The sequence below is a fragment of the Dermochelys coriacea genome, chromosome 24 (genome assembly GCF_009764565.3).
Source record: "Dermochelys coriacea isolate rDerCor1 chromosome 24, rDerCor1.pri.v4, whole genome shotgun sequence".
NCBI classification, from domain to species: Eukaryota; Metazoa; Chordata; order Testudines; family Dermochelyidae; genus Dermochelys; species Dermochelys coriacea.
In genome coordinates this window covers 9,830,156-9,881,642 of record NC_050091.1, presented here as the reverse complement: position 1 = coordinate 9,881,642, position 51,487 = coordinate 9,830,156, and the positions used below count along the sequence as shown (strand labels likewise).

The window sequence follows — 51,487 nt, the reverse complement described above, 5'->3', positions numbered from 1 at the left end:
TCTAGGCACCCAGCTGCCCTACACTGCTATGCGCCAGGCACCCTCTTCTCTGCATGGCTGTACACACAGACCGGCCCCTGGGAGCTCAGTGCTCTCTTGGGTGGTAGATGCACCTTCCGCTCTCCTCCACCAGAGCAATGGATCCTTCCAGCCTAGCTACTGCATGCTACTGGGTTCTCCCCTGGCCCGACCACCCCCCAAGGGGGAGAGGGCAGAGCTCTGGGTGTTTTCTATTGCTTTTTGGACTCCTGTTGCAACAGGTGTGTGGGCAGACTCTATCTTGGGCTGCCTATCCCTGCCACTTCCCTTCCCCTCCTTTTGGCTTTGCCAGGCTCTGCACCTGCCTGCCAGCTAAAAGGATTGTCCGCTCCTGCAGGGGCTGAGTCTGTTTACCTGCTGGCATGGGGGCAGGGAAAGAGTGTTCCTTTCTCCTTCTGCCCTGTGTTTACTAGTCCCTCTGAAAGCACCACCCATCTCCACTCTGGGCAGTGTCCTCTCCACAGGTCCAAGGCCTTCCCTGCTGTCTCACCATTTTCTGCTTTTGTAATGTGTGAGGGCAGGGGACCTCCACCGTCGGGAGGCAGAAATAGCCACCAAGGTTCCTGTGTCCCTGACTGGTACCCTACCCAGTGCCCCAAAAAACAGGCTCCATGTCCCTCTGCGCACTCTTTCTTTCCCCCCGCCCAGTTGTCCATGACCCTGCCCTGCTCTCAGGCAAAAGGCTCCTGGGGTTGGCAGTGGACCCTGCCCCCCTCTGTTCTCACAGCCTGAAACCCCCTTTCCTACACTGCTCCCCATTTCCCATGACACTTCACTAGCACTGACAGGGAAGGGGGCCCCTGGAGCTCCTGGCTTCTCTGTCTGCATGCAGCATGGGTAATACATGTTCTGCCCCTCAAAACCTCTCTGCTCTTCAGTGCCCAAATGTCAGCTGTGTCCCCCATCCCCTCTCAGCATCTCTTGTACCACCCTGCCTGGCCCTGTTCACTCCTATCCAAGTCCCCTCCCCTCTTTCTGTGCTCAGTTCCCCCTCTACCAGGGCACAGGTTAGACTCAGGTTGGGCAAGTGTTTTGGGCTCAACCAGCTGCTGCTTGCACTTCAGACATGCTCCTCCCCTTACTTACCTAGGGGACCCCAGCCGGGGGGGCTGGGGGTGTTGGGTCTGGCACGCAGTTTCTGCCGTTCTTACCTTCCTGGATTTTTCCCTATCCCTCTGCAGTGGCAGGGCTGGGTGCTTTACCCTGTCAGTGAATTTAGCCTGGGAGCTTGTGCACATGATGTATGAGGAGAGGCTGAGGGAACTGGGGTTATTTAGTCTGCAGAAGAGATGGGGGGGGGATTTGAGAACAGCCTTCAACTACCTGAAGGGGGGTCCAAAGAGGATGGAGCTCGGCTGTTCTCAGAGGTGGCAGATGACAGAACAAGGAGCAATGGTCTCAAGTTGCAGTGGGGAAGGTCTAGGTTGGATATTAGGAAACACTATTTCACTAGGAGTGTGATGAAGCACTGGAATGGGTTACCTAGGGAGGTGGTGGAATCTCCATCCTTAGAGGTTTTTAAGGTCAGGCTTGACAAAGCCCTGGCTGGGATGATTTAGTTGGGGTTGGTCCTGCTTTGAGCAGGGGTTGGATTATGATTGGAAAGATGCGGAAACTGAGGCACAAACAGAGGTTGACCCGCGTTATTGCCATGTCCAGTGGTGCTCCAGGGCTCCGCTGCTAGAACCAGAAATTAATTCCTGCTTCCAGCCACCCCCCTGCCCCAGCTTGAACCTGCAGCCCTGAAACATGTTACTGGAGGTGTTATGCCTCCCACTGCTGCTCCCCTAAATAACTCTCAGTGCCAGGGGGTGGCTGCTTGGTGCCCCTGAGCTAGGTTCCCAGGTCTGCTTCTGCCTGTGAGTTAATGGGCTACTGGAGCTGTGGGCCTGGGGTCCCAGCTGGGGGCATGGTTACATCTATAAACTCTGCCCGTGACTCTGCTGGGCTGGGGGTGCTGCTTATTGCCTCAGTCACAGCGGGCTCACTCTTAGCCTGTAAGAGAGAGGCCCTGCCCCCAGAGAGCTCCCCTGGGGCGGGTAGTGCCTGGCCCTGAGCCCTTTTGGGGGGATCCTAATCGCACCATGAATCCAAGGGCAGTGGGAGCTGTGCGGCTACCGTGCCTTGTTCCAGACACGGCCTCCGCTGCCTTTCCCTTGGCATGTTCCCTGGTGCCTTTCAGCATTGTCCCTTTGCCTCCTGCTGCAGCCGTCCCTCCTCCTTCCTGCTCCGGTTTTGCTTTCGTGGCTGTTTTGTCCTAGTTCCTTTGATTTGCTAAACAGCGGGAGCGTCTCCAGGGAACGCAGCTCTGCTGGGTCATCCTGCGCCAGCACTCCACCGTCCAAGGAGAGCTCTGGAAGGCAGCCCGGCCTCAGGAGAGGGACAGGGCTGATCCGCTTGCCAGGTGCTGCAGGGACTTGGAAAACCCAAGCACACAACACAGATGGGAAGAGTTACAGACGCTAGAGATGGGGAAAGGCCTGTTTCATAGGAACCTCTGGAACTACCTGCCTCAGGATGCCACGGGGATCCAATGTCCACAGAGCGGGTCCCCTGATTTCTGGATAATGAGAACACCTGCATGTACATCAGACAGGATGCTGGGCTGAGGATTTCATTAGGCAGCTTGGAGAGGCTCAGTCTTACTGTGTATGGGGCATAACCTCCCTGCCAATTGACTCTTCCCCTTTCATTATTGCATCCTGTCCTAGAGGCACCGTGTGAGATCCAGGCACCATCAGGCCTGCACAGACGCCTAGAGAGAAAGAGACACGGTCCCTGCCCCAGCTGAGCTCGGGGCCCCCTCAGGCTGGGCCCTGCATGGGCACAGAGTGTGAACGATTAGTTGCCCCGTAGAGGACTCGAGAGGGCTGGGAGGAGCCCCAGGGTGGGGCTCAAGGTCACCCCGCATCTCAGCAGTGTGTCACCACCACTCAGACTTGTGCTCACCCCACTGCCTCAGGGGATAGCGCCATCTGATTAGGGGTCTGGAACAGTTTCTGTACAAGGAGAGATTGAAAAGATTGGGCCTGTCAGTTGGAAACGAGATGACCAAGCGGGGGGTATGATAGAGGGCTAAAAAATCATAAATGGGGCCGAGAAAGTGAACAAGGGCATGTTATTTACCCCTTCACATAACCCACCAATCAGGGGTCACCCGCTGAAATTAACAGGCAGCAGGTTTAAAACAAAGAAAAGGAAGTATTTCCTCACGCACCGCACTGTCAACCTGTGGAACTCGTTACCAGGGGATATTGTGAAAAAGTATAACTGGGTTCAAAAAAGAATTAGGCCAGTTCCTGGCGGAGAGGTCCATCAATGGCTGTTAGCCAAGGATGCAACCCCCGCCCTGAGTGTCCCTAAACCTCTGACAGCCAGAAGCTGGAACAGAAGGACAGGATGGATCGCTCGATAATTGCCCTGATCTGTTCATTCCCTCAGAAGCCTCTGGCAGCAGCACTGTCAGAGATTGGGGCTAAATGTCCCATTGGGCTGTAGGGCCGGTGGTATGTTCTGTTAATTGGGACATGTAAGAGTGGAGTAGCTAGACACATGGGCAGAGCCAGTTTGCAAGCTACCAAATTAACTGGAGCAATAAAGCCCCTACTGCCGTGGTGAATCCCCTGGCTGGGCCCACGGAAGAGGCAGCAGTGGTCTCGCACATACATGCATCATAGTCAAGACAATACATTTTTATTTGATCATTAGCACAATGACTGTTTGCACATCAGATTTGGATGGACAATGCAAAGCGGACTCTGTTTCATTCGGCTTTTGAACTGTTGGCTCTAGTTCCTGGCTGTATTTTTGAGCGGTGGCTGCAGTCAGGGGACGAGGAGCTCTGCTGGAAGGTGGGGGTATGTTAAAACAATCAGTGCACATAAGGAAGAAAAATCAAAACCACAATCTCACGGACGCATCGTTATTCACTTTTTAGGATGCCTGCACTGCCCCCTGCTGGTCCCAGAGCCAGGCTTGTGCCCTTTGGGCTGCAGCTACCTCCATGCCTGCATGGGCCCATTCAGCTGGCCTAGCTGTAAGGGGATGGGGGCACAGCTCCTTGGGGGTCAGATCATTGGGACCACTTCAGCATGGTAGGATCCTCTCTCCCCACCACCGGCTGCATTCCCATTGTGATGGATGGGCCCGGGCTGTGGTGTAAAGTACCACTGAGCATGGCAGAATCTGGCCCCAACCTCATGCCAGGGCCACATCTGGTGCTCCCTGCAAGCCCGTCACACCAGCACCTCTAGACAGGAATCTGGCCAGAGAGGAACTTCTGCAAAAAGAGCTAGTCCCTTAGAAATGCTGGGTCAGCCTGTCTCCTTTCTGGGGGGAAAGCAGGGCCAGCCAGCGCCTCCATAAGCAGCTGTTCTGCTAAGCCCAAAAGTAGCTGGATGGGTTTTGTGGCTGGGTTGCAGGGGGTGTTCCTGGAAATGACTGTCAGGTGGCTGGAGTTAAGGCAGATTCCAGGTCTGAACAGTCAGGATTGGGTGACTCCTTTAAGAGGCGCAGGTGTCTTTAAGGCAGGTTTGTTGCTGCAACAGGGAGAGGGATGGGTGTGCAGGGGGAGTGGGGCAAATCCAGCCTAACGTGCAAGCCCTAATGAGACTATGCCAGCGTCAGGCTGCTGGGGAATCCAGGCAAACCCCCCACCCCCACCCCTCCCCGCCAAGTCCCCTAGCCAGAAATTTCAACAGCCATTTTAAAAAACATTTTACAAAAGAGTTGTTATTTTGCATTAAAGCGAAGACCTGGTTCTAGTAATAATACTGTTTATTTTAGCAAAAAAAAACCCCCAAAACCTTCCTCCTCCTCCTCCATCACTAGTCCTGGTGTGTTTTTTTGATGGCAAAATAAGTTAACACTAAACAAACACTCAACATTATAGTTACTATACATATATTTATAATATATATGTACACACAGTTAGCGCGGTCTGAGCATTAGAGGCGGAGCGGGTGCTGGCGGAGGGGGAGAGCTGGCAGAAAGCAATCAATAGCAACCCAACCCCCTTTCTGTGGGCCTTGTCCCCTTAGCCCAGCTGGGCTTCTCTGAGCCTCCTATGCCCTGTCTGAGATGATTCAATGCCAGGCAGCAGCTGATTCCCACTGCAGGACATCTGACCCTGCCCTGACTGCTCAGGGCAGGGCACCCCCACAAGGTGACACTGGGCAACACCTTCTGGGAGTAAGAGCCCAAGAGAAGGCCAGGGTTTGTCTGTATTCAGCAGTCTTGATAAATTACTAATTACAGCTGAGGTTCAACCAGTAATCGGGCTCCCGGAGGAGTGATGCTCCCTTAGGGAGATCCTTAAAGGGGAAAAGCAAGGCTGATATTTAGCACCTGCCCCCTGGATGGGGGGGGAGGGGAATTAGAAACAGCAGCTGACCGTGTCTTGCATGATATGAAAGTTTCAAGGCTTCTTCCTAAACACTGCTAGGAAAAGCAGGACACTAGCAGCCCCAAGCTTGTCGCACTCATCAGCTGGTAGGTTTGGGAGCAGCCACTCCATCCTTTTGTCCCCTTTTGTTTTAATTAATACTGGTTAGCAGAGGGCAGGTGTTCGGGCCTGAGTGCTCCTTTATACTGAGGTCCCTTTACAGCATAACTGAGAATTCAGACCCCCCCCCCAATAGGGAGGTGCGTTAACACCATTTATTAACCCTCATGCATCCTCCTCTAAGTGGGGGTTGGCCCAATCATCCCCATGTCACAGATGGGGAAACTGAGGCACAGAGCAGGACTTGCTTGAGCTTAGTGTCAGTGGTGGGACTTGAATCCTCAACCTCTTGACTCCCAGTCTGTTGCCTTGCCATGCAAAGAGTCCACTGCTAAGCTGGGCCCTTCTGCCAGCTCTCTCCCACTGGTGCCCCATGGGGTGCAGCTCTTCCGCAGCTGGAGACCAGGAATGAGGGGGAACCAACATGGAGTTTGCACTATGGCCATGTCCCCCGCCACCGAGGCACCATGGCAAAGCCTCCACCAACCAGCCCCGCTTCCTGGGGAGTGACAAAGTTTTGCCTCGGATGGGCCAGCGCTCCGTCCAGTGCCGTTAAACAGAAAATAAATACTGGCTGGTTTGCCTCTCCAGGGTGACGCCAGCTCAGGCTAAGGGGAAGCAGATGAAGGGGAGAAAGAAAGGAGGCGTGGGGAGGCCCTGTGGGGAACAGGCCTTCCCGCTGTGCCGTAAGGAATCGCGATGCAGGCCTGTGACACACACACACATACCAATGCTGGGCAGGGGCATACTAAGGCAGACACAGATCTGGCTAACAGGCAAGATGCACACTGCAGATTTTAGCTTTTATTAAATAAAATATATTAACATAAATTCTTTTCAATCGGTCGCCCAGAAGACCCTATTGATTTCACATGCATCTGGCTCCCTCCTGTCCCGGGGGCTGCCAGTTACCAGCCAGCTGTTAGCATGAATCATGCCTCACCTGGCCACTCGAATTTGAGCTTCCCCTGCACGCTCACCACGCTGGTTTTATAAGCCATGGGGCTGGTCCTGCATGTTGCTGAGTGCCTAAGGTGCTGGGTGCCATTAGCGTGTGCTGAGCTAAGGGTGTGCAGGCAGCTCAGATGGCAATGGGATCCGATCCAGTTCAGAGGAAGACTCTATGCAAAGATCAGCCTCCCCACACTCCACTCCTTATGCCTGATTAAGTGCAGCTAGTATAAACCAGCAGCGATTTCAATGGGGCTATGCCAATTTAGCCCAGATGAGGATGTTGCACAGTTATAGGCATCAGGGAACAGAAACATCCAGAGGGGTCTCCATGCACTGAAGGGAGGAGGGAGTCCACACAGAAGAACCTTTTGGCTCTGGGATCCATTCCACAACCACTCTCCCCGGTCCCTCTAGACACTCAATGTTCTCCTTGCCCTGGTTTGAAAAGCATTGGGATATTTTGTGCTTTAAATAAAGGGTTTTGTTCTCCCACCCCAAGCAGCTCCTCCCCCCACCACTCAGCCACCAATGCAGGCCAGGTTGGGGGTGCTGTGCAAGACCCACCATTTCTCTGATTGACGGGGAGGGGCAGTTTCCCCTGGGAATTGTCATGATTTTGGATGCAAATTTTAGCTCCATTTGCAATGTAAACCCAGTTGGGCTCTGGGAGATTTTTGCGCCCAAATAGGAATCATGTCTTGTGGCTGAGGCACAAGTTGGATTTGCTGGCAAAACGGGGTCTATTCCATTTTAGAAAGTGGTGCGTTGTCAGGGACGCCCCCACTCCTCCCCCCCCATTCTGAGACCGTGGCCATGTTTCCTGACTCTAGACTCAGCCTGGAAACCTGAAGAACCTTGACAGCAAACTCTCTGTCAGTTTCAACTAGTCAATTTCAATTGCCATTTGTAATTAAACCCACTGGGGCCTTACCAGCAGCTCAGGCTTCTAGCTGCAACCCACTGTCAATGCACAAGGATCCTGGCCTCCCTCCAGCACTGGGGGTGGGAGGTCTGGGGTTGGGGAACAATCTCTAGCTCGGAAGCAGGAAGGAAAGGAAGCTGGTCCCCACTCCCTGCCTCGGGCTGTAGGTTCCCAAGTGCAGCTCCCAAGTGGTGGCTCCGCTCCTATGAAGGGGGAGCCCTCAGGGATGTCATTTGGCTTTGCCTTCTCCCTGGCACTAGGGGAGCGTTCGGCACTCCAAGGAGAGGGTGGAACATCATGACAGCTGCCTCAGAGGGCACTGGATCTTGGTGGCTGCCCCCAGCCGCATATCACGACAGCTGATCACGACAGCTGCATGAGTGCATGAGCTCCATTACGATGCACTGGCTCACCTGCTAGCCCTACACGCTCAGGGCTTCGTCCCCTGAAGTGCTGAGCACCCTCAACCCCTTCAAGTCCTTAGGAGATAAGGGCAGCTCAGCATCCCAGGCCAGAGTGGGCCCAAAGGGCCACACTAGAGGTACCCAGGGCAGCTCAGCACTTGTCAGGGTCAGCTGGCTAATGGGGAAGAGGGGGTTTGGGGGCAGGTTTAGTGTTGGGGTCCCAAATGGAGAAGGACCCCAAAGCCTGGGAGCCAGGCTGATCCTCCCTCCTGTGGCCCCTGCTGTCTGGAATCTCCCCCCTGCCCCCGCCCCAGCCCTGAGCAGCTGCTGCCCTCGGCCATTTCCAAAGTGGAAGGAACTTTGGCTGAACATTCCAGAACCTTCAGGCCACCAATGTTCCGTCCAGCAAAGGGGCGCGGGGGATGGGCAGTGCCACCCCCACCAGCAGGGAGTGATGAAGAGCAGCCGCCGGGCTGGAGAGGAAAGCCTGGGGGAGTGAGAGGGGACGGGGTGGTGAGTTTCCATCCATGATATGGAGGAAAGGCTCAGAGTCAAGATCGGATAAACGGGGTCACGGCAAAGGCCCCCTCCCCCCCAAAACACACGCCCCCACCCCCCCCGGCACTCGTAGCTGCTGTGAATAAAATACAGATACAAGCACTGACGCAGGGTGACCCTGAGCAAACAGATCTGGGGGAGACCCCAATGGAACATCCCCCTCCGAGGGCCCTGTGTTCAGGTCCCGCTGCCTTTTGTTGACCCCCCCCAGAAACAAAGCAAACTGGTACCAGCTGAGCTGGGGCATCTCCTGCCCTCCCCCCCTTCCCAACTCTTAGGGGACCCCATCCTCTCTCCATCTGGGACCCTGATCTGTCAGCCGCTTGGCCGGTACCAACATGGGCCTGGCCAGCTCCAGCTCCCTTCGCAACCTCATTTGCAGGGCCCAACTCCCAGCCCTGTGACCAGGGGTGGGGAGAAATAATGGGAGAGGCGAGGGGCTGCATGTGCAAAATTCATGAGCACATGTATTTGTGGGTAGGTCTGTGTGTGCGCAAAGGCACAAGTGTGTGCACGTGTGACTGCACAAGTGTGCAAATGCAAGAGGGCTTGTGCTTGGGTGTGCGAGCACGAGCGCATGTTCACGAGTGTGCGTGTTCACAAGTATGCCTGTGTGCAAAGGCATTGTGAGTGGCTGTGGGCACAAAGGGTGCTTTTGTGCCAGCATGTGTGCACAAATCCCCAGGAGAGTCTGTGGGTGTGCCCTGGGGGAGGACTGACTGGAGAGAGGATGGGGAGCTGACACTGATGGGGCAGGGGCTGGTATCTCTACCCAATACCCCTGCCCCAACCTAGGCCCTGGGCTTTACCCAGGTCTGGATTCCCTACCCTGACCCCAGGCCCGTCCTTCACCCACCGTGGGGACCCTTCCTCAACTGTGACTGGGAGGGGCCTGGCAGCTCCTTCGCATGGTTTCCGGGGTGGGGGGGCATGCCCGTGCCGGGCTCCTTGGTGCAGGGAGTGGGGTGGTGCTCACATGCTGGGCCCAGGCCCCAGGGATTGGACACAACACCCCAGTCCCTGCCCCCCTGCTGCGGCACGGCCTCCCTGGGTGCTTTTGGGGCTGGGGTCCTGAAACAGTTGAAGGGCCTGACCCTGAGAGGGACTGGAGCTGCGGGGGGAGGAGCTGCTGGGCCAGTGGGACAGCTGCCCCCAGTCACACCAACTGGGTGAGTCTGCTCTCCCCAAGCCCTGCCCCCCCAACCCACAGCTCCCATCACACCAGAGCCCTTTAACCGTGCTGGCCCCGCCCTTTGCTTCACAGTGAGTTACCCGATTGGGGACCCCACTGCCCCCCCCCATTCCTACTTTCCCTGCCGCCCCGCTCTCTCTTTTCTTTCCTCGGATTCGGCCCCATCTCCCCTAACAAGGGGGCATGCATGAGTCGAGTGCAGACCCAGCCTGGGGGAGTGGGAGGCATGGATCTCTGCTTGCATAGGAATGTCCCCCCCCCGCCCCCATCCCACCCCGACCCAAGCAGCCCAGCCCCTCCCCCGGGGCTCATTGGTATCAGCCCTCCCATCCCAAAGGCCAGATACATGCGCAGGAGGGGGGCATTAAGACTGTGTTAGTGGCCAAAGCTCTCCCCCCACCATTGTGTGGCAGGAGGTGAGGAGTGGCGGGGGAGGGGGGGCAAGCCAGGGCTGGCGGGGTGGGGGAGGGGATGACAGTGGCGGAGTGGGGGTGTGTGGGGGGGTAAAGTGGTGGGTCTGGCAGCCGACCCCTTCTTCCTCCTCCGCCCCCCCACTCAGGCTTTCTTGGGCGGGGGGGCCAGTTTGATGATCTCTTCTTCCGAGGGCTGCCGGATGATGTCTGCAGAGACAGGGGAGGAGAGTGAATAGGGGTGCTGGGGGGGGAGGATTTCCTCATTGCCCCTCCCCTCAACATTTAACCCATAGGCTGGCCTGCCATGGGCTCTGTAGGACTATGAGGGATGTAACCCCCTGGTGGCATCCCACGCAGCAGCTAAAGGCCTCCTGCAGCTGCCGGCTAAGAGGCTGCCACGCACGCCGGCAGGGGTGGCAATCCCAGGAGCGGGGTTCCAGGCCTGGGGCCCTGCTCGGTTCTGGACACGTCCTGGGGTTGAGTGCCGGCAGGTGGCTCTGTGCCTCTGAAACAAGTGGGGGCTCAGACTGGGGAACCCCAGGAATGGCCCCTTCCTCTGCCGCCCATAGACCCACGTGGGTCTCTCCTCGGAAATCGCACATGGAGGAAAGATGCATCCTTGTGACCCCGCTGCAGCCAAGGTGCTGGTGTCAGGCAGGTCCCTTGCTGCCCTGTGGGACTGTTCAGGTCTGTCACACCTGTTGGGACAACAGCCCCTGCCTGGCTGGGTCGCTGCCTGCCGTGTTTGGGCTCCCAGGTCCAGGGGAAGAGTTAAATCTGGGCAGTGGAGGGGGGGCCCATCCCCTAGCCCAGCGCTTGGGTTCCCAGGTCCAGGCTAAGTGCCCCTGGGAGAGGGGCAGCCTGGCCATCTGGATCCTCACTGGGAGGTGTAGACCCCCTTCAGCAAGGTCACTCAGCCCCCCCCCCCCATCACTCAGTCCCTGCAGGGGGATCCAAGCCCAGAGAGACATTGCTGCTACTTGAATCCCAGGGAGCCAGCACCAGGCAGCACTTCCCCCAACCCCCAGCCCCACTGGCAACTCCAGGTGCCGGGGGTGTTGAGGGAGGATGAGGGGAGACTGTGGCAAAGACCAGCCCTGTCTCCCCAGTGCCTGTTGCCTAGGGTGACCAGGTTTCTGGTTTTGGACCAGTACACCCGGTTGAAAAGGGACCCTGGTGGCTCTGGTCAGCACTGCCGACTGGGCTGTTAAAAGTCCGGTCGGCAGTGCTGTGGCGCTAAGGCAGGCTAGTCCCTACCTGTCCTGGCTCCGTGCTGTGCCCCAGAAGTGGCCAGCAGCAGGTTCGGCTCCTAGGCAGGGGAGACCATGGGGCTCTGCGTGCTGCCCCGGCCCCAAGCACTGGCTCCGCACTCCCATTGGCCGGTTGCCCCCCCAAACTGAGAGCCCCCTCCTGGACCCCAGAGCCCGTACCCCCAGCCCAGAGCCCTCATCCCACCTGCACATCTACCCCCTGCCTCAACCCACAGCCCGCTCCCACACTCTAAATCCCTCAGCACCAACCCCCAGCCTGAAGCCCCCTCCTGCACCCCAAACCCCTCATTCCCAGCCACACCCCAGAGCTTGAACCCTCCCCCTTCCTGCACCCCAACTCCCTGCCCCAGCCCAAAGTCCCCCCCTGGCTCCCTGTGCCCCTCATTTCTGGCCCCACCCCAGAGCCCATACCCCCATTTAGAGCCCTCACCTCCTCCCACATCCCAACCCCCTGCCCCAGCCCAGTGAAAGTGAATGAGGGTGGAGGCGAGTGAGCCATGGAGGGAGGCAGAATAAAGTGAGTGGGGGCGGGGCCTCAGGGAAGGGGCGGGGCACAGTTTTGTGCTGATAGAAAGTTGGCAACCCTGCTGTCACCCTGCACCCCTCCACAAACATCCCGCCCCAAGTCTCTCACACTGCTCCCCCACACCCTGGCTGCTGGGAAACGCCCATCTCCCCAGCATCTGGCCTTTCCCAATAACCCCAGGCAGGGCCCAGCGCCCCATGTCTCCTGCCATCCTTGCAGCAGCACCCAGGAGGGGGTGCTGGAGGCATCTCACACCCCAGCCAAGCCCTGAGGGGAGGGGGCCCGGGGTCTTGTGTCCTGGGGTGGGGGATGGTCTTGCCCTAGCGTGTGTAGGGGGGGCTCTGACCTTTGTACTTCTTGGCGCTGGGGATGCGGGTCAGCTTGGTGTCCACCTCGTCCTCCTCGGAAATCTTCAGCACCTGGGTGCGGTACGCCACCACCACGGTCAGCAGGTCCGGGCGCCGCGAGATTTCAAAGATGTGCTCGATGTACGAGAGGTTGTCTGTGTGGGCACAGCATGGCGGTGAGAGCCCAGCGGGGATGGCGGGTGGGGGAGGGTGACAGCCTGGCGGCGGGGGGGGGAGGAGGAGGGAAGGAGTGATAGCCCGGTAGGGGTGGGGAAGGGAGGGGAGAGCCCGGCAAGGGCGGGGGAGGGGAGGGTGAGAGCTCAGCAGGGGTGGGAGAGGGGAGGGTGAGAGCTCGCAGGGGTCGGAGAGGGGAGGGAGGGTGAGAGCCCGGCAGGGGCGGGGGAGGGGGTAGAGCCTTCCCCATGTGCACACGGGTGTAACTGGCTCCCCCGAAACCCAGAATCGGGGACCGAGACCCAGAGGTGGGGGAGGGAGTCCAACACCCAGCTGAGCCAGAGAGCAGCTGTGGCAGCCGCTCTCTACTCAGGGTCCTGCACACAGGGAGAATGTGGGTCCCGCACACACGCAGGGACCAGACCAGATGCTGCCTCGAACAGAGCCAGAGCCAGAGCCGGAGCCCCGAGGGCCAGCATGACCGGGCCGGGGGGGTCAGACCCCGAACAGTGTGTGCGCCCGGCCGGGGGCCATGCTGTCCCGTCCCCCCACACCCAGCGCCTCGGCTCACCGCACTGAGCCCACCCCGTGTACTGTGCGTGTGGGAACACGCTGGTCATGTCTCCTCCCGCTCGGGAGGCAGGTTGCACTGACCTGAGTTTCCTTTAACAATGAGACAGGAGATGCTGTGGTTTCCCCGGGAGAGGGAGAGAAAAGCCACAAGTGCTCAGCACAGGCACCAGCAGAGCTGTGGGGGCGGCAGGAGGCCAGAGCTGGGTTAGCAGGGGGCTGCGGGTCGGGATTGAGGGGCACTGGCAGAGCTGTGGGGAGAGCTCAGGGCTGGGCTAGCAGGGGGCTGTGGGTTGGGATTGAGGGGCACGGGCAGAGCTGTGTGTGTGATGGTGGTAAGGGGGGGAGACCAGGGCTGGGATAGCAGGGGGCTGTGGGTCGGGACTGAGGGGCACGGGCAGAGCTGTGGGAGGGGGTAGCCTAGGGCTGGGCTAGCAGGGGGCTGCGGGTCGGGATTATGGGGCACCAGAAGAGCTGTCGGGGGAGCCGACAGGGGGCTGTGGGTCAGGATTGAAGAGCATTGGCAAATCTCCTCTCTGACTGGGACTGCAGGGAGCTGGAAAGGAAACGACCCAGAGGGGCTGATATTCTGGGCCCAGCAACAAGGGCTTTGGCAGCTGTTCTCTCCTCTGAAAGACGGCAGCACCTCTTGTAGTGCAGCACCCATCAAGCTGCTCTGCCTCAGTTTCCCCATCTGTATAATGGGGACACCATCACCCTTCCCTTGGGAAACTGAAATCACTCAGGTCTGTGCTGCGTTTTGCCTCCCAGCCCTGCCTAGCACTTCACATCTCTTTCTGGGCTGAACTCACTTGGAATTTCACAGCTGCCCGGGGGACAGCTCCTCCTGCTCCGAACGCCCAGGCTCCTCTCACCCGAGCTACAGGAGAATCCCCACTGACACCTTGTCGTATAGAGCCTATGCTCAGCTCTGCATCCAGGCTGCAGTGATAACTAGCCAGCTCCTCACAGTGCAAAACCTATAGGAAGGGGACCGACCCCCATCAGACAGACAGGGAAGGGGCTCGGTCTGTCGGTGCTTGGTGTGCATGCTCTCCCCTGCGCCCTGGGGAGCAGAACCTCCCCCACTTCAGATGCACACACACGTGCCATGTACCACTTTCACCTCCCCGTAACACATCTCATGTCTCCTGGCTGGGCCTGTTGAGTCACTGTCTCTCCTGGGAACTGGGACAAGCTGTTCCCACGGCTGCTGGGCTGGGCTGCTTTCACCTTCCGGTCTCCCTGGGTGGGGAAGGAGGGCTGGTGGAGACCCTGGGGCAGGAGCTGGCAATCTGCTTCCTGGGGTGATGCAGCTGGTATTCTCCCTGCAGCTGCTGCAAAGCACCGCGTGGATGCAGGGGCCACGTTGCAGACACAGAGCTCCTGAGATCAGCCCGTGGCTGGTGTGAATTGGCCATTTCCACCAGGAGCTGATGTGCCGGCCCCCACAAAGGGCTGTCCCAGCATGCTCTGGGCTCCATATGGGTTCCCAGGGCATTGGGTGGGTCATGTCACTTTGCTTGGAAGCCCCAGTGAGGAATTGGGTGGAACATCTCCATTAGCCCCCCTCGCACATGGATGGGAGCCCTCCTTAATCTGCAAGCTGCAGTGTTGGTGATCCAGCCTCCTTTGGCAGGTGGGTGTTGTCCTATAAAAGATGTCATTAAAGGTCCCATGGCACCGGGAGGGAGGAACCCAGGTGTCCTGGCCCCACTCTGAGAGGGGAGAATCAGATGGTGGTTTCAGTTATTATGGGGACTATTTTTCACTCCCAGACCTGAACTCTTGTGCTGCGTTGGTGAAACAAACTGCCAGGTCCCACCCCAGAAGTGGCTGCATCTCAGTGCTGGGCCAGGGGATCCCTGCATGTGAGCTGCAACCCTTGGACAAAGGAATGAGCTATGGAAATATCCATCCTCACCAGCCATTCGCTGAGGGCGGGCTCCAGCCCCAGGGCATAAAATACCAACGAGCCGTCCCTCAGAGAGAGAGAGAGAGAGATACAGGGGAGGGGGCACTGATGAAGAGGGACGGATCACTGAGGCATCCATCCATCCATCGGATCAATCTGTCCTTCCATCCCCAACATCTATCCACAGGGATCCAGCCATTGGGACAAAGCCCTCGAGAGGAGTGGACCAACAATAACTGTGTTGGGCAGCACGGACACTGGGGCAGCGAGTCAAAGCTCACTAAGCAGCCCGCTGTGCCACCCGTGGTCCAGGAACAGGGGTCAGGCATGAGGGGCGTGAGCAGAACTGTGTGTGGTGGCAGCGCAGGGCTGGGCTAGCGGGACTGAGCGGCGCCAGCCATGCACACGCTCACCTTTGTCCAGCTTGTTGTGCTTCTCCAGGAAGCTGAACCAGTCTTTGCTTGTGGTGATCTCCTCGTGCTTCTCACTGGGGATGTCCTCCTTGCAGGCTGACTTCAGCTGGTCCAGGTCCTCGTTGGTGATGTTCTCCGCCAGCTCCTCCAGCAGGCTGCAATACTCCGCCATCGCTGCAGGGGGAGCACATGGACAGCGGCCCGGTTAGACCCAGTCCCGGCAGGCCAGGGTCTCCACCAGCCCTCCCCCGAGCCAAGAGCCACCTCACCTTGCCAATGGCACCCGGGTGCAGCCAGCTTGGAAGGGTTTCAGCCCAGTGCCCCGGGCAATGAATTTGGGGTGATCTAGGCCTAGGTCCCACGTGTCCACATCAGAAACGCCGTTGGCCCAGCCAGCCCCCGACCCCAGATACATTAACACTGTCACTGGGATCTACCACCTGGAAGTGCCCAGGGGCTGAGACCAGGGCCCCATTATGCCAGGTGCTGTACAGACACAGTCCCTGCCCCAGACAATCTGAACAGAGAAGACAGGCATAGGGAATTCCCTAGGTCACCCCAGGACACCCAGCCCAGTGCCTCCCTCCCTCTCAATACCACGGCACTTCTCTGGTGCAGAGGGGACCAAGGACCCACTGGGCCACAGAGACTGAGCCCCCAACTCTGCTCTAGACAGGTTCCTTCTGACAGGCCTGCTGGTGTGGGCAGCATGGGGGGAGGGGAAGTCTCTGGGGACTCGGCCCAGGATCAGGCCCACAGACCATAAGGCTCCTGTCCTCGCGCAGCTGCCTTTAAAAATTAAAGCCTTGGCGGAAAGATTTAGTGGCTCCGTGCCGGGAGCCAGCAGCGCCAGGGCAGGCAGCGTCCGGGCTGCAATGATGAGGGAGGCCAGGGATAGCAGCCCCCACCTGCTGACCTGGCCTCCCCCTCCCCCGAAACCTGCCATGGGGATTGAGACACTCCCCCGCTACACCCCATATGGTGCTTTGAGATCAGTGGGGGTGCGTCAGGGGTTCTGGGTAAGGCAACAAACAGGGAGCCCAGCTTGCTCAGTCACTTCGCTCAAGCTTTTCAGACACAGCCTCTGACTCCGCGTGCCCCTGCATTGCTGAGTGCTCGACACGAGCCCCTGATACCGATGGGGAAACTGAGGCATGAAGGGGGTTGGGATTTCCCCCGACTTGCCTTAAAACAATGGCAGAGCTGGGAACTTACCCCTAAGCCCATCCCCTGGGTGACGCTGGCCCCCCTTGCAGACAGTGCTAAGCATACGCAGTGCTAGCCAAGTCCCTGCACCGTCCATCTATGGGGCTTCCTTCGAGCCTGGGAGAACCCCAAGGCCTGTCCCTGCCCAACGGCCCCCACACAGAACCCCTCCAGGTTCAATTCCACCTGTTGCGAGCAGGGGGCACGTGAAGGAGGCTTCCAAGGACCCAGGTACAGACACAGGCCTCGAGCGAGCAGGAGGAGGGGAGCAGGTGGGCAGAACCAAGCTGCCTAGGGGGCAGGGGAACGGGGCTGGGAGGCAAGGTGTGCTTCACCCAGGAGATAGCAGGGCCAAAGCCCTTCTATACTGAGGTGTACTCCGTGCCCCACCCCCCTGGCCGACCCCCACTTTTACTAACAGCCTTCTACTGCCGTACAGCCGGAGGAGCAACTACAGTGGCGGAGGCCTGTGCTTTGGAGTTTTGGTTCCTGCTTGGTGTACTAGGCCTGCAGTGCCGGGGACCCAAACTCTGTGTTGCTAAAGGACCCGCTCTCCAGCAAGGGAACAGACGGGATACAGTCATGGTGCAGTCTCTGAGAGGTTGCAGTAAACGTCTGATTGGTTGAATCCCTTGAGTTTTGTCTCTGTGTCCAACACCAACTGGGGGATGCTAGGAGCCTGGGGATACTCCTCTGATGGCAGTGAAGAGATCAGGACTGTTCCCCTTAGAGAGGGGATGTGATAAAATCCTGAATGGGATTGAGAAGGGAGATCCAGGGCTGCTGTTCTCCCTGTTTCAAAACAGAGAACAAGAGACAATCACTGACATAGGAAAGAGGGAAATTCACAAGTGATCAGAGGAAATGCTTTTTCACAGAACTGGTGATTAGCCTATTTCTATGGGATGTGCTGAAAGGTGAAAGATAAGACTGGAAGGAGGTTACCAATATAGTCCCTCAAGCATCAATCTTGGGACCAATCTGAATCCATATTTTTATGAATGACCTTGCAGGAGCAGTCTAATGAAATCTGCTGATGATTCAAAGAGGGGAGGCATTGCCCATACAGAGGAGGGCCGGAATATTGTATAAGAATTGCTAGATGACCTTGGAGGCAAGAGTGACAGAAATGGGATGAAATTCAATTGTACCAAGTGCAAAGTCATATACTTTGGGGCTCATGATAATAATTTCTGCTACAAGCTGGCGGCTTATCAGTTGGAAGCGACAGAGAAGGAGAGAGAATTAAGTTTAGAATTTAGAGAATGAAAGGAGGGTAATATAATTAATGCCAATCAACATGGGTTTATGAAACATAGATCCTGTCAAACTAATGTGATATCTGTTTTTGATGAGATTACATGTTTTGTTGATAAAGGTAAACAGTGTTGTTGTAATATACTTAGACTTCTGCAAGGCGTTTGACGTGATCCCACACTACATTTTCATTAAAAATCTAGAACGATATACAATTAACACTGCAGTCAGTAAATGGATTAAAAGCTGGCTAAATGATTAGTGAAATGTCACTGTAAATGGGGAATCATCATCAAGTGGGTGTGTTTTCAGAGCGGTCCCGCAGGGAATCAGTTCTCGGCCCTACCCTATTTAACATTTGTATCAATGACCTGGAAGAAAACATAAAATCATGCCTGATAAAGTTTGCAGCTGACACAAAAATTGAAGTGGTAAATAATGAAGAGGACAGGTCACTGTCACAGCGCAATCTGGATCGCTTGATAAACTGGGCATAAGCAAACAAAATGCATTTAATAAATGCAAGGATACATCTAGGAAGAGTTTCAGAGTAGCAGCCGTGTTAGTCTGTATTCGCAAAAAGAAAAGGAGTACTTGTGGCATCTTAGAGACTAACAAATTTATTTGAGCATAAGCTTTCATGAGCTACAGCTCACTTCATTGGATGCATCCGATGAAGTGAGCTGTAGCTCACAAAAGCTTATGCTCGAATAAATTTGTTAGTCTCTAAGGTGCCACAAGTCCTCCTTTTCTTTTCTAGGAAGAGTGTAACCATACTTACAGGATGGGGGACACTACCCTGGGAAGCAGTGCTAAAAAAGATTTGGGGGTTGTGGTAGATAATCAGCTGAACATGAGCTCCCACTGTGATGTTGTGGCCAAAAGAGCTAATGTGATCATTGGATGCATAAAAAGGGGAATCTCGAGCAGGAGCGGAGAGGTTATTTTACCTCTGTGTCTGGCACTAGTGTCACTGTTGCTGGGATCCTGTGTCCAGTTCTGGTGCCCACAGTTCACAAAGGATAAATTGATAAATTGGAGAGGGCTCAGAGAAGAGCCATGGGAACGATTAAAGGATTAGAAAACCTGCCTGAGAGTGACAGATGCAAGGAACTCGATCTATTTAGCTTAGCAAAGAGAAGGTTACATGGTGATCACAGCCTGAAAGTACCTACACTGGGAACAAGTATTTAATAGCGGGCTTTTAGTCTAGCAGAGAAAGGTCTAACACGATCCAATGGTTAGAAGATGAAGCGGGACAAATTCAGACTGGAAATAAGGCGTGCATTTTTAACAGTGGGGGTAATTAACTAGTGGAACAACATAGCAAGGGTTGGTGCATTTTCAGGAGAGAGAGAGAGAAGTATTAGGGCCAGTGTACAAGGCGCAGAGGATATCTCCTTTGGAATACTGTGTCCACTTCTGGCCACACACGTTCAAGAAAGATGAATTTGACCTGGACAGGTTCAGAGCAGAGCTGCTAGGAGGGACAGGGGAATGGAGGCCTGTCTAGGAGAGGAGACTGGAAGAGTTGGGCTTTCTTAGCAAAAAGAAAGCTGAGATGGGCTATGATCGCTCTCTCTAAATACATCAGGGGGGTTAATACCAGGGGAGAAGAGCTTTTAGGCTAAAGGACAATGTTGGCATAAGAACAAATGAATATAAACTGAGGAACAAATTCAGGCTGGTAATTAAAAGACTGTTTCTAACCCTCAAAAGAGGGAGGTTCTGGAACAGCCTCTTCTAGGAGTTGGGGGCAGGGAGCAAACAATTAATGTTAAGAGAGAGCGGGATAAATTTATGAGTGTGATCGTACGATGGAGTTGCTTGTGATGATGGGTGGCAGGGCTCAGCAGCCATGGGCCTCAGTTCATGCCTTCTGGTTCATGTCTTCTGTCCCTAAAAGCGCATGCTTCAGGGTTTCAGCTGGCTGCCTGCAGGGGTCAGGAAGGGATTCTCCCATCCCTGCTGCCCCCACAATGTATTCTCTGTTTGTTTTTTTATATCTCCTTCCTCTGAAGCATCAGGGATGGCCACAGCTGGGAACAGGACACTGGATGGAGAGAGCCAGGGCTCTGGGATGGCATCCAGCATTCTCTCTCTCAGGTGCTTTGGCTGGTTCTCACTCACCTGCTCAGGGTCTTACTGATCTCCATACATGGGGTCAGGAAGGAACTTTCCCTCAGCCCAGATCAACAGTGACCTTGTGGGGGGGTGTCTAAATTTGGTTGTTGGGTTTAATGTGTGGGTGCTGATGGGGTTGGTGGCCTGTGCTATGGAGGTCGGACTGGATGATCTGGTGGTCTCTTCTGACCTTAAACTCTATGGTGTCATTAGTGGGATCCATTCAGAGACCAGAGACTTTGTGGCTAACCCCTGTCTCTGTGATTGCACTGATATAAAATTCCCCGCAGTCAGAGCTCTAAAGGCAAGGAATGGTCTCTCATGGGGGGGTAAGATGTCCCCTTGGGCACAGGTTGTTGGTGGGCAGCCACTGGGCAGTATTTTCCAGATATTGCCCTTGGTAACAGGCTCAATTCGAGGCAGAGACGCTTGGTGTGTAATGAAAAGGAAAACAAGATCCCGAGAGATTTCCAAGCCAGCAGCTGGACCCTCCTTAGCTCCATCACCTCCCCTTCAGCAATTTCAGCTGACACCAACCGGTCTTTCTTATGCACAAGATTAAAGGGCAGGTTTGACAGGTCTGCCACCCGCCCATGCAGCTCACTCTGAGCGCCATGGCCCTTTGGGTGCAGACTCCAGCAAAGCTTTGAGAGCAATGGGCTGTCAGGCAACCCGCACGTAAGCAGTGTATAGCAGGCCTATGTGATAAGCATGTGTATGAGTAGAGATGTCTAGGGCTGTGGGTTTGTCTCTATAGGTGTTTGCCTATGGATACTAGTGCGTGCACCTGTGGATAGCTGCCTGGCAGCTGAGCATGCCCAGAGAGCATAGGAAGATCAGTTTGCTCCAAATCCAATAACAGCCACTCTGGGAGCTTTCTATCCTAAAGCAGGAAGTTCGGGGCTGCTGGATTCCCCATGGTTCTGAACCTATTCCATTGATCTTTCCTTGGCCCCAACGAACTCCCCTAATAACCCCCACCTGAGCTCTGCATTGCTTCCAGATTGGCACAGATCCCTGAGGGGTCTGTTATCTCCAGCCTGAGGCACAGGTTAGAGATCAGAATTCAAATCCCGGGGCTTGCTCTGGGATCCGCCCAGAGATGTGGGGCCTGAAGCCCAAACAATCCCCACACATAAGGATTCTGCGTGCGCAATTTTCACTAGTGGGCATGGGGTGTTTTCACCAGTGGCAATGGCTTTCCTAGCAAATGTGGCCAGAGCCCAGGGTTTTACTGCTGCTGAGTTTCATTCCAGGAGGCAGAAATCTGCCAATTCCATGGGGAAAATGTCAGTGGTTTTGTCATCCAGATGAAACTGCCCAGCAGGAGCTAGGGGAGGCGTGGGGGAGGGAGGGTGAGCATGAGTATGCGTGTGTGTGTGTGTGTGTGCACCTATACACACACCGAGGAGGGGTTTGTTCATTTTCAAGAACGGAGGGAAGGGTTGGAATAAACTGCCCCTCCCCTGCATTCTTGCTCTCTCTCATTATACTGCTACCCTGTTATTTCTGCCATTAATGACCTAGGGATTTGGGGGAATGGCTGGATTTTCAGACAGTTTTAGACAGATTGAGGCGAGGCACCGAACCAGCGACCTGAATATGAAAGACGCCCCCGCTGATAAACACGCCATGTGGTGACACTTGTTCCTAGCTGGGAGGCTGCTCAGCAGGGAGGAGATGCCAGGGCTGGTGATCAAACCCAGGCATTCACGTTCCCAAGCAGCACCACACTGAGCCCATGGCGGACACTGGAGCTCTCCCAGCTTGCTCGCACACCCCACCGCACACACTCATGCACACTTACACTGCTATTTTAAAGGATACTCCAAGCCCTGCACACTCATTAACTCCCCCACACAGTCATACTCATTCCATAGCCCTCTCAAATCACACTAGCACCCCGGCAGAATCACACCCATTCCCACAGCCTTGTCAAATCACACTCGCACCCTGGCACAATCACACCCATTCCCACAGCCCTGTCCAATCACACTTGCACCCTGGCACAATCACACCCATTCCCACAGCCTTGTCAAATCACACTCGCACCCTGGCACAATCACACACATTCCCACAGCCCTGTCCAATCACACTTGCACCCCGGCACAATCACACCCATTCTCACAGCCCTGTCAAATCACACTCACACCCCGGCACAATCACACCCATACCCTTGCTCACTTACACTCATACCCCCATCAGTACATGACACACATTCCTACACAATTATTCTCATGCACACAACTCTGCAAAATTCCACACACTCACACACCCCTACACAATGACATACACACCGTAGACACCATCACTCTGATGCACTCCTCCTCTTCTGAGCTCAGACACTGATCCCCCCCCCACAATCTCGCTCAAACACACACCCGGCACAATGACACAAAGCCCAAGTGGGCGCATACACAGAGCAAACAGCATTATTCTGTTCTTTCTAGCCCATCACCCCCCTGCACACACACCGTGACATAGTGACATACACCCTCCACAGTCACACACTCATACCACGCCACAATCACTCAGCATGTGTGCGCACATACACACACACACACACACACACACACACACACACACACACACACACACACGCAGTAAGCACACTAGGGCTGTGGCATCAGTGGGATCGGGCCGGCTGGGCTGTGACTCAGGTGATGCTCATTGATCTGACAGAGATGGGAGCTGCACAGAGCAAAGTGCTGGAGACACCACGACACACACAATCAGGTCACACTTCACTGCACGCTGACCACTTTCCACACGCGCCTCCCCTCCCTGAGTGCTGAACACCCCAGCTACCTATGCAGAGAGACACAGGGATGAACCGATTCTGCCCAAACACTCTCACCTATCCTGATACCCCCAAGACTCCACTATCTACTGACACCCCCCAAAGGCAACATATCCTGGCACGCCCAACACACCCACACACAAAACCATCTACTGACAGCCCCCACAGATAACAGCCCCCACACAGACAGACAGACACACGCTCAGTCTAATACCCCCAAAGATATATCCCAACACCCCCAGCACACGCAGACGTACTGACACTCCCCAGTACACACATATCACATCTGATGCCCTCCCCCAGTCGAATGAGACCAACACCCCCCGCCTCGTGACAACCTCACCGCACACAGGTATTTATGGAACTGTATCCGGCTCCTTCCCCTGCACCCAGGCACGCTGCCCCCCAGCCTCATCCCTCTCCCGTTCCAGCCCCGGTGGGGCCATAAAGACATCGGCTGAGCAAGGGGAGTTCAAAGCGGGGCAGGAGGGGGCAGGAGAGGAGTATGAGTTAGGGGGAGAGATGAAAAGGGTTAAATCCACCCCGCTGGGCAATGGCGGACGGGGAGAAGAGTCTTCAGAGCCCTGATGGCGAGTCCCCCGGGGGAAGGGTGGGGACTCCTGTCGCTCCATGACAAGGGAACCGATCTGGCTGCAGGGTACAGACCCCCCCCGGGGGGGGGCACTGGGAGTCCTGGGCTGCTGGGGAAGTCTGTAGGGGTGACCTCATGCTGGGCTCTGGGCGTGGGAGGAGATGGGACCTAAGGGAGCTTCCCTAGGCCTGAGATCTGGCAACAGGGCACATCGCCCCAGAGCCCAGCCCCCCCATCTCCCACGCTGAGCCACCTCGTTTCCTCTTGGTTGCCCTGGAAACAACTGTCATCCACCATGACGGTAAAGACGGTCGCCATGGCAACCACTATTTCTTTCACTTAATGTTTTCTTCTTTCTCTCCTTCTCCTCTGGGACAGCACCCTTCCCCCCCCCCCCCATCACCTGGTGACATGTGGGGGGAGGAGAGCGGGGGTTGGTTCTGTCCGGGTCCGGCTTGTCTCTGACCTTTCCTGATGGAAAGGGAGCAGGGAGGCCAGCAGCTAGCCAGCCTGGCATGGGGGCAAAGTGGGGCTCCATCCATCCCCAGTATCTATCTGTCTGCCATAGAATCTGTGCGTCAATCCATACGTCTGTCCACGGTATCGATCCATCCTTTGTAACCAGCCAGCGATCACCTATCGCGGGATGGAATCTATCCATCACGTCTGGCCACCAATATCCAATGCCCCAATATCCATTCCTCCATCCCCAGAAACTACCCTTCCCTTCCTCCATTGCCGCATCGTTCTCTGGGATCCATCCAACTCCTTCATCGCTCTAACGTCTCCCTCCATCCCCATGTCTCTGGGGCTGGGGTTTCTATAGCACTCTGACCCCGGTCCCGGCCCCACTCATGATACACACACCCTGATTTTGGTTAAGATTTGGGACAGAGACCCCGAGTTTTGCTGCTAACAGCCCAGCTGGGTTTATTTTGTCCCTCTCAAGAGGCATTTCCTGAGCTAAGAACACACAACCTGGCACAACCACTAGAGGGTGCTGAAAGCTGGATGCCCCTGTCTCTACACTGTCCAACAGAGCATCGTCCCCTCTGGAATAACCAGATTCACCGAGAACAAACACTGAAGCCAGACTGGGATCCCAGCCCGACTCCCACAGAGGGTCCCTCAGCGTAGAAGAGACCCAAGACACAAACCTGGAGCCGAACACACCCGTGCTGGGTGGTGCCCGAAACCCAGGCCTGCGCCCACAGCCAATCCCTACAAAGCCCTTTGCCCTGCCATACCCACCCTCCCCTTTTGCTGGGAAGAGCTCAGAGTGCTCGAGTCTGGGAGGGGGTGGCCGAATATAGACCAGAAATGTTGGATCCAGGAGAAGGATCAGAATTTTATACACAATTGAGGGCAGTTAGCTAGACAGAGACACCCCCATCCCCAGATAACCGCACTGTCTGCCTGCTCGGTTCAGGATCTCCCTGTTTACTCATTCCAGGCTGTGGTCCAGCCAGGCCCCCTGCCCTTACTCCTCGCTGGATATCCAGGCATCTTCTGTCCTTCTAGCAACAGCCTCCTCCCTCCTCTCCAGCCACACCCTCTCCCCACTGCATGCATGAGAGTCTCCTTCTCTGCAGCTCCCACATCCCTCCACTGACAAAGCTGTATCTGTTTCACCAGACATCACGTTACCTACCCAAGTGTTGGGCTCAGGGATCCAATCTAACCCCTTTCTAGAGTCTGGGACTGTTCCTACCAGCCCCATCTCACTGCTACACAAACTGTTCATTTCAAGTGGCCACGACCCCATCTCCTGCCACAGGCCGCTCATGCCCCAGCTGTGCACAGGCCACGGGGGAAGGAGGGTGTGTGTAGCATGCGCACACAAGTGCATTTCCTGGCCCCATTTTCTCTCCATAGAAACCTCACAGGCCACCCCCTTTCTCAGGGCTGCTTTTCTATTCTCCGGGTTCTATTGGGAAGGGGAAATTCCTGTTGTGTTTCTTTAAAGGGAAACATTTCCCAGCTGGCCTGTCTTCCTGAAACAATGAATCATTGGCTCGGCTCTTGGCCCGGTCTCCTGGGTTCTTTTTTCCGCTGTTGTTCCAGGCGGATTTGTTTGCACTCTGTATTCCAGGCTGCCCCTGCAACTTGCAAGTGTGGTGCACAGGGGGATCCTTTCTCTGCTGGTCTCTCCCATTCACGCCATCCCAGGGAAGGTTTCCTCCCCATTCATCCAAGCCTTTCACTTCTCATTCCCTCCCCCCACATTTCACTCTGACTGTTTTCTCTCTTCTCCCTTTTCTTCTCCCCCCTTTTTGTTTTGTTTATTCCTTTCTCGCACTTTTGTCCCGCCAGGGTAACACAGCCCTTCAGGGATAATAAACTGCCCAGCCTGGCTTCCTGCCCGTTTCCCAGGCAAGCTGGGTGGCACAAAGAAAAGAGTATGATACAGAGCTGGCTGGAAGTGGGGCTTAGTGCTGTTAGAGGAGGGGGCCTGTGGGTTAGAACTCCTGGGTTCTATTCCCAGCTTTGGGAGAGGAGTGGGGTCTAGTAGTTAGAGTGGGGACACGGGGAGTCAGGTTCTCTGCCTGGATCTGGGAGAGGAGCTGTTCCTATCTTTCCTGAGGGTAAGCTACCCCTATGCTAGTGCAGTACGTATTCATTAGTGTAAAGAATGCCCAGAAAAGCTCAGCTCAGTTCTCCTAACCCAAGTCAGCCCAGCGCAGCCCATGCTGTTCCAGCTCCCATCTGCCTTTCCCAAATCAGTCTGGCCAGGCCTTGACCCTTCCAGTCCCATGCCCCAAACCCTGAATGGCCAGTATCCTCTGAGCCAAACTCCATTGACTTCCATGGACATTTGGACCCAAAACAACTGCTCCGGGGTGACATGGCTGTACGTGTCCCACCTGCATCCCAGCTCATGGCACTTCTCTTGTACTTTGTAAGTTCTGCAGAAAATCCTCTGGGGTTAATCTCTACAAGCTCTCAAATAGAGGGAAAAAGATGACCCTGCCACTCAGCCCCCAAGCCATTGTAGGTTACTGTGGCCTTACACAAATGTTACAGCAAACAGACAATAGCCTTGAACCAATAAGAAAGGGGTCACCAACCAATCTCAAGCAAGATGCTCCACAGCACCCCCTACTGCCCATTAGAGTCATATGCCCTGCACCGTTTCTGTGACAGCAAACCCACCAGACTAGTGGATCAGCTTTGGCTAAGTCAGGGCACCTGGGTTCTGTTCTCAGCTCTGCCACTGACTTGCTCTCAATGACCTTGGGTGAGTCTCCATGCCTCGGTTTCCCCCGATCTTCCTTGTAAAGCTCTTTGAGATCCGTGGAGGAAAAATGCTATAGAACTATTATCCCTGCCTAAAACGGTGGATGAGAAATGGATCCCAGAAATAGCTCCATGGTAGCTTAACTGAAGGCGCCCAATAATGTTTGACTGGCAGTTATAGGAAGGCCCCTTCACAGCACTTTGGTAGGTAAAAGGGCCATCCCTTAAATAAGAATCAGGCCCAATAGCCTCTGACTGCAGGAACTGTGGTGCCGGGGTTAACAAGTGACACATTTTGTCAGTGATGGGGGGGGCACTTTGGGTCATTTATTGCATGTCAGTTGTATGTTATCACATGTGAGATATGTTACAGCATGTTCTGGGGTTACACATGTCAAGTCCATTATTGTACATAAGTTACAACATACGCTTTCAGTTACTGCAGTCCAAATGACCCATGATAAATTATCGCCTGTCTGTTATGGCATGATAATGTGGTCGTTTATGGAATGATAATACCATGGTATCAAATGTGAGATAACTATAGCATGTGCCGTCAGAAGTCCCATGTCATTTATGGCATATGCTTTTGGTTCTCCCAGGCTAGTTATCACGTGTCAGGTTAGTTAGCATTGAATTTTTATGGCATGTGGGGTAATGTATGGCACACCAGCTGTGTACGGTGACATGCGAGCTCAGCTATGTCGTATATCACACACATCAATCAGGACAGCTTGTGTGGGTCTGCTATGTCATGTGTGATCATGTAGGACATGCCAGTTGCATGTGATTGCATGCTACTTATGGGATGTGCTGCCGTCACATGTGCAGTTACAGCATGTGGCATCATTGCATGTCAGTTACAGCACGTGCTGTCCATTATCCCACATCAGTTACCATGTGTCAAGCGGGTTATCAGGGGGCCATCACGGCACATGAGCTCAGTAATTGCATGTTAGTTAAATGCCAGTGTGTTCCCTGAGGCTTAGCAGCTATAAATCAGGCCCTTCTAACTGCCGTTTAATGCATCTCCAAAGCGATCCTCATCTATCGCTATTTAACTGGATCCCAGTAACAGTCTGGCTCGGAGACGACAGCCCCCATGGGGCCCTGAAGGGAAAACAAGCCCACATTCTCTGCCTCAGCCTACTCATGGGCTCCCCAAGACCTGTCCGAGCAGCGGTCCCTGCACACCCCATGACTCAGGGCAGTTGGGACAGTGTTGGCTTCTCCAGCCTTCAGAAGGGCCTGGAGCAGGCAGACAAGATGCAGGGAAAGTAGAGATCATCCCCATCTCCCAAACTGCAGGGCCCAAATCACAGAGATGGGGGGAAAGGCTGCTGCTGCTACTCTGGCACTTCTCTATGCTCCACACCCGGCCCCATCGCCCCATCCTGCTGCTGGCAGGGGGCAAATCTACAGCTAGTGTTTTCCTTAGAGCCCTGTCCCCTTCTCCTCTCTGTCTCTGCCTGGGGAAGCTCCAGCTCCCCTTTGGGGGCTCAGGAACAGGAGGCCCCCAGAGCCAGGGAACTGGGGGGGAGGGCACACTCACTCCTCTACAGAGGTGGGTGAAACCTCCAGTGGCAGGAGCCCTCTCACCTCTGTGCAACCCGCTGCTGTTTCACATGGTGACAGGATTTTCCTTCACTTCCTGTCCCAAAGTGCCAAGCAGCTGTTACACAGCTGCCCCATACCACCGCAGAGGTGGCTGCATTTCAGCAAGGAGGGGAAAGTGACACATCTGGGCAATAACACTTAGCAATGGGGGTGGGGGAAGGAGTTTAACTGGCGGGAGGGGTGGGTTATGAAAAGAGAGGCCCGAGGGCCCAAGCAGCAGCAGGAAGGGGCATGGGGTGAGGAAAGCTGGTGGTTTCACTTTGCTCCAGACAATCAAGCCTTTCAAGCTCCTGGTAATTGAAGCCATGAGACATCAGCCTGACACTCAGGAAGAGGAGAGAGTGGTGGAGCTGGAAGGAAGGGGGCTGGCTGGGGGATCTTGGGGAGCAGTTTGTGGAGGCTCTGGAACAGCATCCCGGGGATTGTCTCCCCCCCCACCCCCGATACTCCCCGCAATTCCAAGGGAGCCCCAGGTACTGACCATATTCAATCAGCGGCTGGGCTCTGGATGATTAAACCATCGCTCCCAGGGAGAGATCACAGTGGTGATGGTGACACATGCGTGGGGCATAGGAACACACAGTGGGACACATAATGACACCACTGACAGACAATCCAACCTCAGCATCACACTGCCCTAGAACCCCAATGGGCCAATCCAACCTTACTGTCATACTGCTCTAGAACACCAATGGGCCAATCCAACCTTATTGTCACACTGCTCTTGAACACACATGGGGCAATCCAATTTAAGCACCACACTGCCCTAGAACCCCAATGGGTCAGTCTAGCCTTGTTGTCACATTGTGCCAGAACACCTGTGGTCCAGTCCAACTTCAGCATCACATTGCTCTAGAATTCTTTTTGGCCAGTCTGATCTCATTATCAGACAGTCGGGAATTTTCATCATCCAGGCCTTTGTCCACTAATTTAAAGAGCCCATTAGTCAAAAGAGCTAATGTGATCTTGGGATCCATAATCAGGGGAATCTCGAGGAGGAGCAGAGAGGTTATTTTACCTCTATATTTTGCACTGGTGTGACTGCTGCTGGAATCCTGTGTCCAGTTCTGGTGTCCACAATTCAAGAAGGATGTTGATAAATTGGTGAGGGGTCAGAGAAGAGCAACAAGAGTGATGAAAGGATTTTTTAAAAAGCCCTACAGTGACAGACTAAAAGAGCTCAATCTCTTTAGTTTCACAAACCAAAGATGAAAAGGTGACCTGCTTACATCTTTAAATATCTACATAGGGAACCAGTATTTAACAATGGGCTCTTCAGTCTAGCAGAGAAAGGTTGAACATGATCCAATGGCTGGAAGGTGAAGCTAGACACATTCAAACTGGAAATAAAGGGGTAAATTTGTACTGGTGAGAGCAATTAACTGTTGGAACAATTTACCAAGGGCTGTGGTGGATTTTCCATCACTGACCATTTTAAAATAAAGATGGGATGTTTTTCTAACAGATCTGCTCTAGGAATTATTTTGGGGAGGTTCTCTAGCCCGTGTTATCCCGGAGGTCAGACTAGATGATCCCAGTGGTCCCTTCTGGCCTTGGAATCTAGGCATCTTATCACAGATTTGTTCCCCAAAAAGGTACACATGGGGGGTTTGAACCCATAGTACAACAAGCAGGAGCCACCTATGCCACTCAGGATCTCACTTCTCTGCTCTGTTGCTCAGTTTCTGCATCTATAAAGGACACACCCCACCCCGAGTGCAGGGGCTCGGAGACTTAATACATATTTATACATAAATTATATTACAAATTGATATGTTACAGTGCTCTCACACCTTCTAAGGGTCCTGAAGCATTAATGAATTAAGACTTATTCTCCCCCAGGGAAGACAGGTCAGTAAAGAGGTCAGCAAATAAACAGCATCAATAAATACATTGCTCAGTGAACGAACACATTGGAGATTTAATTGCTATCAGTAGCTAAATGTGTTACAGTCGCGGGCTGAATGGATCCATTGCATCCCAGCTAGTCATAATTCCAGTGACTAATGCGATGTGATTTGTTCCTTTGGGGGTGTGTTTGTAATCTATATTCCAATTCTCAGACTGAACTGAGATAAACTCCAAGCACAAAGCTCCCACGATAACATTATTTCTAGAACTAGCTGGAAAAGGGAGAGAAATTCTGTGATTGGGACTTTGGAAAAAAAAAAAAAAACACTCTACACCCTGCCCCCCTCCCTTTTTTATTTAATTTTACAAAAATTTGAAATGTGAAACATTTCAACCTGGCTCTGTAGCTGGCAAAAAATGGGGGAGGGAAAATTCTCTCTCACACACATAATATACACAGGGCAGTCCCTTCCCCAAAGCTGTGCACAATGGAGATTTCTCTTGGGCCAGGGCATTTTACAGCATCACACAGCACTTGAGTCAGGTGACAAGGGTAATGACTTACCTTCCTCCAACACTGAACAAGGAACTTTATTAGAATGAGGAAAACAGGGTCACAGAGTCATAGAATATCAGGGTTGGAAGGGACCTCGGGAGGTCATCTAGTCCAACCCCCTGCTCAAAGCAGGACCAACACCAACTAAATCATCCCAGCCAAGGCTTTGTCAAGCTGAGCCTTAAAAACCTCTAAGGAGGTCATCCCTCCAGATGATCTGCCTCTGCTTCACATCTTCCCTGGCCCTGCTATTCAGACTGCTGGCTTCCTCCTGGGGACTGGCAGTCACAGCTGGACGCTGCTGGGTGTCTAGCCTGGTTGGTGGTGTGTCAGTGGTGCTAGACAGTGCCTCCTCCTGGCCATTCAGGGGCAAAGCCAAGAGGGGCCAAAATCCCTTTGGAGGGTGAGGATGACCCTGGAGAGATAGATGGGACTCAAGCATCTAGTGGTGGAATAGGGAGTGAGTGGTGGGGGAAGCTGGAGTAGATCACACGGACTAGGGGATGCGGTGGCCTCCCCCATGGGGACACTGGGACCTGCAGCGTCCCTCACAGCACAGGGCTATACTGGACAGACCCTGTGGTTCTTCCTGGCTGTCCAGTTCCCAACCCACACTGCCCAATGTCACCACATGGGGACAGCCTGTGTGCTTAGCTATGGTGGAAAGGACCCAGGATGGCGCCAGTGAGAGGCGTTCAGCTGGTGCTATGATGAGCAGGGATTACTGGTTCAGTAATAAGACAAGTGGGTGAAGGGGGAGCGGGGAGGCAACCAGACCCTGCAATACGCAGAGGAAGACCATGAAAGGGCAGAGCCCAGTGACCACCCCCTTCTGCCTCCATTCATGCCTTACATTCAAAGTGCTTCATGACTATGCATGAAGGGGCATGGCTCAGGGAGCCCCATTCACAAGACGCTGCTCACACATACCAGCCGGATGCTGTGATGAGAGTAATTATGTTTTCTCCCCAGCCAGGCTATTTTCTCAGTGGAGTGACAAGGAAAAAGAAAGAAGGAGTTTGGTTTATGCTTCCTGTTTATCCAGCCAGCTTGGGCCCGTCCCCACTAACATCCAAAATTTAAATTTGTTCTCCCTGGCTTAGGCCCTGCCCGCATTCCTGAACTGCTTTGCCACAGCCCCTCCCTCCGGAGAATGGAGCATTGTCTGGGAGCCAGGCCTCCTGGGTTCTACAACACACCTCTCAGGCGGGGGAGTGGCGTTGAATGCTTAGCGCAGGAAGCCTCCTGGGTTCTCTAGTCTAGAGGTTAGAGAAGGGAGACTAGGAGCTAGGACTCCTTTCCCAGCTCTTGGGCCCGTCACTTCACCTTCCTGTGCCTTGATTTCCTGCTTCCTAATTTGCAGATGACAAAGAGCTGTGAGATCCTGAGATGAAAGGCACTGTAGAAGCACACAAGACTTTGGATTTGGGGGCCAGAGTTCAGCAGCAGCTCCACGGGTGAATCTTGGGGTATGGGGGGTGTCTGCAGCTGAAATGGCTGAGTCTCCCCAGTCAAAACATCTTGGGCCAGCGAGGGTGCAGGGCAGGAGACGGGAGTGCTGGAAACGGCACAGCTGCCCTGAGCCCGCGACTGGGGGAGGAAAGGCCCTAGAACAGGGGGAAGATCATACCCAGGGCAGGGCAGAGTCCGCAGCTGGTAGGGGAGGGGGATGGATCCCACTGCTGGGCGTAAGGGTACAGAGCACACCAGGGATGCCAGGCAGACAGACCATTGTGGTTCCTCTGGGGTGGGGGGGCAGTTGATTCTCTGTCAGAGAAGCCACCCCACACAGACCCTCTGCAGGTCAGTCTCTCCCCAGCATGAAGCGTCCCCCCCCCCGCCACTCTCCTCCCTGCCCTCCCCCCCACCCCTCAAGCTGCTGAGAAACAGGGGGGCTGGTTTGACAGAGCAAATTAAAGTTTGCGGCCCTGGATGAAATGTGAAATGGGCTGAGTGCCTGAGGGGAGTGGGGCAGGGGTGAGGGGGGACAGGAATAGGAGGGGACCCCCCCAGGGGACTGGAAGCAACAGTGGTTGAGTTTCTAGGAGCAAAGAAATCGCCATGGCAACTACTGAGCCAACATTATTTTAACCCTGTCATCCCCTCCTCACTAGCTAGATAGGATCGGTTCCCTTCACTTTGCCTGGAGAGATCCTGGTGGCTCCAGGTGCCATCCTACCCACCTCCCCCAACACCAGGTGGGTACAAGGCTGGGGCAGCCTGTGTGCTTAGCTATGGTGGGAAGGACCCAGGATCACAGTGCAGGCCCCAGAGATGGCTTGCCCCAGTCCTGCCTCCAGTATGATATGCCTCTCAGCCGGGGCAGGGACGGTCTCTCCCTGGGTGTTCAGACAACACCCTGACCAAGGGGGCCCTGATCTCAGCTGGGGCAGGGACGGTCTCTCCCTGGGTGTCTGGACAACGCCCAGACCAAGGGGGCCCTGATCTCAGCTGGGGCAGGGACGGTCTCTCCCTGGGTGTTCGGACAACACCCTGTCCAAGGGGGCCCTGATCTCAGCTGGGGCAGGGACGGTTTCTCCCTGGGTGTCTGGACAATGCCCAGCCCAAGGGGGCCCTGATCTCAGCTGGGGCAGGGACGGTCTCTCCCTGGGTGTTCGGACAACACCCTGTCCAAGGGGGCCCTGATCTCAGCTGGGGCAGGGACGGTCTCTCCCTGGGTGTCTGGACAATGCCCAGCCCAAGGGGGCCCTGATCTCAGCTGGGGCAGGGACGGTCTCTCCCTGCCTGTCTCAGCTGCTGCCATTAGAATGATCTGTGCACTCCCTTAATGCTATCACAGCCCTTGGCCCAGCCCTGCCTGTCAGCTCCACAAGCGCAGAGGAGAGGGGACTTCACCCTCACCTCCTGCCTCCTCCAGCTGGCTGAGCTCATGACCCACCACATTAATGGGTGACCTAGCATCTGCAAGACAAGCCAACCTTCGACCTCTGCCATACCCGCCGGCCACTCATAGCCAGACACCGAGTCTGCCAGCTGGCTGGGGGCCAGGGACAGGAGATTTGACCCAATGGTTGCTGCAGCCGTCTATAAAACACAAACGAAAGATGGGCCAGTGGCTAAAGCACAGGACTGGCATTCGCAGCTATGGGCCTGGCTCGGACAAGGAGGAAGCAAAGAGCAAAGGACTTCGGGGTTCTGTTCCTGATATTGCCACGACTGGCTGCGTGACCCTGGACAAGTCATTTCACAGCAGAGACCTTTCTGCTGAGGTGAGATGGGGCGGCCCACTCCAATCACCCGTGAAATTCTGGCCCCACTGACATCATGGGCAAACACTCCCACTGATTCGTAGATTCCCAGGCCAAAAGGGACCACTGACCAGCGTAACTCAGACAATTCCCAGAGCCGAGCTTTTAGACAAATATCCCCTCTTGATTTAAAGATTGTTAGTGATGCAGAATCCCCTACAACAGTTGGGAAATTGATCCAGTGGTTAATTACTCTAACTGTTAAAAATTTACACCTTATTTCCAGTCTGAATTGGTCTAGCTTCAACTTCCAGCCGTTAGATCGTGTTCGCCCTCTCTCGGTGAGACCGAAGAGCCCGTTATTAAATATTTGTTCCCCATGTCGATATTTATAGACTGTGATCAAGTCACCCCTTCACCTTCTCTTTGTTAAGTTCAATAGACTGAGCTCTTTGAGTCTCTCGCTCTCAGGCAAGTTTTCTCATCCTTTAATAATTTCTGTGTCTCTTCTCTGACCCCTCTGCAATTTATCAACATCGATCTTGAAGTGGGGGCTCTAGAACTGGACACAGGATCCGAGCAGCAGTCGCACCACTGTCAGATACAGAGATAAAATAACCTCTCTGCTCCTACTCGCAATTCCCCTGTTTATGCCTCCCCCACCCAAGCTCTCATTAGCTCTTTTGGCCACCACATCCCAGTGGGAGCTCATGTTCAGTGGATTATCCACCATGATCCCCAAGAGCTTTCTCACAGTCCCTGCTTCCCAGGATTGAGTCCCCCATCCAGTAAGTACGGCTACACTCTTTGTTCCTAGCTGTGTACATTTACATGTAGCCGTATTAAAACATCTTGTTTGCTTGATAGCTCTGTCAGTGACCCATCCTCTTCATTTACTGCTCCCCCAATCTTTGTGTCATCTGCAAACTTTATCTGGGATGATTTTAGGTTTTCTTCCAGATCATTGATACAAATGTTCAATAGGGTGGGCCCAAGAACTGATCTCTGCAGGACCTTGCTGGAAACCCACCCACTCAATGATTATTCCCCAGTTACAATTACATTTTGAGACCAGTTTTTAATTCCTTTAATCTGGGCCGTGTTCATTTTATATCCTTCTCATTTTTTTAAATCAAAATGTCAGGCTGCGCCAAGACTGACGCCGGGCAGGAGTCTCAGGATATTCCATCTATTGGGTTTGCTGGGAGCAGGATGGGCCTGCCCTCGCACTTACCTTGGCCCATCCTGAGCCAAGAAAGAAGAGCCCCCCCAGGGGTGGATGGGGAGACACTGCCTCCCACACACCCCCGGACCCCCATCCTGAAGACAGTGGGAATCCCAGCTTCATTCCATACCTCCCCACCCCTTTATCTCCCCTGGACAATCTGCTTAGTGCGGATCACGCGGCCCTGACCTGCCGTGATGGGAATTGCTCTGCTACCATCTGACCCCATTTGGGCAGAAGTAATCTTCCTGCTTGTTGCTCTCCTGGATGCTGGCGCTGCCCTAAATACAGTGGCTTGGGGGGCTGGGAGAGAGATGGCAGCTGGGGTGGGGCCTGTCGCTCTGACAGGATGTAGCACAGGAACGGGGACGCAGGAAGCTGGTTTGTAACCAGTGGAAACAACCCAAATAGGGTTCTCACTGGTTTCCTTCCTCTCTCCCTCTGCATCTTCCTGTCTTTGTCCCTCTCCATCCATCGCTGCACACACAGGTGTGCGAGGAGGGATAGGGAGTGAGTAATTAGAGCAAGGCAGCTGGACTCCTGGGTTCTAGGCAAGCTCTGGGATTGGAGTGGGCTCTAGTGGTTAGAGCAGGTGACTGGGAGTCAGGACTCCTGGGTTCAGTTACTGATTCTGCCACTGTACACTCACATGCCCAGTCCATGATAAACATCCTCCTAGTTACTCCTCCTCCAGCTACTAACGCTCTGTATGTAGCAATGGCACCTGGCATTCGAGGTGCTCCAGGTGCTTTGCAAACATTGTTTTAGGTGTCTGGAGATTTAATTATGCAGCTGCTTGGGGGCTTTTCCCTAAATATCCGGAAGCTGGCTTTCTCCAGATAGTCCCGTGTGATGCAGGCGCTTTCTGCGATGTGTCCGTTTCTTTGGAGAGCATCCAGCACAGGAGACAGATTGGACCTCAGCCCCCAGTGGGCTGTTGATCTCGGAGCTGTTTGGCACAAGTCGCAGTTGGGGGGATCACGTGCGGGAAGTCATTGCTGTCCCCCAGAGCAGCTGAGCCCCCTCGTTCATATCAATCCTGCACCGGATGGGTTTGTATGTGGATTTAACCATGGCACATGCCCTGCCACCCTTTCAGTTTTGCAGCGAGTTCTGAGATTGATTCAAAAGGGTTTTTTTAATCTCTGAAGCAGGAAGAGCTCTTCCTCTGGCAGCTTGTTTACAGATTTGCAGATGAGTGCCTGTGGGGCAAAACCAAGGCCAGCCGATTGCGGCCAATGAAGAACCGGTTTAGCCTCCGCAGATTCAGTGACTGTTGCTTGGCTATTTGCAGGATTATTTTGTGGGATGCTAACACAGCTTGCTCTGCTGCCTAAGTCCAAAACTTCAGTGCCACTGAGATCCTCAAAACCCTTGTGACACTGGTGCCCAAGGTTCTGCCTCAGTCCCCCTCTACCCTTGCTCCCCCATCTGTGACATGGGAGGGCAGTGCTATTGATCTGTAGCTGCCCCAGTCGTGGAGCAGGGCCCCAGGTGCTGTACAAACACAGTCTCTGTCCCAAGGAGTTGACAGTCTAAGGGATAATCCTCCCCTCCTCATAGGGATTTCAGGAGAGCCGACGAGGTGCCCAGAGATGGGTGTCCGAGCAAGGTGGGAGAACTGGCCCCTTGGCACGTAAAAGGCCATTAGGGTGCCTTCACTTCAACAGCTCAGGCTGGGCACCTACTCAGGGGCATACCGGTCTCAATGAAGCGAGACAAATTCCGACTGGAAATAAGGGTCACGTTTTCAACCGTAAAGAAAGCGCTGAGGACCATGGAGGAGCCGGTGTCTTCAGAACGGCTCTCTCCCGGCACTGGCCACAGATGCATCCGATGAAGTGAGCTGTAGCTCACGAAAGCTTATGCTCTAATAAATTTGTTAGTTTCTAAGGTGCCACAAGTACTCCTTTTCTTTTTGCGAATACAGACTAACACGGCTGCTACTCTGAAAGATGTAAACCTTGATGCACATGAGAGCTGTGGCGGCAAAGACCGGGGACAATCCGACCAAGTGGAAGCCAGGGAACAACCCCAGATGGGAACATGCAGAGCCTGGGAAAACCTGGACTCTCCCTGACTCAGTGACCCCTGCCAGCACCCCATACTCCTGAAGAGCCAATTGAGATAAGGGACAACACCTGGTCTTGGCTGCGGTGTGGAGTGACCAGGTATGATGGTGATCGAGGGTCACAGTTGATTCTCCATCACTGGCCAGCTTTAAATCAAGAATGGTTGTTTGCCTAGAAGATCTGCTCTGGTTCCAACAGGAATTAACTCAGGGCCATTCTCTGCCCTGGGTATCCAGGAGGTCAAACTAGATGATCACAGTGGTCCCTTGACATCAGATCTCATGACTCCCAGCTCAGGGTTCTGTGCCCTGCTCCATGTTGTGCCCCCCCCCCCGCTCCCAACTTCCCCCCAGCACCTGCACAGAGCAATTCTCCGAGGAGGAAAACACCTCCAGAAGCAGCAAAAAGCATGTTGAGCCAATTCCTCTGCCGGAAGTGCTGGAAGAGAGCCCAGGCCCTGGTGAGGTGCCATCCCAATGGCAAAGCATCATTTGTTACACAACCAATCGCTTCAGAAGCAATTTTTAAAAACAACAAAAACTTGTGACATGGAAAATAAGCCAACTCCAGCGCACAAGCTGTAAATGTGTCATGTGGCTGGCTCGCCCACAGGACAGCATGGGGTGTCTCTGTACAGGTTCCCCCCACGCAGTTCTGTCAGTGCCCCTCAATCCTGACCCACAGCCCCCTGCTATCCCAGCCCCAGGCTCGCCCCATTCCCACAGTTCTACTGATGCCCCTTAATCCTGACCTGCAGCCCCCTACCATCCCAACCTTGGGCTTCCCCTCCCCCAGTTCTGCTGGTGCCCCTCAATCCAGACCCGTGGAACTTTTCCCATTTTGAATTCTGACAAACAGCAGCAAAAACAGTTGCAAGAATGTTGTTTGTTTTCTATCCAGCTTTGCAAACAACAAGGGAGGCGAAGCAACTTCCCTGAGGTCGCACAGCCAGCCCTGGGTAGAGCTGGCAGGAGAACCCAGGAGTTCTGAGGCCCCAGCAGCCCCTAACCACTGCTCCACGCTGCCTCCTACATGCCAGCCAGATGTTTGGTGGCCTCTGCAGGCACGGACCATTTGTGCACACTGCCTGCTGCATCATTCCCATGTGTCCCGCAAGGCTAGGTCATAGCAAGGGACATGAAAGCGAGAAGCTCAGCGCATCCTCTTGGAAGGGAGAGGATGATGCAATCCATCGCCCAGCCAGGCCCTACTTGGGAGCAGTTTGACTCCATGGCTCACTGCCTGGCCTGGAAGTCAAGAGACCTGGGTTCCATCTGTGCCACTGCCATGCTGGATGGCCTTGGGCAAGTCCCGTCCTTATTCTGTGCCTCAGTTTCCCCTCCCACCTAGATTCCCTTGGGAGACTTTCCCTAGCTTGGACTAGTTTCCCTCACTCTCTACTCCTGGTTACAGCACTCAGCGAATCCCTCTCCCTGCCTGCAGACCCTTGTCATGCCCTCTCTCTGTCCGATGGAGCCAGCTCTCATCTCCCCCACTCCACCAGCCCATGATCCTTTCTCCGACTCATTTCTCAGCCCTCTTGAGCACATCAATATCTTCCTGTTAACAAGGCACCAACTATGACCCCCTGAGAGCTCCCTGGAGTGAAGGCTGGGATTCTAGGGCCTGATTCTCAGTCAGCTCCCTACCTGTGCGAGAGCAGGAGGCTTTAAGCCATCTTTGCACTCTCCATATTCTAGGGCTGTGCAGAGTCAGTTAGAGCAGCCTCGGGGTGCTCTAACCTATGCTCTGCTCCCCATAGTGCCTCTATGGCCCCAGCAAGCAGAGAACGGGCAGGGTCCAAGGCATTCCAGCCATACCCCCTGTGACAAGGTCGGGTGGGTTCAGACCCTTCATGCCATCCCAGGGGGATTCTCAGAGGGCCATTCCCAGCCACCACTTGCAGAGGGGCCTGAGGGTGACTGAGGAGCTGCCCCCCCTCTAAGCCCCATTACTTGCCCAGCAATGGCCCCGGCTAGCCCCCCTTCTCACCAGCACAATGTGCTTCCCCTCCACTCTCTGCACCAGGGGGCTGGCAAGGGGCAGGATGCAGCGGAGCTGAGTGACCCGATGGCTCCACCTCCTTCCATGCTGCTTCCTCCTGCCCACCTCCCCCTCCCGCCCCCATCGCAGGCTCTTGGCATACCTATTCCCCAACCCCCACAGGACCAGAGGCCTCCCAAGGCAGCTGCTTCCTTGCGAGTGTCACAGGGCCCAGAGGAGCAGAGATTTTGGACCCGGGGCTCAGCCACCACCAGGCACGTGACGCCGGGAAGGGCCCTGGGTTTCAGCCCCTTGCGGCTGGGCGGGGGAATCTGGCTCACTGGAATTCCCACTATAGCAGATGTGGAATGTTTAACCTGACCCTGGACTGAGATCCCCCGTGTCTGCTGAGAGCATTGGCAGGTTCGCGTTTCCTCCAGACAGCTGGAAATAATATCAAGTTGAACAAGGCAACAGAGCCGGTTCCCTCTCTCCCCCCACTTTCCCATTCCTTTGCTTTCCCCCCCCATCTTTCTTTCTTTCCTTCCTTCCTTCCTCTGATCTCGCTCCGTCGCCCTCAGCTCCAAGAAGCGGCGCCCCTCATGCTCTTCTCACACCCCTGCGTTGTGCTCCCCACCCCCCCGCAACACCTCTCTCCACACACAAACACTTTGGATCTAACTTGGCCAGTCAACGCAAATCCTCCAGCAAGCAGGCCCCCCCCGGAAATGGAATGGAATGTCCGGTCGGCTGGTGGAGCCATGCAGAAAAGCTCAGGGACACAAACAAAAGACGAGCAGAGTGGGGGGGTTGGTGCATGCCCCAAACAATGGGCCTTTTGTTTGATGATTCCAAGCACCCAACTCCCCGGGACAATGCCAAGTGACTGGCAGCCCTGTACTGCAAGCACAGCACTGACACCCAGAGAGAGAGAGGCCTTTCAGAGACAGGCCTGATGTGTTAACTGTTTCTGGGACAGCAGTTCATTCCCAAAGGAGGCTAGTCACCATGCTGCATGCTGGGGAAATTCAGAGGAACAGAACTCAGATCCTCCTGCTCCAAAAGCACAGCCCCCTGCCAGGGAATCACAATCACCTATCAGCACTACAGGGCCTATGACACACAGAGAAGTAGCTCTAATTCATCCAGTAGAGGGCAGTGGGAGTGCACTCATGCACTAGCCCAGCTCAGCACAGGACTTTGCAAGGATGCAGTCACTTCTCTCCAAGCACTTTCCAAACATTCCTGAACTGAGCCTGCCAAAGCTGCTGAGCAAGGGGACAAGTATCATCATCCACATGTTGAACAGATAAGGAAACTGAGCCACAGGGTGACTCACCCAAGGATTTTCTGAAAGCCTACAGCAGAATCAGGAATAGAAACCAGTTCTTACCGCTAGCCCCCTGCTCAAGCCACTAGACCCCAGTCCCCTCCTAGAGTGGGACTCAGGCGTCCTGACTCCTGCTCCTTTGATATAATGATGAGACCACTCTCCCTCCCAGAGATGGGAATAGAGCCCAGATGTTCCTGCCCCCCACTTTAATCCCTAGATCCCACTTCCTCTGTGAGTCCTGGTCAGAAGAAAATATTTTAAACCAAAGGGGGAACTACACAAAACAGGAAGGATTTTCCCAGCCCATTTCATCACAGTTTAAACATGAACCCGCTGGGCTGGCAAACCCACCCTATTCTTGAACCACTTTGCTCTTTTCTCAGCTTTCCGTAGAAATGGATGACAATTTTTGCCCAAAACTTGGGAGGTAAATGCCAGTTCAACCAAACAAATGTTTTGCTAATTTCGTGTCACTTGCACTGAAATTGTTCTCTTCAGCACAAAACAAATTTGGGGGTGGGGAGGGGAAGGAGAGATGCATTGGGTTTTTTTCAATTTAAAAATGACTTTCAAAATTTCCTTCAGTTCTGTTTAGAAAAAAATGCAAACTCATCTAATGGTGCTCAAAATTGAAATGAATCACGCTGATCTTTGTCAAAGCAAAAATGTTTTGTTTGACCTAAAATGTCAGGTTGGGGTTGTTTTTTTTACTTCTTGTTTCACCAGTAATTTTGAAAATGTTCATTCCCATCCGAACCAGAACTCCCCCCCCCCGCCCCCAACTTTTCAAAACAACCAGTGCATAAGGAGGGGAGGGGGACAAAGCAAACAAAAAAGAAAACAACAATTCACCCAGCTCTAGTGGTTACTACCCTGTTTTGCACCTGCAGCCAGATAACATCTCCCCAACCTCCCCTTCTTGCCCCCCACCAAGGAAAAATCGAGACAGGTGGTTCAGAGTCTCTCATAGTTTTGATGCCAAAAGAACCATTTGGGCAGATTTCCCAGCAGAGCGACACTGGGGAAAGGCAAAGAAAACACCTGATGTGATTGGCCAACTCTCTGTAGCGGGGAGATGGGAAGCCCATTGGTGGAATATTTTTGCTATGCAAATCACCAGCAGTGTCATGCTTCAGGGCAGAAGCCAAGGGGTCAGGAGGGAACTGACCAGGGTGCAGCAGGTTCTCCCATCACTGCGTGGTCTTGTGCTCCTTCCTCTGAAGCGGCTGGTACCGGCCGTTGCTGGAAGCAGGATACCCTGATAGATGCGCCCATGGCTGCAGCATAGCAGTGCAGGGGTGCAGCAGCAGGGGACACTTTGTGGGGACCATGGCCCTATTCTGAGGCTACATCTGGGAGCTGCTGCTAGGTTAACCTCTTCTGGGCTGGAAGGAGGAGCCAAGTGGCGTTGGGAGCTGTCAGACATCGAGTCTCCACATCCTCCCCTCCACACACGTAATGGTTTCTCCCAGCTGAAGGCCTTGCAATGAAGATAAAAGCCCTACTAGTGACAGCTGTTGGGGGAACCTCCTTTAGTCCATGTGGTAAGGCTGTGACGCTGGGAGGAGAGGGGCCCTAGTTCAAGCCCTGTCAGGGAGAAATTGTTGCTTGGCAGGCATAGACCAAGCTGTGCTCCAGGAAGACCTGCAATGCCCACGGGGCCAGTACCAGGTCGTACACCAGATGAGCTGCCAGCTGGGACAAGACACATGGGGAGTGTCATTAGGTCTAGACACATAGGGAAGTGGGGCTCCTGGGTTCCATTCCCAGCTCTGACTAGCTCTGTCACTTTGGGAAAACTCACAGTCTCCCTGTGCCTCAGTTTCTCTCTGTGTAATATGGAAATAATTATATCGGCATCTACCAAAGAGGCCTTAATGACTGTTTCTAAAGCACTGGGAAGTGCTCAGATGACAGATGCTGCGGGAAGCATCGTTCTAATCACAGACTCAGCCCAGGCTGGCTGGTGCCTGATGCTTTTACCTGGGAGACTTAGTTAGAGACTCCAGGTGACCACACCCTGTCCCCGGGAGTCAGGACAATCACCCCAGAGGAGTGATACGCAGGGCAGGGTCAGATGACAGCAGCCTTAGCGGCAGGTACGACATGCACAGGTCGATCGATAGAACACTTCAAGGAGGTGTCTGGGGATAGATAGATCCATCAGCCCCCCGCCCCCAGAGGAAAATCTTGCCTCTTCCCCCACACAACAGTCAGCGCTGCTCTTAGTTGGGATTAGAAAACACCATCCCTGATGGACAAACCTGAGGCAGGAGAGAATCTGCTGCTAACCCCTCATCTCCGCCAGCCCCCGAGATCTCACCCTGGAAGCACAATACCCGCCACACCATACTGCGATGGTTACAAAGGGCGTGGGGAAGATTCATTACTGAGGCTGACGGACAGAGACAGATCCTTGGGCTCTTGCTGGCTCCCGGCCTGCCTTATCTATCCCTGGCCGGGTTTAGCAGCCTTCCCAGCGACCACCCAGTGTCCCCAGGGCGAAGGGGGCTAGATTGAGGGGAATGTCTCGTCCATTTCGCAGAGTCTTTGGCATGCTTCTTGGTCCCTGCCCACACTTACCCAGATGCCCATAAACTGGAGGCATGGCCTACCCTGTCCCGTGCCAGCAGGGCCCCCAGAGGCTCTTCTCTGCCTGCTCTAGGGAGCCATATTTCAGCCTGCCCAGTTAGCACTTTTGATCATGTGTCATTGCACGGGGGGATGGGGAGGGCAGTTTCACTAGGGTTCATCCCACCTCCCCAATCCTCAGTGGCCATTTTGGGGCAAAATCCTTGGCCTGGGGACTGGCAGAGCAGAGGAGCCAATGGCCCCATTCGCTGTTGTGGGAGAGAGCTGCGCCATTTCAGCCCAGTCAGGACATGGTGGGGGGAACCAAGGTCCCAGCGACTCACAAAGAGAGGAAGGTTCATTTTCTGCTAGGCAAGGGTGTGTGTGCGAGGAGCTTGTCTGTGTAATCAGTGTGGGGGTGGGTGGGGAGCGGGTATACAGTGAGCATGACAAGTGTGTGATAGCGTGCGGAGTAAGCGTGTGTTGTGTTGCGTGGGTGTGCATGTGAAATGAGCATGGTGAGCGTGCACTGAGTGTGTAATGAGTGTGATGGGGAGTGATTGTGGTGAGCGTGTGCTGTGGGGAACAGAGGGATGTGTTGGGTGGGGTATATCTTGCACATGGGTGTGACGAGTACGAGTGTGCATGATTGTGTGTGCAGCAGGGGTGTGTTGCGCAGGTAGGTGCGTGTGTATATGTGATGAATGCAGCAGGTGGGTGGATGTCTGGATGAGGGTGTCACACTTGTGTGTGCAGTCAGTGTGTCATGGTGTGTGTCTCCATGGAGGTCAGGGAGGGTGCATCTCAGGGAGCCTGAGTGTGTGACGAGCATGTTGTGTGTTGATGCACTTGAGTGTGTGGGCATGTCTGGCAGCAGAAATCAGGCCCAGTTCTGGGAGGGGGGTGCTATGGATTCAGTGCCCCCTCTCCTCCCTAGCCTCCTTATCGCCCTGAAGAGAGCGAAGCTGCATGGAGGGTCCCCCTCTGCCTTTCATCAGTGACCCACCTGGGTCGTGCCCAGAGCATGGGGCATAGGGGACGGGCCAGTGGGCAGCAAGCAGAGACATGGGCCATCAGGCACTAGGGTCTGCAGGAAGAGTGGGGATGGGCTGGGTTTCAGGCAGCAGGGTCAGTAGGCAGGTCAATGGGGCACTGGGGATGTTGGCAATGTTCCTTCCTCCTTTCCCAGCCTCTCCCCTCTCTGCTCAGCGAGGTTCAGGGCCCTCTGGCCGGCTCTTCCCTGTCCCTTTCATTCAGTGCTGCCGCGTTTGCCCTGGTGCTGCCAATACGGGCGGGCTGCACAGCAGAGTTATGGACTGAGATAGCCTGGCAAAGCAGTGCTGAGCAACGCCCCGGGCCCTGGGCACCCTTTGCAGCCATGTGCTCTCAGACCACGCCCCCATGGGTGCCCCAGATTCCTCCCACACACACACACACACACACCTCTGCAAGCCTCCCCCCAGGACAATTCCTTAGCACCCAGACAGCACCAATGTAAAGGTCTCCTGCTGACATTTACACCCAAACCAGCTCCAGGGGAGGCAGCTGCCGTTTCAAACATGGGGGAGAAGGGAACCCAGCAGCCAGGCTCCAAACAGGGGCGGGGATCCCAGCATTGGGGCTGCATGGACAGTGTCCCTAATGTGATTGGTTAGATCAGTGGTTTTCAGCCTTTTTTCATTGTCAGACCCTTACAAAATTTTGAATGGAGGTGCAGGCCCCTTTGGAAATCTACAGACCCCCAGGGGTCTGCAGACCACAGGTTGAAAACTACTGGATTAGCTAGAAAAACAACGAGGAGTCCAGTGGCACCTTAAAGACTAACAAATTTATTTGAACATAAGCTTTCGTGGGTAAAAACCCCCACTTCTTCACAAGCATGCGTGCATGCATTTTTTACCCACAAAAGCTTATGCCCAAATAAATCTGTTAGTCTTTAAGGTGCCACCAGACTACTCTTTGTTTTTGTGGATACAGACTAACACGGCTATCCCCTGATACTGGATTAGCTAGATAACTAGAGGAATGTTAAAGGGCTGCGTACGGGAACGGGATATAAGGGGACATACATATATGAAGATGGATAGATACTGTCAATGCGTGGCTAGAGATACAGCCAGCCAAGGATTTATCCCACTAAAGTGAGTGATGGAGGTGCCTGGCTGGGGAATGAGGGACAGCCCTGCTAACAGTCTGGGACGGGGGAGACGCAAGCTAGGAATGTGAGCAAATAGCCAGAGCCACCGGTCAGGAGCCGACAGAGACACTGACAGGGAGGCGGCCGAAGGGACCAACTCACGAGAGAGAGCATATGACAAAGCTACACAGCTTGTGGGGCTGGCTGCCCAGGGGCTCCATGGACAGCAGAGAGGTCCAGGGAGTGGGGAGCAGAGCCCAGGGCTCACAGAGATAAGGGGCAGGACACATGGGCGTGGAGTTTTCGGAAAGGGCAGAGTGATGACACAATGATGGGAAACACGGACATTTTGGCTCCCGGGTTTCTCCACCATTAAAACTGGTGACATTCTCAACTGTTTCCCTTGTGTTTGCAGCTTCGGTGCCACCTTGACATGTGGATGGCATCTGTGACATGTCTGCCTCTAGTGGCTGGTCAGAGGATGAGGATAAGGCCCTGCTACTGCCACCTGCTAACAGAGCTGCTCCTTTAGCTCAAGTGGTAGAAGACCGTGTCTTTAATGCCAAAGGTCCTGTCATGGCCCACAGAGAGGACTGTTATGACAAGTTTGGCACATACAGAGGTACAGTGGGGAGGGCACAGAGCTGGGATTCAGGAGACCTGGGTTCTATGCCTGGCTTGCCTTGGGCAGGTCACTTCCCCTCTCTGGGGCTCAGTTTCCCCTCCCATGCTTGTCTGTCTGGTTTATTCAGATTCTTGAGAGCAGGGACTGTGTCTGTGCAGTGCCCTTGGGGTCTCTATGTACTGTCAGACACATAGTCAGAACTCCAACTAGCTTGCAGCAGTTCCTGACGATGAACACAGACGGTTGGCAACAACAGAAGGAGAAAGGGGTCTACTCCCAGCAGTCAGACTTCCGAGGGAGTGACTCGTATCCCACGGGAGAGGATGGGGCTCAGGGGTTATAGCTGGCTGATCCGCAGATCCAAGAATCCAAAACAGCCAACTGTGGGGGTGGGTAAGACTGCACCACCCTGCTCCCTGGCTGCACAAGTACCTGCCCTCCTGGAAAGAGTCACGGCAGTAGCGTGCACGATTGTGAAAGCACTGGGGCACAGCCCTAGCTGTCCGGGTGGGAGAGGAGCTGGTGATCACACTGGGATACAGACTGGGCAGCAGCTGCACGGGGATGGGGAAGGGGTTCTCTGCCATGCACCACAGCCTGTGTACTGATGAGACATATGGAGGGGATGTGATGAGAGCCACTAGCAATTTCCGATGCGATTGTTTAATCACCAAAGGCCCTGGGGGTGGGGGGGAAGATGCCTGTGAAGGGAGATTATAGAACAGCAACTTTCTGCCTCCCATCACAGGACACAGCCTGACCAACGCCCGCATCACTCACACTTCCAATCTGTCCCCTTTCCCCTGCACTCCTTCTCCCCATCTCTGCCCCTCTCCCCCTCGGCCTGACAGCTGGGAAATCTCGCCTTAACCTCTCTCCAGAAGCCCACCCTCTGCCCCTTCATTCGGCTCCACGCCAGGACGGGGCATCGCGACCAGTCTCTGCAAAGAGGCCCGGATGGCTGCTCTCGAGGGGTCTCCGCAGCACTGCCTCATGGTTCGGCTCAGAGACAAGCGGCCCGGATCCCAGCGCTGAAGTTAATCTGCCAGCTCCTGCCCCATTAAAGCGTATGGAGCAGGCTCGAGAACACAGGCTTTCTGCGCTGCTGGCTGGAGCGTGACTGATGAGACCCAGTCTCTGCTTCCTTTCGCCCCTTACCCTCAGCAACGCTCCCCTTCCTCCCACGATAGCGGAACCATGTCCTGCAGGAGGGCTCGGGCCGTCACAGCAGGGGTCATAGCTACCCTAGGGAGGATGCAGCCAGTATCCACCAGTGCAGGGCTGGGCGATTGGGGAGGGGCTGATGGATGGTGGATGTTGGGGGAGGGAGGGAACAAGAAGACAAGGGCCCCGTAAGCTCTTTTGCTCAGGGTGAGCACACTCAGGCCAGTTTCCCCAGTGGTGTGGGGTTTAGGAGCCCCAGTTTGGGGTGCCTTAAAGAGCTCAGATTTTCAGGAAGTGCTCCCTGAAAACCCGCATCTCTGTTGACAATCACAGCTGCAGCAACTTTTGCTGGGGGGCAGCAGGACAAGTGACCAGTTCCCTCACCACAGACAGCCAAAGAGCCACAGGATTAGAGTCTGTCAGCTGCCAGGAGAGAGGAGACAGCCCTGGGGGAAGGGCACTGGGCTGGGGGTGGGGACCCAGGATTTTCAGCACACTGGGCGCAGAAAAGTCGGTTCATGTGCCTGGATAGGAGCGAGGTCTTTGGAAAGCCCAGCCCTGAGCTCTTGGGAAGGCAGCCTGTGCACTCCTGCAAGGCTCCGGTGCAGAAATCTGGTGCCAGGGCCACGGCCAGGCTGTGGATAACTGCGGGGCTGGGTTACCTGGTGTCCTGTGTGCACGAGTTTGTCTAGACCAAGAGCTGGAGTCTAATTCTAGAGACAGGCACTTCCATTGCTCTCTGAACAGCTGAGTGGCTGCTGTGGGTGTGCGTGCCAGGAGTGGGGGGCGCATCTCTAAGTCTAGGTACACAGGGCCCTGGATTCTCCTTCACAGGGCAGAGCGGGTTTGTCAATTATAGTTCCTGCCAGAGGGGTCTGCAAGGGCCTTGGAGCAAATGAGGACTAGGCCCTATATCTTTCCCCAAAGCCACAAGTCAGTCACCCAGCACCAGAGATGTTTCCATCGCAGGGGCTCCTGCTTGGCCACTCACTTGCAGGTGGCTTCAGCCAGGAGTGGCAGATTCGTAGCAATCAGGGGAGTCCTAGAGGATCGACAATAATTACGCCTCCCACACCTTTCACCCAAGGGCAAAGGCTCTCTAGAAATAGCTCCCTGCCTCCCAAGGAGAACTCAGGATCATCAGCCCAATGTGATGGGCAGGTAAACTGAGGCACAGAGGATAGGACATGCCCAAGGCCACGCACAGAGTCAGCAGCAGAGGTGGGGATAGAACCCAGGTGTCCTGACTCCGCCTTGTGCCCTAGCATCTAGACCCTACTCCCCTCCAGGGCTGGAGATAGAACCTGACTCCCAGATCTAACCCCTGCACCCCACTGCCTCATACTGACCATGTCTCCCAGCAACCCACAGTTGCCTTCTAATGGCCAGAGATTAGGCACAGTTAGGAGCATCATCCCAGGGTACCTACTGCACTCGCAGTAAATAGCCTTAAGGGGCAGACAGAACAGCTAGGAAAGTTGTCATGGTGGCCCACGCCCCGACACTGTGAATGGCACAGCGTCCTTTCCCCCTTCTTGCCCCTACGCAGCTGGCCTGGAGAGGTCAGCCAGGCGGGGTTTCTGCTGGGAAGGTAATGCCGCTGCCACCACCTCGCTCTGCGTGAGCACTTTTCATCAGCAGCTCTCAGTTTGCAGAGGGGAGATATTATTCATCACACCGTTGACTACCTGTGTTACGCCAGCCAAGAGCAGGGCCCCATTGTGCCAGGCACTGCCCCAGCCAGCTCACAAGCGAAACAGACACAGGGAGAGACGCTGCCCCCATGTTACAGGTGGGGAGCTGAAAGGAGGCAGAGGCAGGGACTGAACCCAAATCTCCCACAAACCTCACCCTTTCCTCAGTCGCAGGGGGTCCCACGTGGCCTCCCGGGCTCCTGTTTGCCATGATGACCAGAGATTTCCTTTGAAAATGGGCCCCAGGGCAGCCCAAACCTCTGCCCTGAAACAGCCTCCCTTCCCCAGCAGAAAAGAGCCCGATCCAACAGCTTCCCTGGCCAGCCACTGAATCACGCAGGCAGGCGGTGACAGGGCTGTTCCCTGGCGTGGGCATTGCCTGTCTCTAGATTTCACCACTTCCCCTCTGGGCAGCCCCAGCCCTGCGATCCCCTCCTCCCCTCCAGATCTTTAGGGGAAGCCCCCTGCAGCTGGGCTAGGGCACTAGCAAATGCAGCCACGGAAATGGAAACTGACCATGGGGGGGAGAGGAAGGGGAACCAACAACCCCAGGGAGCTGCCAGAACAGAAGCTCTGGGGTTTGGATCCGGGGTGGATTTGCAGCTCCAGTGGGGCGGGGAGGGACTGGCCTGGTCCCCAGGGGAGAGACAGCAGAGAGATTTCCCAGGCTCGCCAGCTCTCCGGAATAGGAGCTGTGTTTGTACAGCATCGAGCACAGAGCAACGGCGCTCCGCGGGCACTTCCCTAATACCCAACACCCGGGGCAGGGGGGGGCGGCACAAGGGGGAACGAGGAGCCTGGTGCTTTCGCTGGGTGAAAGAGAGAGAGACCAATCTTTAACCCTTACAGGGCCGCCTCCAGCGTCTGATCCCAGCTGTCCGGGGAGCCAGCTCAGCGCTGCTCAGACACCCAGAGCCCCTAGGGCGCCAGCGCCGGGCAGGGCTCCTCGGGGGCGGCGGGGACCGAATTCTCGCCCCTGCCCTTGTTCCCCGGGAGCGGCACGTGCGAGGGTCCCGCCCGGGGATGAGCTGGGGGGGGATGTACTGTCTGGGGGGGGTGTCCTGCGGGGGAGGGCGCGTGGGGCTCACCTCCCCGGCGCAGGCTGGGTCCCCGCCAGCTGCATGTGGCCGGGCGCCCCGGGGAGCCTGAGCTCCGGAGGGAGCCAGCGGCTGGCCCGGAGCAGGAGCTGGGAAGAGGCCCAGCCCTTTGCCGGGGTGCGAGCCGGGAATCAACCCCCGATTCCTCCCGCTCCGGGGAGCCGCGGCCCGCGGGGAAAAGCCTCCCGGGGCCAGACGTGACTTTGGGGACCCGCCGACGCCCCCCGCCCGGCTGCAGCAACTTACCGGCTCCGGGGCTGGGGGAGAGCCGCAGGGGTCGGGGGCGCCGCGCCGCGCCGGTGCCGGTCCGCTCGGGGCTGGGGCTGGGGCTGGGGCTCGGGGCGGTCCCGCCGCGCCTGGCTGCGGGCCGGGCTCGCCTCCCGGAGCGCCCGGTGATGTCAGCGCCTGAGTGCGAGCGGGGGAGAAGGAGCCTTTGTCTGCATCCTCCTGGCTCGCCGGGCTGCGCAGCCGAGGAATCTCCGCCGGCGGCTTTAACCCTTCGCACCCCACGCCCCTGCCACGGGCCGCCGCCCCTGCGCCCGCCCCCTTCGCGGAGACACCCGAGTTCAGGGCCCCGGGGGGGGGGCGGCTGGTTGGCCCGACTGGGAGTTTCGAGGGGAGCACGCGGTGTTTGCTGGGATCCGCCCAGGTGCCTTTGGAAATCCCAGCCCGCAGCCTGCAGCCTGGTCCCCGCCCAGGGGCTGAGCGACCCAAACACCACGGGGTGGCCAAGAGCCGGGGCTAGCGGCTCCCAGCGGAAAGTGAAACTGACCCGTTCTCTGGGGAAGGGGCCGAGCGCGGAGAGGCCGAGGGCAGCTGCACCAGCCGGTTGAATGGTGCGTCTCGTTTCACCTCGGCCACCTGGGGCGGGGGATTCACACCGGGGCTGGCTCCTCACCTAGCGTAAATGGGCACCGCTGGCCCCTGATTCTCAGCCTGTCCCTGGGGTCGGGGTTGGGCCCTTTCCCTTCTTTCCAGCAAAGCTGCACCCAGCGAAGGGGCAGCTCCCGCCTCCCCAGCAGGGCCCAGACCCAGTGGGACAGAACCTCTGACTCCAAAGGGTGACCCAGAGGCGAGAACCTGCCAGTCTCCCAGAGGGGCATTGCCACCCGTTGGCCATTGGGGTTTGTTATTGTAGGGTCACCCGGCAATGAAAGGCCGCACTCAGGGGTTTGTTATTGTAGGGTCACCCGGCAATGAAAAGCTGCACTCAGGGGTTTGTTACTGTAGGGTCACCCGGCAATGAAAAGCTGCACTCAGGGGTTTGTTACTGTAGGGTCATCCGGCAATGAAAGGCCGCACTCAGGGGTTTGTTATTGTAGGGTCACCCGGCAATGAAAGGCTGCACTCAGGGGTTTGTTATTGTAGGGTCACCCGGCAATGAAAAGCTGCACTCAGGGGTTTGTTACTGTAGGGTCATCCGGCAATGAAAGGCCGCACTCAGGGGTTTGTTATTGTAGGGTCACCCGGCAATGAAAGGCCGCACTCAGGGGTTTGTTATTGTAGGGTCACCCGGCAATGAAAAGCTGCACTCGGGGGTTTGTTATTGTAGGGTCACCCGGCAATGAAAGGCCGCACTCAGGGGTTTGTTATTGTAGGGTCACCCGACAATGAAAGGCCGCACTCAGGGGTTTGTTATTGTAGGGTCACCCGGCAATGAAAGGCCGCACTCAGGGGTTTGTTATTGTAGGGTCACCCAGCAATGAAAGGCCGCACTCAGGGGTTTGTTATTGTAGGGTCACCCGGCAATGAAAGGCTGCAATCAGGGGTTTGTTATTGTAGGGTCACCTGGTAATGAAAGTCGTGCTCACCGGTTTGTTATTGTAGGGTCACTTATGAGTTTCTACTGCACTGCTAGCCCTGACCCAGGGAGCCGGGAAGTGAAAAAGATGCATCTAAAGAAGGACACAGACTCTGCAACCAGCTGCCAGAAGGT

At 55.2% G+C, this 51,487-nt stretch overlaps 1 protein-coding gene across 3 annotated transcripts; it reads right to left on the bottom strand.

Moving 5' to 3' along the window:
* Window positions 1-3,715: 3,715 nt before the first annotated feature.
* Window positions 3,716-50,028, bottom strand: PEA15 (proliferation and apoptosis adaptor protein 15). 3 transcript variants are annotated; one of them, XM_043502318.1, is made up of 5 exons: window positions 49,801-50,028; window positions 20,862-20,877; window positions 15,202-15,380; window positions 12,129-12,284; window positions 3,716-10,192 (listed from the first exon to the last, which is right to left on the bottom strand). In XM_043502318.1, the coding sequence occupies exons 3-5, from the start codon at window positions 15,371-15,373 to the stop codon at window positions 10,128-10,130; spliced, it is 393 nt and encodes a 130-aa protein (XP_043358253.1). In that variant the 5' UTR covers window positions 15,374-15,380; window positions 20,862-20,877; window positions 49,801-50,028; the 3' UTR covers window positions 3,716-10,127. The 3 variants fall into 3 exon arrangements, with proteins under 3 accessions (XP_043358253.1, XP_038239162.1, XP_043358252.1); XM_038383234.2 differs by lacking the exon at window positions 20,862-20,877 and having other exon boundaries at window positions 15,202-15,375; window positions 49,798-50,014; XM_043502317.1 differs by lacking the exons at window positions 20,862-20,877; window positions 49,801-50,028 and adding an exon at window positions 46,755-46,871 and having other exon boundaries at window positions 15,202-15,375.
* Window positions 50,029-51,487: the final 1,459 nt, after the last annotated feature.

Excerpts from the sequence above, each read along its gene's own strand:
- PEA15 (XM_043502318.1), bottom strand. The coding sequence starts at position 15,373 with ATGGCGGAGTATTGCAGCCTGCTGGAGGAGCTGGCGGAGAACATCACC. Across the intron at positions 12,285-15,201 it reads GCACAACAAGCTGGACAAAG|ACAACCTCTCGTACATCGAG; the intron begins GTGAGCGTGTGC and ends GTGCCCACACAG. Across the intron at positions 10,193-12,128 it reads CAGCGCCAAGAAGTACAAAG|ACATCATCCGGCAGCCCTCG; the intron begins GTCAGAGCCCCC and ends CTGTCTCTGCAG.